A 68,644-nucleotide genomic window follows, 5' to 3' on the forward strand; every position below is an offset into this window, starting at 1 on the left:
GAAGGAGGTCAAAGGAAGAAAAACTAAAGCAGTGGTGAGATCCTATGGAATCTCAGAGGTCTGGGGAGATTTGTTAAAGCTTTACTTTCACTAAAAATCTATTTGTTCTACTTGATGTGTGGAGTCCCAGGTGTCTGGCAACTGGAGCTGTCTGGGTCCATCTAATTGGGAATTACCCGGTACTCTGTGTTAAGGAAATTCACCAGTCTGGTGGAGCCTGACTGAGTAACACCATTTTACTTTTCATGAATGTTACCAGAAAAGCTTAATTTATTAAGAAACAACTTATCAAACTACCCAGTGAAGATGTCAGAGGTTAAAAGTGTGTTGGCTCTTACCAGGAGCTTTGAAAATGTTGCTTTTTTTTTTTTTTTGCTGAACATTTTCTTGCCAGTTGCAAAGCACAGCTGCCTCTTGCATTGCACAAGGGGATGCTGCTCTTCCTGGTCCCAGGAAGCTTTGGGGAAGCAGTGGTGGAGATCACACAGAATTCACAGAATCACTGGGTTGGAAGAGACCTTTGAGATCACCGAGTCCAACCCAGCCCCAACACCTCAGCTAGACCATGGCACTGTGCCACATCCAGGCTTTTTTTAAACACATCCAGGGATGGTGACTCCACCATCTCCCCGGGCAGCCATTCCAGAACTTTATCACTCTTGATAAGAAAAGCTTTTTCCTAATATCCAACCTATATTTCCCTTAGAAGCTCTCCTGGCAAACTTGGGCTGCCACACTCCAGGAGCTGGAGGAGCTCAGCATTTTGCTTGTGGCCATTCATTTTACACTGAGATAAAGCCTGATCTATGCAGAGACTTTGTTCCTTACACTCAGCTGAGCACGTGGGGAGATAATGATCTGCCTTCCTGAAGCTCTGTTGTTATGAATAATAATCATAAATAATAAAGTGTTTAAGATGGCAATTTGCATTTCAGCAGCACCTTTAATTCATGGCTTTCAAAATGCCTTACAGACAGGGATTAACGAGGCCTCACAACAACCCTGTGAGGTAGGGGGATGTGATGTGACCATCCCACTGCTGTGGGGACAATGAGGGCACCAGGGATAAGGGGCTTGGAGCAGTCGTGCTGGGATTTGACCCAGAACTTGGACATTTCAGTCCCATCAGGCCTTCAGCTTCGGATCAGGCTTTCCCAAGCACGGGTCTGGCTCCACGTGGGGCTATGCTGATTAACGAGCCCGTGACTGCCTGGCACAGACTATAAAGGCCATTCATCTAAGGCAGAGGTTTATTAGTGCAGTGGATGGTGCCTTGGTGCTTCTTGCTGCTGGAATTATCTGAGTGTTTGAAGGCATATCAAAAATAGAGTTAGATATCAACCACCGAGTGTGGCAGGCTGTAACTGGAGAAAGCCCTTAGGCCCCAGGTGGGGAAGCTATGTAGGACACTACTGTAAATGTACTGATCAGAAAGGACATAATAATTTATATATAAAGTCCACCCTTGCTCTTTCCCCGAAGGAAAAATAAAAAGAACCTAGAAAGCCACTGCTGGTTGTCACATGTCAGCTTCAAGCTCTGGGCTCTTGGCTTCATAGCACCTGCCAAAAGAACAGAACGTGGTCATCAGTGGCCTGGCTGGGCTGACAAAGGCAGTAGAGCAGTGTGCTCTCCCAAACTCAGTCCCAGCTTTAAAACAACTGAAAATGATAAGAATTCCTCATGTGGGATGGACCTGAGAGCCCTGATGGGAATGTGCTTCTGCCACCTGAGGGGCAGGTGTGGATAAGCTGGGCTGGAGGGTGAGACCTCAATTTCTCACAGACATGTCCATTTAATGGCAAACCCCTCCAGCTTTGCAGCTGGCCACAGGTGATGTCACCTGTGTACATGAGGTAAACTTGGCACCTCGAGTTCAGCCAGCCCAGGTAAACTTGAGATGGGCACTCAAACTTTTCAGGCTCACTGGAAGCAGTTTGGACCATTAGAAATTTGGTGGCAGCTGGTTTTTGTCATATTTCTGAAGGAATAAAAGAGCAAAGAAATACCTCAAGGCATGCTCTTATGCCTTTTGCTCTTATCCAGCCAGAGAAATGATCCCCAGCTGATTCCCTAAAAAGCAAGGCTGAAGAGGGAAACCTTTTCTGACGGGGGATAGCTCATGCTGTTGTTGGTGTTGATGTTCTTCATGGAGATCAGAGTGATGCTGTTCCCCTTCTGGCTCATGTCTGCTGAGCAGCTGCCAAGGAAAGGAGATAATTAATTACTCTGGGAAACAAGAGAGGGAATCACAGAATCACAGAGTCACTGAGGTTGGAAAAGACCTCCAAGATCATCGAGTCCAGCCTTTGAGTAATCACCACCTGGTCAAGCAGACCAGAGCACTGAGTGCCACATCCAGGTGTTCCTTGGACACCTCCAGGGACAAAATTTCTTTGCAGAGAGCTGGAGACAAACAGGCAAGGCCGAGGCTGGTGTGGGGGACCAGGTTTGGTTTCCACCACCCACTGAACTGCTGTCCTGATTCAGGCGCATCTATAGGGAGTTACAAGGCTTGGGAAGGTGGAATTCCCCCTTTTTTCCTACCTTGAGGGCTGGGATGTGCATTCCTTGCCAGTGGAGGCTGGATGGCTTTGGGATCAGGAAACCTTAGGCACTGCCCTATTTTCTGGCATGTTCTGCCTCAGTGGCTTCAGATCCCTTGGATCACGATTGTTAAGGGTATTTAGTGACCACTGATGCTGATGCAAATTTGGCACCTAAATACTCACAGGCTTTGCTCCCTGTGTCCCTTTCCAGGGTTTAGGAAACTATCAGATGGAAAAATAGCAGCAATATGTTTTAGTCCCTTCCAGCTCTTGTTTCTTGCTGTTTTCCCATATTCAGCCTCTTCTCTGGAATAGTAGTGATGGACCATGGGTTTCTTATGGACCATTCTCTGCTTGATGCTTCTCTTCCAAAAGTCTCAGAACTGGGGCTCCTATGTCCTGCTCTCACTGGGAAACAGTAATGGGCATCTTGGGAGATATCTGAGACTGCTCTGAGATCCAGAAACTCAATTTAGACCTCAAGGCTCTAGCTAGGCAAGGAAGACAATCTGCTTTGGGAAGGTGGGGAGTCTTCTCTTAGTGCAGCTTTGAGATGAGCCCCCTAAATATTGATCTATTTATGTCTCTATCAGAGGATGAGGTGTTATCAAAGCTGATTTTGCTTTTCTAACTCTCTCAAAGATATCTTGACAAGCTTCCTTCCACCTGAAATAACCAAAGCAGATTCTTTTCCTTGCTAAAATTAGCTCTGGGATAAAACAGGCACTCTCAATCAGATGTGGGTGGCAGGAGCAGCCTTACCTCTCTGATACCATGGAGCTTCCTGGTTTCTGTTTGTCTGGGGGGAGAAAAGCAGGTGGTGATGTAGAGGTGAGAAGTCATAAAATAAGTCAGCTCTATTCTGAATTACTTTGTGCAGGGGTATAAATGAAATCTGAATGAGCTTGGAGACACTGTGGGGGAAACTTGGAAGTTGATTAGAGAAAACCCTTCAGCTAAGGGGATGTACAGGCAGGAACTGCTGGCCCTGCTGGGGTTTAGGAAGGATTCTGCCTTGCTACAGAGCAGCCTTGCCCTCTACTGGGCACTGCTTCGTGGAAAATGGGATTCCTAAGGAAAAGGAGTGTCAAACTCCACGATTTTTGCTGGAAGAGCTGCCCACCTCTTGGAATTTGAGCTGCAGGAAATTTGAGACCACATCTAGATGAGGCTGGGCTGGGGCTCTAGCGAGGAGGTCACACTGCATTCCTAACTGCTCAATCTATGTTCCAGTCTGGCTTCCAAACCTCCCCACCACGCTGTAAGCTTTTCAAATGCATCTTTTAGGAATTGCCAGATCCACACGGAAACTGGTGGTTTGTTAATTAGGGAAGCACAGATTCCCCAGACAGATACCTTCAGGGTCCTTGGAGTGGTTGCACTTGAACCTCAGGCTGACCACACTGACCAGGATGATGACCACCACTATCAGGATAACGACAAAGCTGATGACACCTGGGGATGGAGGAAAGAACTGTCTGAGCAGCAGAGAGACTGACATCAAAACTTGGCTAGGAAATCAATATTTTCATTAATGTGAGCATGGCTCGTAATAGGCAGAGAAGCAAACAGTTGTTAGAACAAATAGCTTTATCCTCCTGTGTTTTAACCTCAAAGGGCTGCTATGAATACTTAATCAATAAATAATTAATTGGTAAGGCAGTGCCAGGAAGGCAGGAGTCAGCTGATTACACTGGGGATTGATAAGAGTCCGTATGTTCCTGCTACAGTCGGTAAATCTTATCCCAAAAGTGTGTAAAGCCAGATAAATAAGTAATGTAAGAGGGAGAGACAACATAGAGCTGTGGGTGATGTTATCTGTCCCATAAACCATCTTTAGACACTTTAAATCAAGTGTGGATTTGATACTGACATCAGGCCTCAATAATTCAATTCTTTGCACAGGAAATTTGTCCTGCTAAGAATCCCTCGGACTTAGAATCCTGGAATCATGGAATGGTTTGGGTTGGGAGGGACCTTAAAGCTCATCCTCTCCCACCCCTGCCATGGGCAGGGACATCTCCCACTGTCCCAGGCTGCTCCAAGCCCCAGTGTCCAGCCTGGCCTTGGGCACTGCCAGGGATCCAGGGGCAGCCACAGCTGCTCTGGGCACCCTGTGCCAAGGCCTCATGGAGTTGAGTGTCCAAACCAGCATTTTTTTCTCCTAAAACTGCCCTAAACCAGGACACCTGGTGAAAAAGAACCCCTCCTCCCTCCAGGTGGCACAAGACCTTACCAAAAGCTGCCACTGTCAGCGGTGATTTCTCGTCTGTCGGGGTGGTGGACTCGGGCCATTGGCTGGAGGAGTTGGGTGCTGGGGTGATGGGTTTTGAGGTGCCTACAGAGGGGAGAAAGGCAGATTTACATAAAAGTCATTTTTCCACGGCTGGGAAGAGGATTCCTAGCAATCCTAGAGGCCCTTACTCTCACTTGCACTTCATGAAGAGACCAAGTTTGGATCCTGGCCAGGCCCATCAATATTAAGAGCAAAGTGAGCGAGACCTGTGCGGAATCATTGCCTTGGTGGGGCCCCTTTTATGGACAAGCTGAGAGCACCCACAGGGTTTCCTTCTGGGACCCCAGTGGGGAAAGGTCAAAGTCAGCACTGGCACTGTGTTTGAGGAGGGAATTTGTCCAGCCTTCCTGCTTTTACAACCTTTTGCCATAATGGCACCTTTCCTTCTGTTTCCAGGCTTAAGAGGTTGCCCTGAAGTGCTGTTCTGCAGAGCTTTACAGGCTTTTCAAGGGCTGGATGGGATGTTCATCACCCCTCAGGAAATCCTTGGTGTCCATGATGCCTTGAAGACAGCTGTGTGATGGCCTTGCTGCTGGCTGTGCAGAGGAATATAAAATATGGAGCAGGAATCACCTGTCTGTGAGGAGGAAGCACCTTGAGTCGCTGATGTTGTGGTGCTCTCATTCCTCATGTGATCCTGACCTGCACAGAGAGACACAGAATGTGAGCACTGACCTCCAGTGACATTCAAGAACCAAACTGATGGGGAGGAGAATGGATTCACAGTAGTGCCAGTGACATCTAGGGAAACCTGGAATTAATACTCCCACCTCCATACTAAAAGCTTCCCATCAAACATATTTTGTCCTGTTTTCCATGTCCAAATGAAAACCTAGGGCACCAAAATTCAAATCCCCTTTTGTGAGCTCTTTAGGGTCTGCAGTCCCAGTTACAGGTTTGGGGCAGAAAGGCAAGGCAGGGCTGGAAGACTGAGCTGGGAAGGTTATAGATATGCTGTAGGTCATAAACATTGAGACTTTAAAATAAGTCTGATTAGGGGAAAAAATAATGCAGTATTTGGGTGCAGATTGGCTTGTCCCTGGACTTGAAATGAGTGGATTTGCTATGCTGGGTTATCTAGAAGTAATTAAATCTGTTTGAGTTGGGCTAACTTGTACACCATATGTAGTCTAGCTGTGGCAGCACATAGGATTGTCCAAGCAAGGACTCCAGTTCTCAGTGGGATAAACTGGCTTGTGTGAAGCTGCTTGGTTTGTGACAGCTGCTTCCAGTGCCTGAGCAAGGAAATGTGAAGCCAGCCCATGTGTTTTACTTGTGCAGAGAAAAAACATCCTTTGCTGCCTCCAGGCTGTTGTTGAACAGCCAGAGTGTCTGCATCAACCTTAATGAGCAGCTACAGGTCCTGTCAGGAGACTCAAAGTGATACTTCAGAGCTTCACAAGATCATCTGGAGGTCAAGCAGGATCTTCTTCCCTTCTTTCCCATGCCCAGGCTCCCAGCAGCAGCGCTGGCCAAGGGTTTGTGGTGCCTGGAGGGGTGTGCACAGCTCCTGGCACTGCCTGGGGAGCTGCTGAACCCAGGTCCTGTCCCACAGCAAACATCCCTGATTTGGAATGGCATTTTGCCAAAAGCCAGGAAAAGGGGAAAAGGCACGAAATAATGAATCTAGCCATTTCACAAGGAGCAGAAAGTCTGGAGAAGCAGAGTCTGCTGCTGTACAATTTTTTCCCACTCATCAAATTCTTTGTTTAATTCTGAAATTGTTCTTCTAGCCACAGGCAGAAGCTGTGGTTTGCTGAGCCTGGCACGGATACCCCATCCCTGGGAAATGTTGGGTCTCACACAATGGGAGACCTGGCTTTTGGAAGCATCAGCATCTTTATTCAAAGATGTGTGGAGCTTCTCAGTGGTAAATCAGGGCTGGGATGGACAGCAATCTGCTCTGAGCAAAGGGCTCCTGGATTAGGTGGGCACAGCCATGCTGGGTGGGCATCTGTGTGGGCACAGCTGACCACAGCTTCCTCACCTTGCTTGTGTTTGGAGATCTGAGAGGTACTTGGAGAGGCAGAGCACTTTCTTGACCACTGCAGATTTTTGGGGTTGAATTTTTAATGGAGAGTCAGCTCAGCTGTCAGATTTCAGTCTTCCAGTCACTTGGATTCTGCCCTTATTCTGAGAAAACTCTTACTGAATTCTCTAAATTTTACTTACAGGTTAGGTTAAGAAAACTGTCAAAAGCAAAATTATATTTATTTTAAAAGATTTTCAAAGGACTCCCCTCTCCTAAACATAGATCCATTGTTTGGCTGCTCAAGTCCATCCCAGCAGAAGATGTTAAGAGCATTTATCTCATGTGTTATCACTGCGTATAAAGACACCAGGTGTGATTTTGGATGGCTCACCCCCAAAAAAAGACTCGTGCTTAGAGAACCTGTGCCATTGATTACCATCAAATTATCTGATCTTATTGTTAACCTCTAAAAGGACAAAGTACCTTGAGGTGCTGGAGAAGGAGCTGCTGTGCTTCTGTTTCCACTGGACTTATCATCTAGATAAAGAAAACATGGGAAAGGACAATTAACTTGGAAAGCCACTCCAGATTCCACTGTGGAGAGCTGCTGGGTGTCCATGGAGTAAAAATCTTTATTTGCATGCTGCTTTCCCTCCAGACAGACATCAGAATGCCCAGGTAGCCAGGTGTGGAGTCAGCTCAGAGTGTACCTGATGGGTGAGCTTGAGAGAGGGAGCCTGGGGACACTGGAGCTGCTCCAATATTGGATAAACCATGATCTGGATTTTCTCATATGGGCTTGGCCTGGCTTTGTCCATCTGGGGAGCTGGAATGAGCTGCTCTCTCAGCAAAAAAACCTCTGAGAAATTCAAGATTTGCAGAATTGCTGAATAACCAGCACAGTGTGGACTAGGCCTAATATTCTGATGCCTGCAGTTTGGCTTGGATAAGGAGGGAGGCAGAAACAGGTCCTGCCTGAGCAAATATTTGACTTTTCCATCCTTACCTCTCTCAGTGATTGCTGTCAGGGGTGTTGTAGTGCTGGGGGAGGGTTTGGCTGTAGTAGTTTGACTCACAGAGGTGAGGCTCAGGTTCGTCAGTGGTGTTGCTTTTACTGATGGCTCTGTAGAAAAATTGTGGTGTTACTTCAAAAGGTTCAGCTCAGAAACAGCTTGGAGAGGGCACAGCTATTGCAGAGCCCTCAAATTTCTTGAGAGTTAGGAATCATCTGCTAGGGGAAGCATGGAAATAGCCTTCATCTTGCTCAGAGTCAAGGAGCTCTTGTACTTTGGAATTTCCTTTTGCTCTTTTCACTGTGAGGAGATGCTGAGCTGGCAGAGCTCAGCAAACAAGAGGACAAAGTCAGGGTCTGCCACAGCTTCTTTCCCTGCTGTGAAAAGTGAAGGTTCTTGTCACCAGACACTTGACCTGCCTGGAGCTGCCTGGCACCACGTGATCATTTCCTTGTGCTCTGAAATGCCAACTTTCCCCTTTCATTTCACTGTCTCCAAGCACAAATAATTCAGCTCTTGAAGTGGTCTGCAGGCTCCATCCTCTGCCTCAGCCTGCTCCAAACTGCCCCTGATCCAGAGCAAGATGTGAGGGGGAAAGCTTTCAATAATCCCTCTGCAAGGAACAGTGGATCACCAGCTGGGAATTGATAGGAAACTTCCTTGCCGAGACTGCTCTTGGCTTTCCAATAAATTGAGAAAATGGTGAAATGGTTTCAAGGTTAGTGTGGTGGGGTTTTTTTCCACTTTATCTAAATGTTTCAGTGAAATATTAGAATTTGGGATAAAGTTTAAGCTTCTCTTTTTTTTTTTTTTTTTTTTTTTTTTTTTTGCAAGGCTTGGAGGCAGAAGCAGAGATCTTTTTGAGATCTTATTCCTTGATATTTTTGGGATCCTCCTGGAAGGGTAGCTATGCTTAGATTTTTTTTTTCCTGACACATAGCAGGAAGAGATCTGTCTCCAAAGATACAAGTGGACACTAACAGACATGGAGCTGCAGAGATAATTTCTTGTGTAATTGGTTTTCTGTACATATAGAAAAATGTAGGAAGGCTTGTGTTGGAAGGGATCTTAAAGATCAGCCAGCTTGGACAGGCCTTGGAGCAGCCTGGGATAGTGGAAGGTGTCCCTGCCCATGGGGAATGGGAGGAGCTTTAAGGTCTCTTCCAACCCAAACCATTCTGGGATTTCACTCTGTGATCATCTCACTCTCCCTATGCAATTTAGTGATTTCTTTGCCCCTGGTTTTGCTCACACCTGTGCCTTGATCCCTGTGGGGTGAGTTGGCAGGATCAGAAGCCCTGACACCACAAAATCTCCTTCCTCCTCACCACTGTCCCCTGCACAGCCCCAGTTACTGTGGGGTGGCCCAGCTGGGCTGAGGTCAGACCAGTTCCCCTCTGGGATGTCCCCAGGCCAGTCTCCAGCTGAGCATTACCTGAGCTGTGGTTCTTGGCTTCAGGGCTGGGTGTTGTTGGTGGGGATGGACCTGGAACACAAGCAGAGGCACAGAGGTGACATTTGCAGGCTGGTGGGATCCCACAGGGAGGGTTGGAGGATGGGCCAGAAAGGGGCCATGGTTGCCAAGGAGAGCAGAAAGGGTGAGGGGAACAAGAGATGCTGAGGAGAGGGTTTGTCCCTGGCGTGGCTGTAGGGACCAGCTCCATGGATCCACTGCTGCTAGGGAACAGCTGGGGAGCAGGGAGCAAAGAGCAGGCAGGATCCCTCTGCTTTCCCCAGGCTTCCTGGGACACAGCCTCACTCCCTGCTGGAACAAAGGGAGCCAAGGCAGGTCACCCCTGGGGCACAGTGCCCTCCATGTCCCCTGGAGGTCTGGGGGTGGCTGCTGATGGATGGGGCAGGCAGAGGCAGGATCCTGGGAGAAGATCCCTCAACAGATGGGAGTTTGGGATCAGGGTCCCATTTGGGGCTTCTTCCCAAATCTGCATCCCCCCATTTCCACATTTGGATGCATCCACATCCAAACAGACACATAAAGCACATCACGAGCAGAGGTACCTGTTCCAGCAGGGGTGGAGGAGTTTGTGGGAGCTGTGGAACCTGAAAGGGAAGAGCAGAGGGTGAGTGGTGCTGATCTGTGGTGGTCACTAACACACTGCTGTTCTTGTTCCTTGTGGGGTTTGGGTTTTCCCCCTCTTCTGTAGGAATGACTTGGAAATGTGGGATTGCCCCAAAAGCTTTAGCAGAGAAGTAATAGCAAAGAAGTTTTACTGAGTGTAAAACTATCAGGCTCTGAGTAAATTAGTAGTGGAGTTTATCCAGCCAGGATAAATGTCCTCCTCTACTTTGAGGGGCCACAGAAATCCATGGGGTCATTCCCTCCCTTTGAGCCCAGCCCTGGCAGAGCAGGGTGTGTGACCTGTGTTCTGGAGCTGTTCAGAGGTAAGACACCCTTCTGAACACTTTGTTCCCTTGAGACTTTAAGAATGGATGGATGAGGTTTGTAAAGGCTTCTAGGAGCTGGTGGGACTGTTCTCCTTCCTATCCTGTGTGTCCTGGGAAAATGAGGCTGGAGGGAGCTGCAGCCCTCAGGAGCTGCCTTCCCTGTAGGGCTGGGTAGTCCTGCAGGTCCATACAAGGCTGTAGGTGTTCATTGTGTCCCCAGTTCCTCAGCTGAAAGGGGCCTTTGTTTGTTTTTCTTTTGCATTCATGACAAAGCATCCCTGCTTCAATCCCTCACATTTCCTACTCTCAGCATCCATGATGTTTTCCTGTAAATCCCCAACTCCTGGGGTCCTGTGGTCATGGAGTCACAGAGCAGAGTAGTTTAGTTTGGAATGGAACTTTCAAGGTCATCTAGTCCAACCCCAAGGGTTAGATGAGATGGCAATTAAAAATGCTGCCCTTGAAAATGGGAGAAAGAAATGTCCCACACTTGAGGACAAGACCTGAAAAATGTAAATACACTTTAAATGCTCAAATCCAACCCAGCTGGTTTAACTTTGGGAAGGTGACTTTGAGTCTGTCATTGCTGGAATGCTCATCCTAATTGGGATTTTCAAATGGTTATTGCTGGTGACCCTGGTGCTCTCTGTGGTTAAGTTTAATGACAGAAATGACACTACAGGTACAGAAAGCAGCTGAATCTGACTGCCCTGGTGATCCATCTCACCAGAGTCCCACGGGAGAAAAGGGATTTGGGGAGAAAGGGACAGCAGGGAAGGTTGAATCCTTCCAGCACACTGTCCCCTCATGATGCCTCAGGGCTCTGTGGTGGGAGCAGTGCCTTTCCAGGGGGTGCAGGGGGAGTCCAGCCAGGGCAGCACCAGCCAGGGCAGCACCAGCCAGGGCACAGCAGTGCCTGTTTCAGCCAGAACCTGCTCTCCTGGAGGGAAATTCTCCCTGGGAGGGTGGGCAGGCCCTGGCACAGGGTGCCCAGAGCAGCTGTGGCTGCCCCTGGATCCCTGGCAGTGCCCAAGGCCAGGCTGGACAGGGATTGGAGCAGCCTGGGACAGTGGGAGGTGTCCCTGCCATGGCAGGGGTGGAATGAGATGAGCTTTAGGGTCGCTCCCAGCCCAAGCCACTCTGTGATTCCAGGATTTGATGCCAGGAGCTGTAGGGGTGGTGTAGATGAGCTCAGGGGCAGGTCCATGAGCTGCTGGTGCCTGGGGAGGCTGAGGGCCTGGGCAGGGAGGGGTGTCTGGAGGGAGACTCTGAGCACTGAGTGTGGTTCTGGCTCAGAGCTCACCCTCAGCACCCTCTGGGTGTAGCAAGTTCCTGATTGATCTCATTTTCCTCATGGAATTGCTCTGGAGCCATAATTGTTTTTGTGTCTGAGGCTTTATGACAATGATCCCAGCCAGACAGGAAGTGTGTAAACCATGGTGAACACATAATAAAATGTGGTTTATTCCCAGACATGGCTTGGCTGTGAAAATCAGACTGGACTTTTCAGACCTTTTCCATGTTTTTCTCTTCTCATTTAGTGGGCAGCAGGCTGAGAAAACTGTCCTGTTCAATCCATGAAACAGAAGATAGGATCAGGTCTTTAATCACACAGAGAGGAAGGGACTGGTTGATTTTCTAACTCCATTTGGAGCAGGATCAGGAACTAAGGACCTTTATGTGCAGCAAGGAAAAGGGAGGCTGGGAAATAGGAACCTGCCTTAGCACAGGGCTAGTGAGGTGCTAGGAGTGATTGTGTTGGAGAATTTATGGGATATCCTTCCCTGGGGGTTTGGAAGAGCAACTTAAAGGAGCATCAGGGTAATGCCTCAGGTTTCAGCTTTTATATTTTTAGATTCTAAAGATGCTGCTTTAGTGTGTGGGCCTGGGCTTCAATATCAGGGCATGGTGAGCTCTGTGCACAGAGCAGGGAGACAAAACAATTCCTGCTCTAGCTGGGGACCAAGGACAAATGATCCAAACCTCAGGCCCAAGAGCACAAACACCGTGGGCTGAAGAGAGAAAAAGAAGAAGGATGGGACTGCATGGGCTAAAGCTGGAATTGGACAGTGAACTGCAAGATGCCAATGGAGCAGAACTTATAAAAGTATGAAATCCCATGACCTGTCGTGCATTTTTTGACCATTTTGGTTCATCTTGGGTGCAGCCCTGGCTGGGCTCTTGTGCTGCTCAAGGTGGATCCATTGAGGCCTCCTAATAAATCTCTACTTTATTCTTTAATTCTATCCAGCCTCTGTTCTAGGTCAGCCTTCACAAGGCATCAGGGCAGTAAGAGACAGGGTTATGGGCAGCTGAACCATCACCTACTAAATCAATTAATATAATGGGGAAAAAAGAATGTTTTAGACACATGTTTGCCCTTCCTCAAGAGGTAGAGATGCTTCTTTTGAGGAAGGAGGATGATTCTGGACATTGGTTTGCAAATGCCTTAAGATACTCTATACATTCAGCACAAAAAATAAAGTGCTGAGATTGTCCTGGGGGTCAATATCCTTCAGCAGCTGCCAGACTCACACAGCTCCCCTTTCTCCAAAATTCCCTTGCAGGACCTATTGCCATGTTTTCCTGAGGGGAGAAGTAGCTGTGGCACACTTATGGAAATGCTCCCAGGTACTTTTTCATGGACATGGTGGAAGCACCCAGAATCGCTGGAGAAAGAGCTGCTGTCTGCACTCAGCCTTTGCTAAAGGGAAAGGGAAAATGAAGATGCTCAGCTGGACATTTATTCCACAATTTTTGGTGCAGATGAGGAGAAATCTGAGAGCTTGAACAGAGCCTCTGGGGATGGGAGAAAGCTGAGGGCAAGGGAGGTGACATTGCCCTGCTCTGCCATCCCTGATGGGACAATCCATGGGCCAGCTCCAGCATCCCTTGGACAGGAGGCAATTATTGTACTCAACAGTTTCTTCACTGCAGCTCATCCTGTCACTGAGGGTCACACTGGAGACCTTCTGAAGTTCTCTGTTTGCAAATCTAAACCTTGTGGTTATTGTAAAAAAGATGAAAAAGCAGATTTTTCCCACTGCTCAGTTCCCAGAGTTCCTGTGGCTGAGCTGATGCTTGCCCTGCTCTGGAGAGGCTGAGGGCTGGAGATCCCTTCTGGCACCGTGCCCCGGAATAAACGGCGGGGCCCTCTCTAAACACATCCACACTCACTGCAAAGCGCAGCCGGCCTGGCTCCGGCCTCTGGCTGCTGCTGCTTGTTGTGCCTTCCCTGCCAACTCAAATAAGCAAAAGCCCTGTTCTGTTGGGTGTTTTCTTTTGGGGAGGGTGCTCAGCATCCCCGGTCCCGCAGGAGCAGGATGGATCTGGGCAAGGCAGGATGAGACCGAGCTCCCATTGTGGGGCCGGGCAGCAGGATGGGGTGAACACAACGCGCCACGTGTCACAGCTCCCTGCAGATATCCCAGGGGATCCTGGAGCTGGAAACAATTCCCTCCCAGGGCTGCTGCCAGCACAGAGAGCCCTGACTGCAGAAACAGCTCCCAGCAATGATCAGGACACAGCTGGCGCAGCTGGAAGTGCAATAAACATCAAAGCCCCTCCACAAGGGCAAGCACTGCCAAGGAGTTCCTTGTGTGTTTGGGTGCAAAGGATTTACAGCTGGATTGTGCAGTCCTGGGTGGAGACTGGGAGCTGGCTGAGGGATTTACCATGGGAAATAGGGCTTTGTGCTCGTGCTGTCATGGGAAAGTCCCAGTTAGCCACGGGAGCTGCAGGTCGGGGCTGCAGCTGCACTTTGCTCGCGGTGCTCGCTGCTTTCCTGGTAATTTTTCCAAAGGTTAAACAGGAGAATTTTGGATTTCTGTTCTTGGCAGTTGTTTTTCTGTGGGGCTAGGTGTATCTAGACTGACCTGGATGGAGTCTTCTCTCATGGCAGCTGAGATATTCCCAAAGCCAGCAGCTCACCCCACTCACTCCTCAGCACAAAGAAGGTGATGCCAACCGAAAGACAGGTGAATTTTAGGTATTTATGCTTTGGTATTGTTTTTGGCAATTGTAGACATTTAAAGCATGGTTTTTCCAGCTGCTGACCAAAGAGAGGGACTACTTTAAACCCCCAAACTTTGCCAGGGTTTCCTATATAGACCTGAGCCAGTTCTTGGAAAGGTTTCAGCAGGGTTTAGATCAGGCTCAAGGCAGGCTTGTGGTGTCCAATCTGTGTTCATGGAGGGCTGGAGTCACTGGGGAGGATCTCTGGCAGTGGTGTGGAGTCACAGGGACTGCTCCTGTCCACTCAGAACTGCTGATGGGGAGGGAGCATCTATTCCCAGTGACAAGGAACCCTGGACTCGTCCCTTCCCTGGCAGTTTTGGGGGATGTCCCACCCGCAGAGCCCACAGGGCAGGGCTGCACCTCTGTGTCACCCTGTGCTTGAAAACACTTTCAGAAAAGAGATCCAGCAAGCTAAAAATAGGCTTTGCAACTCAGGTATTGGCACTTCTGTCAGATGACCCAAAACAGAAAAAAATACCAACCACTTAACACAGGTGCAGCTGGTTTCTGGGTGAAACACAGCAGCAGTGAGCAAGACTCAGTTCTTAGGACTTCCACATGGAAAAAAATCCTCTTTTAGGAAACCTGGAAAGCAGAGAGTCCTGCCAAAGCCTAAGTCCTGTTTTCTTAAGTGCCTAAATAAGGTGTCTCTGCCTTGAGGGTCTCACAGCAGAACAGGTGGGGTGGGAATTGAGGAGAGAGGGGAAAAGTGTTGTTCTGTTTCTGTTCAACAGAAAAGTGTTGTTCTGTCAGTTATCTGGTGGATAACTGACAGCCCAAACCAGGGCCAGATCCACAGAAGTGTTCAAGTGACTAATTCCCAAATGGCATGGGGGGGTTGGCAACTGGCTGCCAAGTTGTTCTGAATTGCAATGACTCAGTCAAAGTGTTATGGAAAGTTTAGAGAGCCGGGAATTAATCCCGGATCTCATCAGCAATTAAAATTAATCGTTGCCTTCCTCTGCCCATCCTCAAGGACTGGGCCTGGGCATCCTCTCCAAGCACCACATTCCCTGCTCCTCTCTGGTGAGCCAGTCTGGAAGCAGATCTTAGTGGGAGGCAATTAAAACCCACTTGGATGTAGAAACAACCTGGGAGACAAACAATGTGGGGAAGCTGAGAGCACGGAGCGGCTCTGCTGCACCCCTGTGCTGCCCAGGGCTGCTTTTTCCATGTGAAGGGAAGGAAAAGCAGCCTGGCTTGCTTTTCTCCTGGCTGCACCACCCCTGCTCCACCAGGCTGCTGCTCCATCACCCTCCAAGCTGTTTATTTTAGGGCTCTGGGTTTGCTCCTGGTGATGTGGGTCCTGTCCTTCTCCTGGCCCTGCTGCTCCTCAGGTTTGGAGCTGGGTCTGGGATTTTGGAGGGGAAATCACTCCATGCCCAGTGCAAATGAAAAATGGGGGCACCACCAATCCAGGCTTGATGGGACCCAGAGCCCAGCCTGTGCTTTCTGCCTACCTACAATTTTTTAATAATATTATTTATTAGCAGAGCTCAAAGCACTTTACAGAGGAGACTTTCCAAGTTTCTTCCCAAACTGATTATTCTTTCCAATGATCCTGAGATTCCCTAGATTTGTTTGAATGCTGCTCTCCGGTGTTTATGAACCACCAAGTAGGAATGTGATCTGCTGGGAATGGTTCAGGAGACAAGGTGTGAAAGGGGCTGGTGGCTAAGGGATTTTGTAGGAAATGGATTTGTAGAGAATTTTCAAAGCTTGATAAAAGGTTTACATAGTATGGATCTGCACGTAAACTTTGAGATAAGAAATGCTGACTTAGAAATGCTATGGAATAGGACAGACATTGTTGAGAGAGAATAAAAATTCATCATTCCTGTTCTTTCCACCTGCTTTTCTTGAGTGTCCTGGCTTGAGTGCCAGGGGAGCACTTGAAGGATAACCCTGCCTGGAAGAGATTCCAGTCTCACAGAAGCAACAGCTACAGGCCAGGTAAAGCATCTTGGCCTGACAATTCATCTGAGTCCAGATTTTGGGTGAATGACCCAGGTTTTGCTCCCACATTTCCTAAGTCTTCATGTATCCCCCACATCTCATATCCCCACAGGGTGGGCAGCAGGGCAGGGGGGGTTCTGCCCCTCTGCCCTGCTCAGCTGAGACCCCACCTGCAGAGCTGCCCTCCTTCAGCTCAAGGACATTCCCCTGTGTCCTGTCCCTCCATCCCTTGTCCCCAGTCCCTCTGCAGCTCTCCTGGAGCCCCTTTAGGCCCTGGAAGGGGCTCTGAGCTCTCCCTGAAGCTTTTCCTTCTCCAGGTGAGCACCACCCCCAGCTCTCCCAGCCTGGCTCCATGGCAGAGCTGCTCCATCCCTCTGCCCATCCTGGTGCCTGCTCTGGACTCAGATGGGAGCTTCCCCCCTGGTGAGGTGGTTGGGTGGTGCTGGGTGGGCTCCTCTGGCAACTGGGGCCAGGAGAGCTCCCAGCTGGGACTTTGCTGCTGCTGCAGAAGCCCCAGCTCCCTTCTGCAGCCTGGCTTCCCAGCAGGAACGTTCCAGCCTTTGGGACACCAGCAGCACCTCCTGCAAGGACACCTGTTGTTGACTCACCTATTGTAAATGGGACAGAATTCCTGGAAGCTGCTGCAGTCAGAGCTGCAGAGGGGTTTCATGTTACTGAAGGGAGCAGTTTGTTGTGTGAGCAAACATTTCTCCAAACCACCTCCTGCTTTCTCTTCCTTGTTTCAGCACCTCAGGGCTGGGCTGGCCTCGCCCTTGGCTGAGAAATCTGCTTTAGGATGCTCTGGGTTGAGGATGAAAGTCTGGAATCTGGGTGCCTGTCCTATGGCTGCACCTCATCTTTTTGATTATATCAAAAATATATCTCAAAACACGTGTCTGCTTTTGAAATACCACATTTCTCATGGCATTATCCATCCACAGGCTGTGGCACAGATAAGGAGAGCAGTGGATGGAACAACAACAGTGGGAAATCCTGCTGGGTTTTCATCAGCTTTGAGGAGGAATTTTTGCAGTGGAAATCTTTTGTCTGGGAAATGCCTGCCCATTGTAATGGAAAGGGTCTATAGGAAGAGGTTTGTTTGGACAAATTTTCTGCTAAGTGTTTCTAGGGGGAGGAAAACCAAATTGGAAATGTGCCAGACCTTCCCAACTCAGCAATTTCAAAATAACAGTTTGAAATTCCCTTATTTGAACCTCCCTTTGGAAATAACCATGAGAATGGAGAAATTTAATTTAGGAAATGCTAAATTAATAAAATACTGAATTTGCACCAAGCAAAAGCAAGAAAGGCCTGTGTGGGACCAGGCAGGTGTTAGTGTCCAGCCTAAGCTGATTCTGTGTCTCCTCAAGGTTACATCCATCTCCCCCAGGGCAGGGAGCCGTGTTCCAGAGCCCCTAATTCCCTTTTCCAGCTGCTGGTGTGCCGGGAAACCAGCAGCACCACAGAGCCCGACTGCCCTCTCCCAAGCTGCTGCTTTGCCTTGTGCAGAAGCTTCCCCAGGGGTTGCACCACCTCTGGGACTTGCTGTAAAATTAAAAATGAAATTAAAAAGCCATGTTGGGGCTGTTGGATCAGAGCAGAAGAGGGAGGCAGGACATTCCAGGGAAGGCTGCTTTGGTGGGAGAGGTGTGACAGTGCTGGGACCATGCAGGGGGACAGTCCCTGCCCCTGGTTTTAGGCTGGTGGCTTTGAGAGGACAGTGATGCTGTCGAGACTGAAGGATGGAGAGTGGCATCCCTTCCACCTGTGCTGCAGCATTAGGTGCTTCTGGGAGCTGGAATTCTGGGATTCTGGCATTCTGGGCAGTGCCTCTGGGATTCCCACTCCATGGACCTTGGTGTGGTGCAGCCCAGCCAGGGAAGGGGCCTGACCCCCTCTGTGCCATTGCTGTCCCATAAAAGCCCTTCCAAGCAGTTTTAAAAGGAAAAGCAGCGTTCTGGGTGGGCATTAAGGAGTGTCACAGGGAGGCCAAGGCGCTCAGAGCCCCCTGGTGTGATCCTTGCTCTGATCCCAGGCTCAAATCCCCCCTCTGCTGAAGGCAGCAGTGTTGGCCTCTAATGAAGAGAGAAAATTTCCAATCCATGTGCTCTTATTTCTTGGAATTATACAGCTACAAACCGAATTGCTTTCTATATTCTGCAGAATGAGATGATCTTTCCTTTCCAACACAAACCATTCTATGATTCTCTGCCTTTTAAAAATCCCATTATTACCAGCACAGTGGCTGTAACCTGAGGCAGCTTCTATGGTTTAATGATAAAACCTCGAGTTGGAGACACATTATTTTATATTCCTTTGAATGTATTCCAGCTCCCAGCTACTACAGCTGTCAGCAAGGGAAGAGGGGCCTGACAATGCAGGGAAAAGCAACCTGTCATCCTTTGGAGCAGGAAACCAGCTCCTTCATCCCACACCTCAACTCAGATGGGAAAGAGAAGTTAAAGAATAATTACCCCAAAGCAGCAGAATTATTACAGCAAGGACGAGATGTGCTCTGCATGAGCCTTGCACGTGGGCTTTGTATTGATACTAATGAGAGCAAAAAGTGCAAATAAAAAGTATTTTTGAGGAAAACAATGTCCTGTACATTGAAACATTCCACCTTGACTCTTACTTGACAAGAGTCACTTACTCCAAACGCCTCAGCAGAAACACTCCTTTCATTAAGCTGCAAGCAAATCCTTGTATTCCAGCAGTGCCAAACAAACCCTGTACACCTGACAAAGCCACGATTTCCCCAGCAGCCCGGCTGCCACCCCTGAGCTGCAGGGCTGCAGTGGCAGCTCCCAGCCTCTGCCCGGCTGCCTTTGGAGCCCCCCGTGAAGCCGGACCCCCAATCCCCCCCGTCCGAGCCCGGTTCTCGCGGGTGCGGAGCAGCTCACCTGGGAGCAGCAGGAGGAGCCCGAGCAGAGCGCGGAGGGACGGGAGCGGCATCTCCGCGCTGCTCTGAGCCTGGCGGAGCTCTGGCCATCCCGGGAGGGACCGCAGCAGCGATTCGCCTGCCTGGGCTGACTCTCGCTCAGCTTCCTGTTAAAGAATAGGAGGAAACGGGCTCAATCCACAGGGGAACTGTGTTTTTCAGCCCATTATGGCCGGGGAGGATGTGAGCCATCGCTCACCGGCGGCGGAGGAAACCTCGCCGGGCTTTGCCGGGGTTCGGTCCCGCTCGGATGGATGCTCCGCTCCGGGCCTCGGGGCTCCCGTGCGGTGCCGGGGCTTTTTGGGAGGTGTTTTGTGTGTGGGGCGAGGTGCCCCAGGTCTCTTCCCCCCACATCTGCCTCCTTGGGGTCAGAGCTGCTGGAGGACCCTCCCCGGCACCTGAGAGGGGGGTTCTTACACATCCGTGGGGAATTTAGGGATAACTGCTCCTCGTGGGGCCAGGGTGGCTCAGCAGCTGGGCCTGCCCTGTGCCCTGTGCCTCCCTGGGCAGCTCCAGCGAGTCTGGGTACTGGGACATGCCAGCTTTGGCATGGTGGCCTTGGCACGGTGACTTTGGCATGGTGGCTTTGGGATGCTTCAAGCAGCACCTTGCAGGACACACAACACATGCTGGGCTTGGATCTACCCCATTCCCAGTTCCTGGAGAAGGGCAGGAACTGGAAAACTGGGCCCCATCCAGCCCAAGGGGCTCAGGCATTTGGTTTCTTGGCCCTGACCTTGTGTTGTGCTGCTCCGTGCAGGTCCTGCCTGTCACAGTGGGAACCCCAGAGGTTCTGGTTTATCCTGTGCTGGATGTCAGTGGTGTTTGCAGGAAGAGAAGCATTTTAGTGTTCCCACCTAGGAAAGGCTCCTGTGTCCTTCTCAGGGGTCTGTGCAGGTGTTCAGGATGCAAAGCCAGAGGATTCTGTCTGCTGGTCTGAGGGGCTGCTCCAGCCCCCTCCCACAGCTCCCAAAAGCCACAGAGCCTCAGCCAAAGGCCAAGGAGATTCTCCTTCACTGCTTGGAGAGCATCAAGGGTGTCTTATGCTGCCAGCAGGATCCTGGTTCCCACAGCTGGCAGACAGCAGCAGCACTGGAGGGAATCATCCCCCGTGCATGGCACAGCTCCTCACATTCCGTGGGTCTCTTCCAACCCCTCCAACCCCTCAGGAAAACCAGCAGGCCCAAGGCTGGAGGCCTCCACAGCAGCCTGGCTGGGACAAACCCCCCGCCAGCAGCCCCCCCATCCTTTTGTCCCTTGCACAGATGTGATGCTCAGAGATTATGCTGTAGATTAAGGTTTTACTGAATCCTGAAATGAGTGCAAATACCCAGAAGCTCACACGCAGTTGAATCTCTTCTGGATGCTCGGCTGGATGGGAAAAGGCATTTCCCACCGTATCCTCCCCACGTGCAGGAAGGACAGAACCCAAATATTCACCCCAGCCTGTCTGCTGAGAGCCTGCAGGTAAGAGCAGTGGTGTTTTGGGGTGGAAGGATGGGAAGATGCGTTTTGTAATGGCTGAAACTCCGAGGGATCCATATTTTCTGCTCTGTGATGTGCTCAAGGTCACTGCTGGGGCAGAGGCTGTGACACAGCACCCCTGGGCCAGGGGATGTACCTGTGTGCAGGGTGGGGACATGTGTGAGGGGAGGGATGTGCCAGCCCTGACCTGGCTCTGGCTCCTGCCTGTGACCCCCAGCAGCTCACACAATCCTTTAGGTTGGAAAAGCCTCCAAAATCATTGAGTCCAACAATTGAACTGGAGGCCCAAAGCATCCAGAGCTTCCCATGGACTCACCCCAGAGCCGTGCTGGCAAATGGGCAAATTCTGCAGCAGTGGGACCCCCGGCAGGGACCATCATCCCCGAGGCTGTGCCATCCCTGGGGACAGGGCCCTTCCAGCCCGGAGCACAGCGTGGGTGTGCCGGGCTGTGCAAACAGCTCACATGCCCAAGGGGATTTTTTACACCCATTCCTTCACCTCATTCAATTTTCACGCCCCGCCGGTGGCAGCAGGGAGGTTTCCTGCAGCCGAAGGGGGAAGGGAGGGTGCTTCTCCCCAGACAAAGGGCCCTTGTCCCGCCGCGGGGACAGGAGGGTCGCAGCGCTGATGTGGCAGCGGCGGGGTCGGGGCAGCGCTGCCCGCGGGATGAGCGGGCGCTCCCCGAGTGCCCCGGGGAGTCCCGGCGGCGGCGGGGCCGGGCCGTGACGTGGCAACTTCCGAGGTGAGTCCGGCTGCACCTTCCCCGAGAACCAGCCCGCAGCTCGTCCTGCCCGCCCCGCCGGCAGCTTCCCAGCCCTGCCGCCGGAGATGATGATCCCCAGGCAGCAGGGACGCCCAGGTACCCCGGGGGGCTGGCAGGGCTCTCCTTCCTTCTTTCCTTCCTTCCCCATTGCCCCCTGCTCCCACCCGTGCTGGCTCCAGGGGATCTTGTCTCTGGCAGGGGGCGACTGACAGGGTTGGGTCCCCCGGGAGGTCCCCGTGGGGTTTGGTCCCGGATCAGCACCGTGGGGCTGGGGGCGGAGAGGGGTGGGCAGAGGGCTCCCCACAAGAGCCAGGTGTGGTGTCCAAAGGCGCCCAGGACAGGGGGATGTGGGGATTGCCTCATCCTGCGAGCCCCAGACTTCACCAAAACCTGTGCTGTGAGCCCGAGGGAGGGGACACTCATGGGATCGTCCCATTCCCTGGCAGCTGCACGTGCAGCAGGAGCCGCGGGCTCGAGGGCAGGAGATGAGGACAGGGACGGGCTGGGCTCGGTGGTCACCGCCCTGTCCCCGTGGCAGGTCACCCCGCTGAGCCATGAACGCCTCGGTGGCCGGCAGCCAGCTGAGACAGCCCGAGCCCCAGGACGGGGCCGCCTTCACCCCCGTGTCCATCGTCAGGAGCGTGACCAAGAAATCGGACGCGCTGCCGGTGATCTCGGTGATCGTGGTGCTCTTCGTGCTGCTGGCCGTGTTCATCGTGCTGCTGGTGCACTACGGCCCCCAGCTGCGCACGGTGCAGGTCACGCTGCACCACGAGCCCATGGCCCAGCACATGGACAGCGTGCTCCTCACCCGCTGGAGGTGCCTGGATCCCCACGGCAAGATGGGCTCAGCTGGAGTGACCTGCCACTGCTCCTGCAGCCACCACCTTCCCCTCGGGAGTGCTGAGCCCAATGTCATCGAGATCACCTACCTGTGACACGGCCCAGGGCCACCCTGGCAGGGCTCGAGGGACGTGTCCCACTGGAAAAGCTGGGGTGGGATGTTCGGGTACCCCAGGACTCGCCGCTGCCCACTCACAGAGGCTGCACCTCCCCAGACCCGTGTCTGGCCCCAGGAATGATCAGCCAGGAGGTTCAAGACCCATCTCCAGCGCCCAGAAGTCCAGCTCAGGGGTGTCACTGTCCCCAGGCAGGAGGTGGGTCCCAGCCTGGACTCTGGGGCTGGCTCAGCCTGTGTGGGACAACTTTAGCATCTTTTCTGGTTTTACCTGCCCTGGTTTTACCTGTCCCACACTGCCTGGGAGTGGCCAGTAGAGCTGCCTGGGTCCTTGCCCCAGCTGGGGAACTCTGGGGCTGTGCTCAGTCCCCTGGCAGTAGCTGGAAGTTGCATCATCTGGAATTGTTTTCCAGTGAAAGATATTTCCACACTCGTGGTGTCCTCATTACACTGTTTATATGGCACAGAGGAGCTTCCGGCTGCTCTTTGCCTCATGCCACAGCCCCTTTTCCCACACTGGGGGGGCTGGAACACGGTCCTGCCCCTGCCAGCCCCCCCAGCCCCTCGGGCAAACAGCCAGGGGAGAGGAGGGCAGAGGATGCAGCTCCTGATTCCGTGTTGGGTGGAGCCAGTGACAGGGGACACGTGTCCTGCCCCCAGTGGACGTGGGTGAGAGAAGAGCAGTGACACAGCAGAGGCAAGAGGTGATAATGGCACATCACAGCTGGCTGAACATCTGGAGGTGCTGGCACCAGAGGGGAAGCTCACAGTGACTCTGGGCAGAGCCTGCAGCATCTCTGTGCAAAGGGATGGGGAGACCTGAGGTCACCCCCACTGTGGTCACCCTCACTGTGGTCATCTCCCTGTCCCCATCCCTGAGTGCTGTCCCAAGGAGGGAGCAGTGGTGGGCTTGGCACTGTCACCCTCAGTGGGATGATGCTGAGGTGGCTCTGTCACCCTGGGGAGAACCTCGTTGAGGTGGCACAGAGGGATCAGGAGAGGTGAAACCGGAGTCCTGCAGGCTCCTGGGGCTGTCAGAGCACGGTCCCTGTTCAGCCCTGGGGTCTCGGCTGCTGGACGCACTGGGATCTCTGCAGTCCCAGTTTCTCCTCCTGTGGTGTCTGCAGTGCCTGGGGAGGGAGCAGCCTCTGAGATCCCTCTGAGGATTTATTCTGCTGGACAGCCCCAGAAGTCAGGATAGAGCTTCACCTCCCACGCTGGAAAAGCCAGGTCTGTGTCTGCCCTCAGATCCCTGGCACAGATCCCTGTGGGCACAGCTGGACAAGAGAGGCTTTACCTGTTCCTCCAGGAGCTGGAGGTATTCCCAACTGTCGGATGCTCCAGGATCCCTCCTTCACTTATTTCCAGCCCTTCTTTTGCTTTAAAGCTGACTTGCTGGAAACTTTTTGTCTCCACAAAAAACATAATTTATATTACTTTTCGGGAAGGTTGTTTTCTGTTTCGAATTTGTTCCCATTTGTTTTCCAGGGCTGATAGGGCATTATCAGCTCTCTCACACCCGTGTTAGAGGAGATAAGGGCTGTCATTTCCATTGAAAATCGTGGAGTCCTGCTCCCCTTTCCATGTCAAAAGAGGGCTTTGTTTGCAATGGCTACATCCCTAACATCACCCCTGAGGAGATAATCACCTCTAGGGACTTCTCCTAATTAAGAAATCCTCTGTAAGGGTGGGGAGCCCTGGCACAGGGTGCCCAGAGCAGCTGTGGCTGCCCCTGGATCCCTGGCAGTGCCCAAGGCCAGGCTGGACAGGGCTTGGAGCAGCCTGGGACAGTGGGAGATGTCCCTGCCCATGGCAGGGGGTGGCACTGGATGGGATTAAAGGTCCTTTCCAACCAAAACCATTCCATGATCTCTTTAAATGACATCTGTGGGTTGTGGTCACCCCCACCAAGAGCTGGAGACCATCACAAGATGACCCCTTGTGACCATCACAAGATCTGCACTGTGACACCCAGAGAGGCTGCAGCCTCCTCCGGGGGACATCAGGCACTGTCACCTGCCCAGGCTGAGGCAGCAGCGTCGTCCCCAGCTTTGGTGGCTGTGTCATTCCTGCTCAGGGAGCAGCTCCATCCAGCACAAAGCCTGTAATTAGAGGAACAGGAGCTTTCCTGACAGCTCCCTCTGAAGGACACCCACAGCAGGGAAACGTCATGTTTAGAGAGAAAAGATTAAAAACGTCTAAATATTAATAAAGAGAAAGACAAAATGGGTAATTATTGCTGGCACTTATTGATTTGCAGCCGCTGGGGACTCGTAAAGGTCTGATTGATGTCACAGCCCAGATCCATCACTTACCCTGTGCAGCACAAGGAGCCCACCCCGGGCTGGTGTTCAGGTGTTTTGGGTTGTCAAACTAAAATCAAATCAAAGTGGCTGTGGAAGGTGGTGCTGCTGGGTGCCCCCTGCCCTGTCCTGTCAGCAGCCCCCTGCACTCTGGGAAGATCCAGCTCTGAAGTCCCAGCCTTGGGGAGCTCTTCCATGTGTTTCATTTGCAAACAGAAATTTAGATACAAGCTTTTGGAGCACAGGAAAGAAATTACTGTAAGACTTAGAATAGCAAATTAAATCATACAAGCGAGCGACAATATGCTGCCAGCCTTCTCCTCCAGAAGGACATCAAGGGTTAGATCTCAACTCATTGCTTTCTCCCACACAATAAAACATCATTTTTACAGCTTCTCCTCATTTCTCTTTGGCCAGCTCTCCCTCTCTCTGCTCACAGAATTTCTTTTTGTAGCGCTGGGCTTTATAAAACACGTCAGGGTCCTGGAGCAGCAGAGCCGTGCATGACATTACCATAACATTATTCCTGTCTATTCAAACACCCAGCCTGGCCCAATTTACTTCACTTACAACTTTCTTCCCCTCCTTAATAATAATTCTTTTATGAGCATGGAGCAACAATAACTCTCCTTATTGTCCCCTCTGTGCAGGGCAGCTCCTGGAGCCCAGCAGGCAGGAGCTGCTTTGCTCAAAACCAGGTTTTTGCCTGGGGAAGCTTTCAGGAGTTGCTACATCCGTAATTAACTCTGTCCTCACCAGGGATCGCCCGCACCCCCTTTTATTTCCCCCCTAATTAAGGTGTTGCCCTGCAGGAGGGGAGGCACCTCTATAATCCCCCCAAAGGAGGATTTAGTGGGGGTACAGCAGGGTTTGGGGGAGACTCTGCTGTGATACTGCAGCGTTGCCTAAAACCGTGTAAAACCCAGGGAAGCGCCCTAAAATCGTGTGAAAGCGAGGGAAACACCCTAAATTGTGCAAAACCGGGGGAAACACCCTAAAATTTTGTGAAACGGAGGGAAACACCCGAAACCCGTGCCAAACAGGGAGGCACCCAGAGCTCCCGCTGAGGATGGAGGGGAGGCAGCTGCAGCATCGCCCAAGGCTCCCTGCAGGGCTGGGGGCGGCGGAGCCCCCCAGGACCATCGGGGGAAGGGTGATCGCAGCCCCGCTGTGGGGAGAGTTTGGGGGGCTCAGCACCCCCAGCCCCTCGGGCGGCGCCGGGGACAGGCGGGGACAGCGGCGGAGCCCAGCGCGGAGCAGCAGTGGGCTCTCGTGGTGGAGCGATCCAACTGCACAGCGCAGGCACCGCCGGGGCTGCGCCTCCCCGGCCCGCCCCGGCCTCGGCAGGCACCGGGAGCCCGGGCAGGCAGCGCTGCAGGAGCCCGCAAGGACCCCCGGGTGATTGGTGATGGACGGGGAGGATGAGCAGCCCTGCCCAGGCTGGAGCGGGTGGCACGGGGAGGTCACCTTCAGCCGGTGTCACCTGCAGCTGGTGTCATCTTCAGCCGGTGTCAGTCACCTGCAGCCGGTGTCACCTGCTGGTTGTACAGAGATGAGCTCAAGGAGAGCCGGGCCACCCCGAGGGAAGGTCCCTGCTACTCTTGCAGAGCTCCGTACCTGGAGTGAGAGGGGGAATCACGTCCTTCCTCCTGAGAAAGGGCCCCCAGGAGCCTCGCAGGTCCCTGCAGGCAGCTGGGGACGGGGGAGGTTCTGGGCTCCCTTGTGCAGCTGCTCCTCACACACCTCATGCTCAGGGAGGGATTGCTGGCCCACTGAAAAGGGAGTGACACTTCTAGAGGAGCAAAGGCTGTCTTTGAAGGGCTGAAAATTCACAGAGTCACGGAATATCCATAGTTGGAAGGGGCCCACAAGGATCATCCTGTCCAGCTCCTGGCCCTGCACAGACACCCCAACAATCCTACCCTGGGCATCCCTGGGAGAGGTGCCCAAACCCTCCTGGAGCTCTGGAGGCCTTGGGCATTGGAAGGGGCTTCAAAGTCTGCCTGGAGCCTCCACTTGTCCAAGCGAACATCCACAGCTCTCAGCCTGTCTTCATCAGAGAAAATGATTAGATGTGAAAAAGCCTCTTCACTCTCATTTCGAGCTGCCCTCTGCTCCCTGCTGTGTTATGGCACAGCTCCTGGTCCCAGGCTAGCACCGTGTCAGCCCAAAATGACAAAGTTTGAAGATCTCCAGCTGCGCAGTGGAGCTTGAAATAACCTGGTGGTGCTGCTCTCTGCCAGGTGATGGACAGGGAGAGTGGTGCCTCCAGCACAGCTCTGCACCCCTGGGAGCTCAGGGTGTGCCCGTGCCCTGCTCTGGAGCCTGGAGAGCAGCTGAGCTGCAGAGAGCCAGGTTGGCACTCCTGAAAATGGCACTTCCAGCTGCTCTGGGCACGGACAGCCTCGGGCAGGAGCTGAAGGAAGCATTGCACACAGTGAATGCATGAAGTGCTGTAAGAATTCAGTGTAGCTGAGGCTCTTCCTGAGCTTTAAATGAAAGGGTTCAGGTGCAGTCTAAACCTTAGAGGAGGATTTTTGTGTTTGTAGCCACCACAGTGGCCACGGAGGTCCTGAAGCACGTTGGGAGCCTGCTGGGGTGTGAACAGGAAACAGGAGGAGACACGTTTTGTTTTTAGCACCAGATCTCATTTCCCTGCCTGTGCTTCTGGCAAGTCTCAGCTCGACCCCGTTTTTCTTTCCTATTTTCTTGCAGCTTTCTGTCCATCTCCCTCCACAGCACTGATTTGCAGCTCAGCCATGCTTTTGCAGCATCCTCCTGCCAGCTGGGAATGTTCTGCTAGCTGAGGGTCACAGGCCTGGTCTGTAGGGGTTTATTCCTGAAGAATCATCAATAATTCATGCAGGAGCTCCTCCAGCTCCTCCTGGGCAGGCCAGACCTGTCACCAGTGCTGGGATCTGTACGGCCAGGCTGGGGACAGTGCTCAGGGGGCTCAAAGCCTGGTGACAGTACTTTCTCCTCCCAGCCTTTCCCTGAACAAACTGGTACTCAAAATTCCACCTGGTGCCTGTCTTTGGGGAGAAAAATGAGTGGTTTGGAGGTTTGGAATCTTCCCAGCTGAGGGGGGGGGCATGGCAGCAAGTGGGGTCTGGCAGGTGGGTGCTGGAGTCGGGGGGAATTCACCTCCTGTGGTGGCAGTGATGGGTTAAACTCGGGCACTGGGGGGAGTGACTGGTTCTGGGAGGTGATGGGGGAAGGAAACTCCAGGCAGGGCTCCTCGGGGAACTCTCACAGTCCTGGGGTGTCATATTTATTTCCTTTCCCTTGTGATGTTCCAGCGTGGTTCTTCTGTTCTGCTCCATCCCTGAAAAGGAAAGACATTAAAAACCGCGAGGTGGAGGGATAACAGTCCCAGCAGAAGGAAGCAGCTTTCCCACCTCCCCTCCCAAAATCGGGCACGGGCTGTGAGACATCCGCTTCTCCAGCCCGAGCTCCGCGGGCAGCGGGAGAGGGCGGGAGCAGGCGGGATCATCCCTCCGGGAGAGCCCCGGGCTGCGCAGGAGGAAGCGCGAGCACAAAGCAGGGAAATGACTTGGCAAAGGTCACCTGGAGCTGGGGCCGAGCCCAGGAATAGCACCGGGCTCCGGCCACCCCCCGCAGCACCGTCCCTTCCTCCCGCTGTGCTAAGGGCACAGCTCCTGGCACTGGGGTGGCTTTGGCTTTGCTGCTCTTTGGGGCACCAAAATTCACCACGGCAAAGAAAAGTGATGACAGTGGAGCCTCACCTGGGGAATCCAGAGTGGTGAGGGGAGCTGGGAGGGATGGGAATAGGCTGGGGGGGACAGGGGTGCCCATCAAGGCTGGAAAAGCAAGAGGAGAGGGCGAGGTGGGCACAGGACACCAAAGGCTGCTGGAGGCTGCCTGGAAGGTGTGGAGACACAAAGATGATGTGGCTGGTGGGGCTCCAACTACACCTTGAGGATGCTCCAGAACAGCCAAGGAAAGTTCCACACGACCTTCCCTGTCCTGAATGCCTTCTTCTATTGCCTTGAGACCAAAGCAAACCCAGCCTGGGGTCTGGGGGCTCTGCAGGCTCAGGAAGAATATATGGAACACCTTCAGGCTGTGCTACCTGTGTGTGCACAGCTGGCCAGATGTGGTGATACCAGTGCAACAGCTGGGCAGCCTGAAGGTAGGGGCTCAGGGTGAGGTGCTGAAATAAGGCCAAGAAGGGATTTGATGGTGCAGGAGTGACGCCAGGGAAATCAGTGCTGAGCCAAGCTGGGATGGAGCACGTGCCAAGAGAGGGAGCAGCCAGGACAGCCGGATGCAGGGACAGGGAGAGGACTGAATGGACACAGGCTGTGTCTGCCAGCACCTCCCTCCTTCCCTCATGCCCTCCCGGCTGTGTTTGGTGTGGCCACGCTCCTGCTGATTCATCAGCTCATTTTGGTGTGTCCAGCTGGAACTGGTGACATCATAACCTTTGTACTGGGAAAGGTGACTTGGGCTCATCGCCGTCCAAAGGCAGAGCAAGGAGCAGGGATTGCACTTGGATTTAGACAAAATGAGAATATGTCAAAGTCTGAGATGTAGAAGTGTGGAGAACAAGGTCAATGAAGAAGCAGGAGTCCATCACCTCTTCCGGAAGCACAAGAGGTTTGTGGTGGGTCAGGGACTGCAGGAATCCCACCTTCTGGGCAGTGTGCTCTGCAGGTGACGGTGCCCCCAGGCTGGGATCGGAGGGCACTTCCACACCTTCTCGCTGCCGGGCCCGTGCCGCCCCACGAGCCCCCACCCCGCCCCGGCATTGTACCAGCCCGGTCCTCCCTTTTCCTGTAGGTGGGGTTTCCATAGGATGTCTGCCGCTCCATCCCCAGCCCGGCCAGCCGGCCGGTGGCTGCTCTGGGGACGGTCCCTCCGCTCCGGGCTGTCCCGGCCCGGGGAGCCCCGGTGATGGCAGCGCGGGGAACAACCACCAGCCCTGCTTGTGATTTCCCCTCCTTTCCAAGCTCTGGCTGGAGCCCACGGCCCTCGGAGATGGGAGAGGATGCCGAGGCCCTGCGGTGGCCCTGAGGACTCTCCGGGGATGCGGTGGCCGGCAGGACAGCCCATGGCAGCGCGGCGGGGCCGCGGGGGCTCTGCCAGCAGCATGCTGGGGCTGAGCCGCTCGGCGCTGCGGCTGCCGGCGCTCTGGTGGTGGTACCTGTTCCTGAGCGCCGATGCCCAGGAGGTGGCCACGTTCACGGTGCAGTACCGGGTGCTGGAGGAGGTGCCCCCGGGAACTGTCATAGGGAGCCTGGCCGAGCACTTTGAGGGCGGCGAGAGCGGCGAGGCGGCCGAGACCTTCCAGCTGATGGAGACCCCCGGGAGGTTCCCGCTGCACGTGGGCAGCGGGGATGGGGTGCTCAGCACGGCCGGGCGGGTGGACAGGGAGCAGCTGTGCCGCCACAGTGATCCCTGCTGGGTGTCCTTCGACGTGCTGGCCGCCCAGAACCCGGCCCTGATCCACGTGGAGGTGCAGGTGATGGACGTCAACGACAATGCACCACGGTTCCCCATGCCCCAGCTGGAGCTGGAGATCTCGGAGAGCGCATCCCTACGGACACGGATCCCGCTGGATCGAGCTCTGGATGCTGACGCTGGGCCCAACGCCCGCTGTTCCTATGCCCTCTCCCCCAGCGAGCACTTTGCTCTGGAGGTCGTCTCCAGCTCCGATGGGACGAGGCACGCGGAGCTCGTCGTGGTTAAGGAGGTGGACCGAGAGCTGCACTCCTCCTTTGACCTTGTGCTGACGGCCACTGATCACGGGGAGCCACCAAAATCAGGTACTGCTTTGATTAAAGTCATTGTCCTCGACTCCAATGACAACAGCCCCATGTTTGCAGAGAGCTCCCTAACGGTGGAGGTTCGGGAGGATGCCCAGCCCGGGACCCTCCTTGTGACGGTCACGGCCACTGACCCTGACCAGGGTCCCAACGGGGAGATTGAGTACAGCCTGAGCAGGCACGCGCCCCCCGAGGTGCTGAGCACCTTCAGCATTGATGCTCACACGGGCAGCATCCTCCTGAGGCTCCCTCTGGACTACGAGGAGACCCATGCCTATGAGCTGGACGTGCAGGCGCGGGACCTGGGCGCCAACCCCATCCCGGCGCACTGCAAGGTCCTGGTCAAGGTCCTGGATGTCAACGACAACGCTCCCGATGTCCACGTCACCTGGGCCGCACGGGAGCCCGTGCTGTCCGAGGCCCTTCCCAAGGACAGCTTTGTGGCCCTGGTGACAGCCAGTGACCCTGACTCGGGAAGTAACGGGCAAGTGCTCTGCTCCCTCAGCCAGGGCTACGAGCACTTCAGGCTGAAGAGGACCAACAGCCACAGCTTTGCGCTGCTGACCAACGCCTCGCTGGACCGCGAGCGGCGTGCCGAGTACAACCTGACGCTGGTGGTGCGGGACATGGGGGACCTGTCCCTGGCCGTGCTGAAACACCTCACCATCTGCATCAGCGACGTCAATGACAATGCCCCAGCCTTTGAGAAGGCTGCCTACGAGGCTGCTGTTGCTGAGAACGGTGAAGCACCTGCCTTCCTGCTCACTGTCCGTGCCACTGACCCTGACCTGGGCTCCAACGGGAAAGTCACCTACAGGATCCTGGACCCCTCTGCTTTGGGGATGATCTCAGTCGACCCCATCACTGGAGACATTTTTGCCCTCCAAGCTTTTGATTATGAGCAGATGAGGAGCCTGGAGTTCCTGGTGACAGCGGAGGATGGAGGGCATCCCAAGCTGGCATCCAACATCTCCATCAGGCTGGCTGTGCTTGACCGGAACGACAACGCACCCATCATCACCACGCCAGCGCTGGTGGGAGGGGTGGCCATGCTCTCTGTCCTGGTCAATGTGGACACCGGCTGCTGCTGGGTGGTCCCTGGGAATGGGAGCATCCAGGGGGCTGCGGCAGTGACCAATTCCACACTCATGTCGTGCCCTGCCAACCCTTTCCTCTTCACCATCGTAGCTAGGGATGTGGACTCCGGCACCAACGGGGCTCTCCGGTATGATCTGGTGGGTGGGGATGATGCCGGGCTCTTCATCCTGGACCCGCTCCTGGGGCAGGTGTCCCTCAATGCCAGCAATGCCAGCAGCCTGGCCGGCAGCCAGCGGGAGCTGCTGGTGCGGGTGAGTGACCAGGGGGACACCCCCCTGCACACCCTGGCCCGGCTCCGCTTGCTGTTCCGGCGGCACGGGGCCTTCTCCAAGATGTCAGCGCGGGATCCCGGCTGGCCCAGCCTCTCCGTGCTGCTGCTCATCTGCCTGGCCGCTCTGCTGGGCGGCTGCCTGCTGCTGCTGGCGCTGACCCTGTCCCTGCGCAAGAAGGACAAGAAGGACGGCATGGCCTACAACTGCCGGGAGGCAGAGGACGCCCGCAGGCAGCAGCAGCTCAAGAAGCCGCACAGGCAGATCCAGAAGGCCGACATCCACCTGGTGCCGCTGCTCCGGGGCCGCCCCCGGGAGCCCGAGCCCCCCCGGGCCTGCCAGGAGGAGCAGCCCGACACAGCCACCCCTGCGGCCGGGGGGTCCCCGCAGAGTCCCCTGCACCTCACCCCCACTCTCTACAGGACCCTGAGGAATCAGAGGACACAAAAGGGCTCGGAGGAGCAGCAGGGCACCTTGGAGCTGCCCGTCCTGCAGCGCCGGCCCTGCCCGCCCCACAGAGCCAAGCAAGCCGTGAGGGAGGCTGCGGCCCCCGCGGAGGCACCGCCGCACGGCAAGAGCTTGGTGAAGCCACCCATGGGAGAGCCCCGAGTGCCAGCCGAGCAGCCCGTGGGTGCGGGGGGACCCGGGCAGCCCCAGCCGCACCAGCAGATCCTCAGGAGCCTGGTCCGGCTGTCGCTGGTGGCCCTGGCGGAGCAGAGCCCGACCGGGGAGTTCGCCATGGAGTCGCCCCCAGTGCAGGTAGGAGCCGCTCCGGGCGCTCCCGGAGTGTGGGCACCTCCAGCCCTTCCTTGCCTGGGCCGTGCACACCCTGGCGAGGTGGGAATGTGCAGCCTGAGGGTCTTTGCTTGGTCTCTTCCCCAGGCCTGGGTAGGATGAACACCCCCCCACCCAGCAGGGTCGCCCCAGCAGGACAGGCGGGAGTGGGGCTGTCACAGGGTGTGACAAGGGGACAATCCCAGGGACAGGAGCAGCAGGAGGGCTGCAGGGGAAGCTCGGGCCCAGGTGGGCTGCCCAGCGCTTGTTTTTCCCCCGGTGTGGGGATGCTGAGCCATCTGCGGGAGGAGGAAATGCTATAAAAAGGCCGGGGGATTCGGAGGGACGTCCTGGCAGGAAGCAGCTTGAGTGGCCAGCCCGGGGCTCAACAGGCTTTTCCTGCCTTGCAGCAAATCTCCCAGCTGCTCTCCCTGCTGCACCAGGGCCAGTTCCAGCCCAAAACAAACTACAGGGGAAACAAGTACACGGCCAAGAACGGCAGCAGGTAAGGCTGGCTCCCAGCATTTCCTTTCCCCACGCCCCCTTCCCCTGCCCCAGCCCCACCAAGCCAAAACCTCCGGGGGCAGAGACACACAAAGAAAAGCCTCATCTCCTGAGTTTGGAGGTTCTCCCTTCAACGACAGGTTGTGCTCCTCTGGTCCTGGCTCCCAGTGGTGTCCAGCTGCTCTTTGCCTCCTTCCTGGGGTACCTTTGGCAGGTCCCTCCATTCTCACCGAAGCTCTTCCATGGCCATGGGCCATCCCTTGCCAAGAACTCCGATGGTTCTGGGTGCTCAGGAGCACAGAGGGGCCCAGCTCTGGAGGCAGCAGCACAAGGATGAATGTTCTCAAGGCTCTGGACACTTAGTGCCTGTCAACATGAGTTTGGGACACCTGACCCTGTGCCAGGGGGCAGATGAGTGAGGAACTGCAGCAGGGCTGGAGGCACTGAGATATCCCAGCTGTGTGCTAAAGATATCCCCAAACATTAAAGTATGCTGTGTGCTCTGGGTGCACACTCCTGAGGATGCTGAGTCTTCATCATTGCCTTGCCACGTCCCTCTGTCCCCACCTGGCCAGGCCATAGGCAGACACAGCTTTCTCCACCTTTCTCACCTGCAGCTGCAGAGGATGGAGAGGGAGGGAGAGCAGATTCAGGGTATCTCGGGTGCTCCTCACCTGGTCCTGCAAGGGGGAAGCTCCTCTGAATTAATGGGGAGGAGCCAGCAAGTCCCTGTTTGCTCAGGATATGCCCCTAAATCCCTGGAAATGTTCCAGACGAGGTTGGGTGGGGCTTGGAGCAACCTGGGATTATAGAGGGTGTCCCTGCCATGGCAGGGGGTGGAATGAGATGGGCTTTAAGGTCCCTTCCAACCCTTCTGTGGTTCTCTGATCTTGCTGCAGAAAGATAAAAACCCTTTCAGGCAAGCAATGTGGAGCAACACCCCAAACCTCATTAACTGATGGGCACTCGAAATGTCTTTGGTTCTGTGGGTGGTGCACGGGGAGGGTGCCCAGAGCCCCTCTCTGGGGCATTTTGGGGAGATAGAGACCCTTCCAAGGGCTCATTGGGGCTGAAGTGACCTGGGTGTTGTGACCTCTGGCAGGGCTGCAGGGCTGGACACGGGGCTGGACACGGGGCTGGACACGGGGCTGGACATGGACTGCCTGAGCACCAAGGACAGCGGGCACGGCGAGAGCGAGGCCGGGGACCGCGACTGCGACAGCGCCTTTGAGCTCTCCGTGCAGCAGCTCGTGGGAGAGGAGCTGGAGACCCTCCTGGAGCCACAGGCAGGTGAGGTGACCTCGCTGCTGGGACAGGCTGGGGCTGGGGGGGCTGCAGCAGTGGGATCTCCTCAGGTAACCCACACTGACCCCATCCAGGAGGTCCTGCTGGCCTGCAGCAGCCAGGGCACGTTGCACCTCCCAGAGTGGCTCTGGCAGGAGCAGTGCTTGGGGCAGCATGTCTGGACCATCCCAGGCTTTTGGTAGCAGGCCAAGGGATTTGCTGAGCTTCACATTGGATCTTTCCATGTGTTTATGGCTGCTCTTCCCTCCCATGGACGTGTCTGCTGAGGTTTAGGGTTTAGTGATGTGTGAGCTTGGCCTCTGTCATTGCTGAGGGGTGAGGTCCAGTTGCACATTGCAGCTGGTGAGCTGCTTCCCACGCTGGCCTGAGCCCTCCCTTCGTGGTCTCCTGGTCCATGCAGAGTGAAAAAGGTGGACACTTGTCCTTGTTAAACCCCTCAAGATGTTATCTACCCTCAGAGCCCCACTGGGTCCTCCTTCCTCCTCATCTCTTGTGACCAACCTGCTGCTAATTTTATCTTTTTTGAGATGTGTGACCAGAATTGTTGTGCAGTGTTTAGGATCCACTGGGGGTACAAGGAGGTTTTCTGGTGTGTTCCTCATTCCTGTCCTGCCCAAGCTCCACGCTGAGCCCTGTTTGTTGTGGCTCCCAAATCTCTCCTCTGCGTGGAGGGAGAGCCATCAACACATGACAGGTTGTTGTTCCCTGTGACAATTATCTGACAGCTGGGGACACAGAAATTCACCAGCCACATTTTGCTCATGGCAGTCAGCATTATCAGGTCCTTCAGCAACCCTCTGCTTTTGGGTGTTTTAGTGGAGTCAACACCAACATTGTCCCCTTGCCATATCATTTATCACTGTGTTGAGCAGATACTCTGGGACTCTGCTAATGACCTCCCTTGGTGAGGAAGATTAATTATTCCTACCCTCACTTCCCAGCTTTTAACACATATTAGTCCCTACAGAACCTGGCTGTAAATTCAGGCACAGCTCAGATCCTCTGCAAGCCTGGCTGGTGCTGTTCCATCAGCTCAGGTGACCTCTGCCTTCACAGAATTGAATTCTGGAACAGTTTGGGTTGGAAGGGACCTTAAAACCCATCCCATTCCACCCCTTGCCATGGCAGGGACACCTCCCACTGTCCCAGGCTGCTCCAAGCCCCAATGTCCAGCCTGGCCTTGGGCACTGCCAGGGATCCAGGGGCAGCCACAGCTGCTCTGGGCACCCTGTGCCAGGGTCTCCCCACCCTCCCAGGGAACAATTCCCACCCAGCATCCCATCCAGCACTGCCCTCTGGCTTTGGGAAGCCATTCCCTTGTCCTGGCACTCCAGACCCTTGTCCAAAGTCATCCAGGACTCTCCATGCAGCCCTTCCAAATTTCCAGAACACAATTCCCCATGTGACAATGTCAGGTGGTTCCTCTGGGAGCAGCAGCTCCATGGCTCTCTCTGCTGAGCCTTGCACAGAAGGATTTCTCTGAATCTGCCTGGGCTGGGTTCACCTTCACATACTTAAAAACTCCTGTCACCATTTCCACCTCCCCTCCCTCTGATCCTGCATTCATTTGAAGCAGTAGTTAATGAACAGCAGCTAATAAACCAGGCAATTTCATAACTGAGTTCCTCTGGCACTCCGGGGTGAATACCATCTGGGCCTGACATTTTCTACATGTTCCTTTTATTGATTTGTTCTAAAAATCTCCTCTCTTGGCATTTCAATTTGAAAGAGTTGGGCTGACTCATGTCCTGTAGCAGAAATTTCATTGTGGAGCCTCTGTGCTCCTCCACAGAAGAGAAACTCATTGAGCTTTGCTGCTGGGGTGGTTTGAATTCCAGAGCTGGGCATTTTTGGTGCTCTTCCTTTGAGGCAGAACCTGCTGCTTCTCCCCCTTTGCCTCCCTGCTCTTTTATTCCAGTAAGGAGCAAACAAAGGAAAGGCCGAGACCTAAAAGTTTCCTTGGATTCTGAGGTCCTGCAGCCAAGAGCAGGGAGCCAAGAGGAGCCCAGCTCCATCCCAGCTGCACTGACATGCCCTGATCCCAGAAAAGGGACTGGGGGAGCTGCCCAGCAGCTCTGAATCCAGTCCTGCCCACGCAAGGATAGAAAATCAGAGCTATGGCAAGGCTGATCCATGAAGTGCCATCTCCCATGATCCTTGGACCTGACAGGAAAATCATCCTTTTGGCCAAATTCCTGAAATTCCATAGGATCATTAGGGCTGGAAAAGCCCTCCCAGACCATTGGTCCCCAGCACTGCCATGTCCACCAGTGACCCATGTCCCCAGTGCCACATCCCCATTCCTGGGGTGATGATTCCACCACTTCCCTGGGCAGCTCCATGCCAGCAGGGAATGCTGAGGCTGTGTGGATTCCTGCTGGCCATGCCCAGAGGCTGATCTGTTCCAGACCTGCAAACCTTCTTCAGGAGCCCAGACCTGCCACACCTTCCTCAGGGGCCCAGAGCTGCCCCAGGAGCCCAGAGCTGCCCGCAGAGGCGGCCGAGCGCAGCCACCAGAGCTGCCGGGCTCCTTCCTCCTCTCCCAGACACAAACAGAGCTGTGGACTTGCATCCTGAGAGGGAGGAAGGAAGCACTGCTGGTGCTCAGGAGCATCCTAACAGCTGGCTGAGGCTGGCTGGGCCTTTGTGCTGTTCCCAGCGGGGGACTGCAATCCCGGGCAGCTCTGGGATTGTTGATGTTGTGGGATGAACTCGCAGCACCGTCTGTTAGCTCTGATCCCCCAGCAGCCCAGCACAGCACTCCCAGCAGCAGATGAGAGATAGAACTTTATGGATGATAAAAACAACCCCTGCTCCCCAAACACCATTAAAACAAGGCAGTAAAGAGTTATTGGTCAAATTAAACATACCTAATTATGAGGTTTTCATGGCCATGGGACCGTCAGCCCAGCTCTCCCTGCAGAGAGCAGACCAGTTGTATCCTGCTCCAGAGCTGAGGCAGCCAAATATTCAGGGAATGAGGTGGCTTCTTGCAGACTGGGGAGGAGAAAACTGCATATTTTACAGCAAAACCTGCAGCACACTTGGGTGATGTCTCAAGGAACAATCACTGCAACTCAAATACTGAGATTGCAGAAAGAAGCCCTGGATGTGAAGCAACACAAAAGAATTTTGGGGCTCCAGCTGAAACAAAAATCTAAGGGATGTACCTGCCCTTCTCTCCTTACCAGGCTGGAGTCCCAGCTCACTCCCCCAGCCCATGCCAGGGCAGTTGTTTTCCAGAGAAAAAGGAGCAATTGCTTGGCTGGCTGGGGGAGGAGCCTTGTCTCAGTCACTGACTGCAGATCCCAGGTCCCAGCTATGGCAGGGTATTGACCACCCCCTGGAATTAGCAGGATAAGAGCATTGGAATGGGGACCCTCCTTTTCAGATGCCACTTTTTAGTCAGAGCCACACAATTATTATTACCACAGTGACACCAGCCCTTGCCACCTTGGGACTGCTGAGTTTTGTTACCAGTGAGGTTTTGGGGCTCCCAACCCCTTTCCTAAACTGGCCGGTTGCTCTGAACTCCCCTGAGGTTCTGGGATGTGCTTTGGGAAGGAACAATGAGGGGCTGGAATGCAGCCTCTGTGCACCACAGCACGGCCTCTTGTTTACCAGCTACCTCAAAAAACAAGAATGCCTATTCCCCTTCCTGCTGTCTGACGAGGAAGCTATTCCAGGCTCTCCCTGCTATGGGGTCCTTCCTTTATTTTCCAGGAGATGTTTATTCATGGACATCTATAATCACTTCTTCTCTTGCCAACACTATTTTAAGCATAAAGATTTCCTCTGCTGGCGCATATCTCCTCAGACTAATGACAGGTTGCAGTCAGATCCCTGGAGAGCACTTGCTTCCTTAGGAGCAGCAACCCCCAGCTCTTGGGGTCTCCATTGTGTCAGCCTGGATCACTCCTGGTTTCATCTCCAGAGTTTTCCCTGCTGGTGTGGTTTCAGCTCCCTCTCCCACAGATGGATAATCAGATTTGTGTGTAATTCCCCTAATCAGACCCATAACAATCCACCCTGGCTGTGCCTCCCCGTCAGCAGGGAATACTCTGAGTCCTCTGTGTGATTCCAGTTGCCCATTGCGGGCCACAATCAAATTTCTGCTGCACTAACGAGCCTGCCCCAGCCCCCAGCCCAGGCGCCCCCTGCTCCTCAGCTGTTTCCAATCGAGGAACAACTACTTTAGAGCTCAATTGTTCAGTCCCAGTCTCCAGCCATCCAGCTGTGCATTTTATAATCCAGAATTTCATTCTGGTGTTATTGTTTTCACAGTAACCTATTTCTTTTCGGTCTCAATCTGCCTCCTTAGCAGCAAATTCCCACCCTGGAGTGACCCTGAAGGGAAGTCCACTATCTTTGTGTCCAACACTTCCCCCTGGAAAGCTTTGCATTGTCTGCTCCCCTTCAGCCAGTCCTGAACCCTCCCTCTCTCAGGCTTTGCTAACAATTTAGTGAAGTGCCAATTGAGACTGCAACAAATGAGAATGCACAGTGATTCTAATGGCTATTATATTAAAAACAAAACAAAACAAAACCCCCAGTAGTTCAAACCAGTTCTATTGTGGCTTTTTTAAGCTGCTGGTTTGCATGGTGTCACTGGTGATCTGTTTTCAGTCATGTCTCTCAGCTGATTTTAGATATTTTCATTTATCAATATTTTTATCAATCTATCTCCCCCCCTGTTCTCTGCTGTGCTGTCCCTCCCCAGAGCTGGCTCTCAAGAGGCTGACAGCTGCAGACCCAGAGTGGGTGGCCCGGCTGTCCCTGCCCCTCACCAGCAGCTACAAGGACAACGTCTTCTGCCCCGACTCGCCGCGCTCCCCCGAGGATGAGGAAGCTGCAAGGCAGGAGAAACCGAGGACCTTTGAGACCTTTGGCAAAGGTGCTGGGGCTGACCCTGGTGGCAGTGGGACGAGGCTGGCCAGCACCTTCCTGTCGGAGATGAGCACCCTGTTTGAGATGATCCTGTCCCAGAAGGTGCAGGTGCACAGCGAGGCGGGCGCGGGGCTGCTGCGGCAGCTCTCAGCCCGCGGGCACAGCCTGGGCCTGGGGGATGCTGCTCCAGGGCTGTAGCAGCTCAGTGGCTGTGGCAGGGAGAGAACAATCAGATTTGGGGTGCCCAGCCCTATCCCCAGCCCCAGCAGGGTCACTGTATGACCCATGCCCCAGACAGGTGTATTCCTTCCAGGTGTATTCCTTCCTTTGTCTCGCCCCACTGAATTTCTCCACAACTGATTTCACCTTTAGTTCCCCTCCAGCTGCCTGTCCTTGCCTTCCTCCTCTCCCACCCTGCTCTCCCAGTGCTCTGCCAGCCTCCCATCCCACCCAGCAGCAGGAGGGCCTTTCCTCCCAGGACAGGCCCAGGCAAGGGGGTTGTGAGAACAACCATAGCACAGTGAGATACATCCATGTGATCAGAGACTGTGAAAATACCTGTCACGGACACTGCTGCAGCTGGGCTCCAGGGTTTCAGTTATTTAAATAAAACTGTTTTTTTCTAACACTACCCTCTCTGTCAGCAGTGGAGCTGACATAATATATGTGCAGAAAGCCTGAAGTGGCAGCTGGGGAAGGGGAGATGAGCCTGTTGTCTCCCACAGGTCCTTCCAGCTCCTGTGGTTCTGCCACTGGGAAGTTGGCATTTTTTAAAAGCCCCCAAAATCAGCACTGGCATCTCTCCTATGGCTGCTCCAAGGCCCACCACTTCCTTCTCCATAAGGACTGGATGTGGCACTCAGTGCTCTGAGCTGGGTGACAAGGTGAGGATCAATCACAGGTTGGACTTGATGTTCTCAGAGGTCTTTTCCAGCCTTAATGATTCCATTCTATTCTGTTCTCTCCTTTGAGGCCATTGGATTTTGGAGCACAGTCCTTATCCAAAAGCAGACACCAGATGGCTGGAGTCTGCCAAAGGTAACCTGGGAAAAAGGAAGTGTGAAAACACTGTTTTGAAATATTCAGTCACAAGCTTCACCCTTTTTATGGGTTTTCACTTTGATCTGTCAGTCTGGGAGCTGTAAGACAGTTTTGGGATAATAGCATGGGTGGGGAAACCAAGGTATTGGTGACAAAGGAAGAAGCACACAGGTGTTTGTCTCTGCACTCCTGGAGAAGGGAAGGGTGGTGCTGACCCATGGGCTCGTGCAGCAGTGTGGGCATGGCAGGTAAGGGCTTCTGGGCTCTCCTGGACCATCTCAGGTACCCTACCCCTGTGCTTTTCCATGTACCTGGAGGTGACATTCCCAGCTTCAGCTGTGTGTGTACACACCCGAGCCGCAGCACCACACAATCACACAGACCATTTAAAGCAGAGCAAATGAGAAAGTTACCTCTTTCTGTTGCTCTTGGGGCTAAATGACAAGAACAATAGAGTGAGATTTCCCCAGGTGGACTTTTTAATATCCAAAATGTTGTTTTATTTCCAGTCTCCAAAATGCTTGTACAGATGAGCCCATGTCTGGCATCCATCCATGGATGGGTTTGGCCTGGCCTGCTTGTGCTTCTGGTCTGCTAACACAAATCTCTTGCTGGTTTGTTTTACAAACAAAACAGGTTCTTGCACCAAAACAATGTCAGAGAGCCAGATTCTAACTGAGATGCAGCTGTGCAAACCATGAGGGAGGCATTTGTGACTGAGCCTGTGGGATTCCTCTGCACCTTGGGAGCACAGGCAGAGGGACAAACAGCCAGCACAACCTCACATCTCCCTCTGCAAAGTTGCTTTGATGTCCCTGTCAGAGGAAAGTCCTTACACAAAAATACCTAATAACAAGCAGGTTTAAAAGGAGACAAACTCCTCCCTCTTGCTTTGCAATTTCCTGGTTCTGCAAACTGCTTTCAGCCCCCCCAGCCCCTCTCCCATCCTGGCCGATGCGTAAGCGCGCTCTGGATTATCACAGCATAGGAAATCCACCCCAGGCATTTCCTGCTCCTTGTATCCTGCTTGATAAAGGAAATGGTCTAAGAAAGTTTGGTCTGAGCAGAAGGAGAGAGCAGACCAGAAGAACAATCAGATGTGTTGAGGGCTGGCTGTGCCCCTCCTTTGCTGCATGGAGAAGTTCAGGATGGGGCCATTGCCTTTGTTTTGCAGAGCCTGATCTACACAGAGCACCAGGGCCACAGGAAGCTGGGCAGCTTGCACAGATGCCCTTGAACCAGTTTAAACTGGTGTGAACAAATGCCTTTTTCCGGATTCAGCTGCCCCAGTGGAGGAAATTATCACACCAGCTGCCTTCTGCTGCTGCCTGCCAGCGGTGCCTTCCCGCTGGGAGCATCCCTTATCCACTCTGCTGAAAATGAGCTGGCGTGCTCAGCAAACAGGGACACGATGGATTTCGAAGCAAACCTTGCTCATTGTGTCTCAGAGAGGTGGGAGCAGCTCCCTGCCAGGGCTGCAGGAGCAGGAGTGGGGACAGAAGGACACTGACATGGTGCAGGATGGCCGGGGACAGCTGTCACCTCACTGCTACAGGTGGATCTGTCACATCCCATAAAAAACTCTGCCCAGTGATGAGAATTCACTCTCTTGCTTGCCCAGGTCTGAAAGCAGATTAAACTGCCATAATGGTAACACAGAGCCAGCCTACACTGTGCTGGTAGCAGGGGCACTCTGGGGACTTGCTTTGGAGAGAGAGAAAATTGCCTCAGAGGGTGTGGGCTAGGACAATCCCAGGGTTAGTTGCCAACGTCCCCATATGGTGGCTTGTAAACCTCCCTGGGGGACCATGAGCAAGACATGCAGGGCTACTGGAATTAGAATCCCAGATCACACCAGTGTGGTGCAGAACCACAATGGTGCAGAACCACAGAATGGTTTGGGCTGGAAGGACCTTAAAGCTCATCTTGTTCCACCCCCTGCCATGGCAGGGACACCTTCCACTATCCCAGATTGCTTCAAACCCTGTCCAACCTGGCCTTGGACAGGGCTTGGAGAGATCTTTCAGAGATCCAGGGGCAGCCACAGCTTGGCTCTAATACAGAAATGCAGGTGCAGAAGGAACATCCCTGTCTGGAAGGTAGAGTACTTGGTGGTGCAGGAGATATCACAAAGTTTATTCTCAAAGCCCAGGTATTTAAAAATGCCTCCTGTTCCATGAACAGAGAGCTTTCTCTTTCCTTTCACTGCCAGCCTGGTTCCAGCCCACACCAAGGGCTGCCTTGCCCTCTGCCTGCTGGTGTCACTCACTGCCAGCAGTGCTGGGGCTCCCAGCCCTGCAGCTCCAGTGGCACTGTCCTGGCTCTGAAGGCACAGCTCCACCCTGCACTGCTGAGCAGCATCACGGGCAGTGTGCCTGTGCTCCAGGAGTGGGGCAGGGTGAGGCCACACTGTCCTGGCTGGCTGCTGTACAGACCTGCAGACACAGGCTCAATAGTCCAGAAATCAGGGCTGGAGGAGGAGGCTCTTAATCCTGAAGGGAATGGATGCTTTGTGTGCATATCTGAAAGTACAGGAAAAACAAGGTGTTAATGACACTGGCAAAGGCTTGATCATACAGCCACAGAATCACAGAACATCCGGAGTGAGAAGGGACCCTTAAGGATCATCAAGTCCCACTCCTGCACAGATGCCCCAACAATCCCACCCTGTGCCTGAGAGCATTGTCTAAATGCTTCTTGAACTCAGGTTTGTTTGCTGGGGAGCTTGTTCCACTGCTCAACCACTCTCTGGGTGAAAAACCTTTTCCTGGTATCCAACCTGAACCTCCCCTGACATAGCTCCAGCCATTCCCTCAGGTCCTGTCCCTGGGACCAGATACTGGAGCCCTGTGCTGCCCCTCAGGAGGACATTGAAAACCACAATGAGCTCTGCTCTCAGTCTCCTCCAGCTGAAGTGGAGGAATGCCCAAGTGCCCTCAGCTGCTCCTCACAAGGCTTCCCATCCAGACCCTTCCCCATCCTTGTGGCTTCCTTTGGACACTCTCTAATGGTTCAATGCCTTTTTTATACTGTGGTGCCCAAAACTGCCCGCAGGACTGGAGGTGAGGCTGCCCCAGTGCAGAGCAGAACAGGACAATCCCCTCCTGGCCCAGCTGGTGATGCTGGACCTGGTGTCCCCCAGGACACAGTTGGTCTTTTCAACAGAAGTGATTCTGCAACCTATCATACTATGGGAACAGCTTCTCCAGCTGGACGGGAAAGAACTGAGGAGGAAAAGCGGCGCCTTCCCTTCAGCACAAAGAACTCCTTTGTGCCGTGGTCCTGTGGGAGCCCTCCTCTGGCAGTACAGCCCCACTTTCACAGGGCCACCTGCCCAGGCAGTGCCCCAGCCCCTGGTGCCCTGCTGGCCCTGGTACCTTGCAGCTCCTGCTGCCATGCCTGCAGTCTGTCCCGGGCCTGCCTGTTTCCCATGGCTGCCGACTGCCGGTAGTGCCTCAGCGCCTCCGCCAGGTCCCGCTGCACTCCCAGGCCCTGCTCGTAGCAAACGCCCACGTGGAACCTGCTCTGGGCATCCTGGCACAGCAATCACACAGCAAAGGAAACAGAGACTCTTTAGCACCTTCTTCAGAGTTTACTGCTCTATCTTTGGTCACCTTGCTAAGTTTACTGCTCCATCCCTTAGGCTCTGTCTTCAGTAGTTTAGTCCCCTGGAGAGAAGCATAATGTCTGGCTCTGCTCCTTCCTATCCCTTTCCAATTAAATTCACTGATTTCCCTTCAACACCCAGGGCTGTGGCAGAGTAACAAAGGAGCAGCTGGCTCTGCAGAGCATCGCAGTTGTCTCAGAGGTCAGAGCTGAGGTGTCTTGGGCCGCCGTGACTGCGCCACATCCTGATCCCACCCAAACTCCAAGCACGCCCTGAGACTGCCCTAAGAGAGTTCAAGCCCAAGTCTTGTAAAAACATCACAAATGGCACAGAGGTACTTGCTGCTAAGGGTTGGGAAATTCCCCTTTAACACAAGAGTGCAGCACTCTTCTGCTCAGCCTCACCTCATTCTATTCCAGAAGAAATCTCAGGCAACAGAAATGAAGTAAATGAAGCAAATATGCACTAGAGAAAAAGCACCTGAACCACTCAGACATATGTAACTGCTGGGAACAAACTGGAAGGCAAAGGTTGGCACTGCAGTGAAGCCAAATCCAAACCCATGACATGTTTATGTGTCAGCTGTGCATTTTATCCTTGAGATCCAATGGGAGGCAAAGGGTCTCAGAGAGCAGGAAAGCAGGATGACACTCCTGAAGACATTAAAAAGACTGCACGGACTTGTGGTCACACAGACCTTTCCAGCAACAAAGCCAGCAGCACAGCCTGAAGAGTATGACTGCCAGAAACATGAGCTAAACAAGGCTTTGGAAAAAAAAAAAGGAAGAAAAAGAAAAAAAACCCAAGTAAGTAGCAAGTTTTAATAAAGCCACTAGAAAAGAACATATTGCAAGTGTTGCTGTCTAGGATATAGCTGGTAGAGGCAAGTGAAAAACTCAGTGAGTGGGTGCTTTGCAAAATGTTGCAAGTCTCAGCTTATGACAGCAATAAACTCCTTTAGAGATGAGATAAACACGTTGAAGAATTGGCACTTCAGCTGTGACTAGAGACAGGGTTCAATCAGGAGAGCTGCACCACCATCTCTCACAGGATGAACACCTCAGAGCCAAGCCTGCAGTGAGGGGAGAGCCCCAAATTAGCATGGCAGGAGTGACTGACACCCCTGGAAATCTGCAAGTCAGGCCCAGTTCTCCAACAGAACTCTTTATTAGGGTTTTATAGTCTGTGGCTGCATGTAGGAAATCAGGGAGGATAAAAAGTGGGAAACAAAGTAGAACACAGTTCTTGTGTTGGAAAAACACTTGTCAGAGTTCCCAGCTCAGCTCTAGCAGAGAGAACAAGCAGAGAAACGCTGAATCTGTGACTTTTTGTGCTGTTTTCCTTTTTCTGGAGTTGTACTAAACTATGCTGTCCTTGCTTCATCCATGCCAAGAGTTCTTTCAGCCAACTAAACATCAATTCCAACTGCAGGGTAATGGGAAGTGAATCTGTCCATGGAGCCCTTCTCCAAGGAAAATGGGGACATCCCATCCCAGGGAACCCACCATCCATCAGCCTGCCCTCAAGGCTGAGCCCCTGAAGCATCCACAGCATCTGCTGAGCAGCAGAGATGGGGAAGGATGCTCAGGGTCTGAAACTCTGGCCAAAACATGCCAGGGGTGCAGCTGAGGACCTGCAGTTACCTGACAGATTTTGTGTTGTTAAGGCATTACCAGTAAATGCCAATCATCTCTTTAATGGGATAACTCAATGTGATACTGTTCAGCATAAAATCTCTGACTCCAGGCTGGAAAAAAGGAGCCAAGGATGAAGCTTAGGAGAGATCTTCAGCAGATTTAGAACTAAATACTGTGTACTGTGATGTCTGAGCTGCTGTGGCAAGTCAGGCCTTGTCCCAGCAGACTGAGAGTGTCTCCATGCTGGAAAGAGGGTGAAAACCCAAGTGGCAAAGTTTACAATGATGTAAAAATGACCATTCAAAATGGTCAAACTTACTATAAAGAATTAATTAAAGATCTCACACACCTAAGGAATGAGCAACAAAATCACGAAGGAAACAGCACTGCCAAATGCAAAGTAGTGCTGATAGGAAGAAATTTGGGTATCACACTGTGATAGTTCCCTGAGACCATCTCATCAGTGCTCAGTGCCAGGCAAAGGGCAAGCAGGGCTAGGAATTATTGGAAGGGAATGCAGAACAAAGCAGAGGAGCTCATTATGTGAGATCCATGGCATACCTCCATCCTGAGTCCACTTTTAGTCCAAGCATCTTAAAATGGTCAAAGGAGAATTAGAAAAATAGACAGAAGACTGACAAGCAAAGTAGAACAGCTTAACTACATGGAGGCACAAACTAAACCAGCACTGCAGCCTGCAAAAGAAATGACTCAGAGAGGACACACTAAAGGGCACCACAACCACAACTATTAGCCAGCAGAAGAGGCAATAGCTGTTCATTATTTTCCATTGCACAAAAGCTGTGGGAACTGCAGTTAAAATGAACAAGTTCTTCAGGAAAAAATAACCCCTGGCCATTACAATGCAGCTGAAAACAAGGGGACAATGGCAAGAAACAGAACTGTGGGATGCAGAAACCTGGCTGCAAGACATGGGATCCACAATTCTACTCCTCTAAATGCTGGTGGGGGTTCAGGAGAGTGCTGTCCCCACACTGTGGCACTGCCCTTCAAGAAAGAGAAGCCTGGGCCACCCGGGGAAAGTGCATGCAATGAGATTCTTGGGGATCTAACATGAGCTGTGAAGAGAAACAGCAAAAATGGGGGAAGGCTGAATGGAGATTCAAGAGTTTCAGTATGTTAAAGGTGCCTGAATTTAAAAATAAATCCAGAAACAGTCTTTCCATCCTCTCTATAAAAGACAAGAAACAATGGGCCAATTTTGAAGAACAGATTTGAGATAAACACAATGAAGTTCTCCAAGTGATGCAGTAGTGAAAGATTTTGACTGAAGAGGGTGTAGATGCTCCATAATGGGAAAGCTCTACAATGCTGGAAGCTGGATACAGGCACTGGTGCTGTAGGAACTCCTCCAGCCCAACAGGGCTGTCTCTGTAGGGTCTGTGCCCAGGGCTGTCTCCTCTCCAAGAGGCACCAAGGCTCCACTCTGTCCCTTCACACTGGGCAGTAAAATCCTGACATTTTCTCCTGTTTCCAAGAAACCCTGAAATCCTCCACCTGCAGATCCCGAGCTGAGGACAATCCCTGGCAGAAGGAAGGATTACTTACCCCATTGTTTGCTGCCTGCAGCAGGTATTTCAAACCTCTCTTCTCCTGAGGCTTCAGCCCCCTCATGTAGAACACTCCAAGATAAGCCTGTGCCTGTAACAAAACCACATCGTCCAGATCAGCCTGGATTTTAATTACTCTGTTTTTTAACTGATTTTTCAAGCTGCTGGGGTTACTGTGGCAGTGTGGTAAGGACCCTGCCTGTGCAGGGGCTCTTGGGAGAGCCAGGGCTGCCCTAAGAAAAATCAGCATGATTTGGTAAACACAAAGAATTCACATTTGAGAGCCAGAATATAATTTCAAACTCCCTGTGGGAGTCAGAGCCAGAGAATGGTTCCCACTCATGTCCTGTCCCCAAGATCCTGCAGATGCACCCCCTGGTCAGTGAGCTCCAGGAGGCCACAGGCACTGCCAGCCTGGCATTCCCAGGGCGAGATGGCACATGCCTAAATGCATCTCCTGGAGTGGGAAAGGAGGGCAGAAGACAGATCTGCACAGATGAGTCATCTCAGAAAGTCACAGATACAAAATGAGGATCTGTTCTTACTTCAAGCACTGGAAGTTCCTCCAGTACAGTGACCTGTACTCTTGGAATTGAGAGGAGATGAAAAGTGAGCTGTGTTTTCAAGAACAGGTGAGCTCTCCCAGCCAAAGGTTTAATGTAAGAGCCCCATTGACAACAGCCAACCAACACGTGGCACAGTGGCTGTGTCTGCAGGCAGGGCTGTCTCCCAGACACTGTCAGGAATATACACAAAGAATCAGAGAATGGTTTGGCTCAGAAGGGACCTTAAAGATCCTCTAGTTCTAACCCCCATGCTGTGAGCAGGGATAAAATCATTGGAAAGCTTTCCCTCCCAGTGCTGTCTCAGATGTGGCTCCAACCCTTCAGTCAGGGCTCTCTGACCTATGGACACCAACCTCTATGATGCCAGCCCCTGCTGCTTGCTCCAGGAGTGCCACAGCCTTGTGATGCCTGTCCCAGGGGCTGCCAGGGCCGTGCTGGAGCAGGTACCTGGCGTAGCGGTACTGGGCCATGGGGTGATGGCTGCTGGCTGCCTGGCAGTAATAAAAACCTGCCTGAGAGAGAGAGAGAGAGAAAGCCAGCTGATGCATGCCCTGAACATGACATGGCTCCCTTCAAGCTTCACCTCTCTGGTAGAGCCATCACAAGCTGCATCCCTCCCACAGCAGAACATCAGCTGGGTCAGGTGGGACGGCGAGTACCCCCGAGCCCTGGAGCCACCCTGCCCGAGCTGAAGGGGGTGGCACTGGGCCAACCATGACTCAAACCAAGCTGCCTGTGCAGCTCTTCCCGGCTCCAGCAGCTGCTGGCCAGCTTGCACTAGGTGGCAGGCTGGAGTTACAGGAGCCAAAGCAGAGATCTGAGAAGCCCTGGGATGTGCAGTGGTGTCTTAAATACAGCGACATGACAGGTTTCTCCTTGGAACCCCGCTGGGTGCTGGTAGCACAGCCTGTGCACCTGGAGAACCCTCAGAAGCTGTGGGAAAGGGATCTCAGAGCACCTCTCTGAGGGGATTGGTGACACTGAAAGCAGCTCTGCAAAGCTGCAATTTTTATATTTCCAGCATTTTCTACTGAGTCTTCAGAGCCTGGGCTCTCCCAGGCTCTCCAGGGAAAGGGCACAGCCCTGAGGCTGCCAGAGCTCCAAGAGCCTTTGGACAGCACTCCCAGGGATGCAGAGGGGGGGATTGTTGGGGTGTCTGTGCAGGGCCAGGAGCTGGATCAGTGATCCCTGGGGGTTCTCTCCAGCTCAGGACATTCCATGACTTTCCCAGCCATGTAAAAGGAAGAAAGCTCCAAGCACCCAGCACAGATCCCTCTCCTGATGTGTGCTCCCACCCCCACCCCCACCCCCAGGCAGGCCCTGGATACCTTCTCCAAGTCCTTTTCTGTGCCCCTGCCGTGCTCGTAGCACAGCCCCACGTTGAACTGGGCTTTGCTGTAGCCCCGATCTGCTGCCAGCTTGAAGCAGGTGAAGGCCACCCGGCAGTGCCCCGCCCTCATGCTCTCAGTCCCTGAGGAAAACAGAGTCCAAACCATGGAAAACAGGGAAAAGCACACAGCCACAACCCAGCCTCCAATGCAGCAACCTCCCCCACAGCCACTGGGCCTTCCTTGGCTCACACCAAGTGCTCTGGGCCACTTCCAGCTGGCTCACCAACCCTCCTTCCACAGTTTCAATAAGAAAAATGGCAACACTGCATTTTAGGGATTTTTCTGGGCTCGTGGCAGAGAGGGATCACAGGCTAACACAACGTATGGCTCACACAGAAACAACTTGCTTTTCAGTGCTGCAACTAGTGGTGTATATAGGGCAGGGACTTTTCTTAGCTCATTGCATCTTCCTTCTGCTTTTCTTAGAGTTGCAATCCTGCAATTGCTTTTTCAGCTTGCCAGGAAAACCGTGAGCTCAGACAATAAAAGAAGGATACAAGGATATGACATCTTGTGTTGCAAAAAAGACAGAGATGGCTTAATTTCCAGCTACAGATGTCAGGACAACAGTGCAGGCTTCAAGCAAGCCTGGATTGAAATATGCTGAGATAAATCAGGTGGCACGATGGGACAAAGGGCAATAAATCTCTCCAAGCACAGTTAAAATTGCTGAAAGGAGGCTTCAGTTTGGGTATTTGCCATCCCTGCCTTCTCACAAGACCTGCAACCATTTGGAGGTCCTCCAAAATGAGAAACCTGTGGTTTAAGGGCAAAACAAAACCAACTCCACATTACCAAGGATATTCAATGCAATGGAAATATCAATTCGGAAAATCTGCTGCAATTGGAAAGCGGCTTCCTCTAAATGCCCTCGCTGAGCTGGGTCACCCTGAGGAGTCAGAGAAAAAAGCTATTAAAGAGAGCTAAATCATATCAACCCTAGAGGAGATGCTGGCTTGGAAACCAAGCAGTGAGACCTGTTTGTATGGTAGTTCAGTCATCAGGAGGGTGAGGTCATGTGTACACAGAAAACCCTCCCTGTCCTACACAGCCACCTTGCTGGGGAAGCTGCACGGACACTGCTCCCCTGCCCCTGGCCAGGGAGCTTGGTGCAGCCTCTCAGGCACCAGCAGACTTTCAGAATTCAGCAAATACCTCATCCTACTCAGCAGTCTGCAGCTCCTCTGGAGGGGCAGCGCAGGGACAGCTCTGAGCTCTGCTCTGGGACAGGGACAGCACCCAGGAACAGCTGGGGCTGGGCCGGGGCAGGGCCAGGCTGGATTTTGGGAGAAGTTTCTCCCCCCAGAGGGTGCTGGGCACTGCCCAGGCTCTCCAGGGAATGGGCACAGTCCCGAGGCTGCCAGAGCTCCAGGAGCCTTTGGACAGCACTGCCAGGGATTGTTGGGGTGTCTGGGCAGGGCTGGGACTGATGATCCTCGTGGATCCCTTCCAAATCAGGATATTCCACGATTCTAAGATAACTCCCCCCTCCAAAAATAACATTAGCCCTTGTTCCCTCTGCCACACTGTGCCCAGAGCAGAGTCCCAGCCAAAACACCCTCACACCTTCCCTTTACCCAGCTCCAGCTGAGCTGCCCCCTCAGCTGCACTGAGCACTGCCCAGTGCTGCTGAAACCCTGCAGGGCACAGCAAATCCTTTTCTCCTAGGCAATGAACAGCCTGGGACATGGGAGGAGGCTCAGCCCAGCTCCACACCCCTGTGACATCGAGTGGCAGCAGAGCTCAGTGCACACAGGGAATCTGGAAAATGCCCCTTGGCTCAGGGCTACTCCCAAGGGGCCAAGACAGGTCCAAGGGCCCTGAGCTGCTCCATGACCCAGCTGCAGGCTCTTCCTCCAGCCCTGCACAAGGGGCACCTCCCAGCATGGAGAGATCCATGCTCACCCCCTCAGGAGATCAAACAAATTCCTGCTTGGAGCCTTTTGCAGGAACTCACTCTGCTAAAAGCTGAATTTACCTCACTCTGCTCACAATGTCCTTGAGCGATTGCTCAGCCGAGTGATTATCTTAAAAAAGGAATTTGCATCTAAGATGTGAATTGCAAAAAATTGGCAGGTTTAATCACAACAAGAACAATAATATAATTTATGGCCTTGTGACTCTCGAGCTGATGCACTCTCTTCAAGCCCCAAGTGCTTCCCTCTTTACCAGACAAGAGCCAGCCCTGATTTGCAGCATTTGGAGTGACACCACCTTCCCCAGTCATGGGTTGTCTGGTAAACACCGAAATAGCAACAGCATGTAATCACCTAGTGAAAGATTGCATCAAAATGCATATACACAGCAACACACTGGTGCTGCTGAATTTATTTTTTTGTTTGGTTGCTTGGTTTGGTGTTTCTCACCATTTTCTTTCAGTGTTTCCCTGCCAGCAGCCCTGTTACAGATACATCAAAGGATGGGGATGGCAGGCTGTAAATCCTGGAATTTTCTGGCTATAGCAGAGGTCAGTATATCCCATCTCCCTTTTTTTCCCAGTCTTGTGTGTGAATGTTGCTCAGGCTGTGCTCAGGGTAGATCTGGGATGTGTTCCTGCAAGGAAGGTGCAGACACAGGGGGTCGAAAATGAGACCTTACCTTTGCACTATGGAGAACTGGCCCCACCCTGGAGCTCACAGGGATTTGGAACTCCCCTGCATTAAAAAAAAAATCCAACAAAAAAGCAAAGTTTAGCAGTGCTGCATCTCTGCCTTTTCTCATCCTCTCTATTCCACAACTCTTTCCTAAAGGTCTGATCTCCCATTCAGTCAGGGACATCAGGAACAGAAGGAATCCCAACCAATCTGACCTTTGGAGCAAAAGCAAGCTCTGGAATCCAGCCCTGTGGCTGCAGCTCCTCCAGAAAGGCCCCTGGTTTTGATCTGAAGACACCAAAAGCAGAGAATCTTCTGCTTTTCCTAAATGTTCCAGTAACTTGTAATCACTGCTTTAAACCCCTGTGCTTCATTTCAAATTAAAGTACTCCTACTATTGGTTTCTGCTTCCAGGCACTGGCTCTTCTAGGTTTTTTCTTCTTTACTAAAAAGCCAATTTCTCCTTTTGAAAGTCCTGACACGACTAATCAGCCCCTCTTGATTCCTGTCTGTGATTCTAAAAAGACTGCACCATTCACATCTTTCAACTGCAGCACTTTTCTGCCAGCCTTGGTTAATTTTTTGACTTTTTGCTACTATTCCTGAACTTCCAGCAGGTTACTGAGGTGCAGCCCCTCTCAGCAGTGTCACAGGAGGGGTGACATTGCCTCCTCCTGCCCAGTTTGCCTGGATCAGAACTGCTGCAGCTCCCAGCTCACCCAGGCTTGGCATCACACCCAAGCCTCAGCTGAGGTGCTGCCTCCCCATGTCCTTCTCCAGGTCATTTCCCTGCAGGGGACAGCCCTGCTCCTGTGCCAGGGGGTGATCAGCCCTCTCAGGCACCCTGGGACAGCCACGAGCTCAGCACTTTGTCCCCAGCTCCAATGAGAATGATCTGACAGAGCATCTCCAGCCCGAGCTAAGGCACCTTGCTGGGTGCAGGACTGTGCTGGCAGTGGTCACAGTGGCATCACTCTTGCCAAGAGAACAATGACCTCCACAAAGAGGACACAGCCTGAGGCCAAGGATTTTTAACCTGGGTCACCACAAGCAGCTGGATCCCACAGGACATTGAACTCCAGGTGCTGGAGCCTGGACCACTTTGAGCCAGAGCTGTGCCCTCCCTGTGCCTCCCTCTCAAGCTGTGTGAGAGCCAATACAAGTGAAACAAAATGTCCTTTTAGGGCCTGATTCCCGGACTCCTGGGGCTGTTTGGCTCCAGGAGCAGCAGCAATGAGGTGTGCAGCAGGCAGGAGTGCTCCTTGCAGTGCCTGTGCTGTACAGCATGCAGGGAGCCATGGCCTGTGTGCCAGCTGCAGCCTCATTATTCCCAGACAAACAATTCCCCCCGGCTGTATTCAAATGTGTGTTATCTGAACAGGCCCCACTCACCCAACAAGCAACATCACTGTGGCAAACATGACTTCTACGCAGCATTCCACCTAAAGTAGTATAATCTGTGAATTTATTAGTTGTGCTTTCTGTTTCTTTGCAGAGTAGGCATCAAATTATCTGATATTTCTCACTGTAAGGCTCTACCGTGTATCTCCCTTGTGATGTAATTTGGGTTTTTGCCACACAAACAACTGCAAATCCCATGGAAAAAAAATGGTCTGTATTAAGAATTCTCCCACTACTTGTTTAAACAGCATTAGTACAACCACACTTTAAAGAAACTGTACATTTTGCATGGGTGTCTACTCCTAAATCAGACACTCCTCGTTTACTGTGAAAATGTTGTAATTTGGACAAACCACTGAACCATGGAAAATAAACAGCCACTAATTCTGAATTCTGTCAGCCTGCAGAAGCACCTTGTGCCCCTCTACCACGGGAAACCCCTCCTCACTCAAATCTCCACAGATCAGGGTTACCAATTCCACAGAACATCTGGAAAAAAGCACAGGGACCAACCTATCCTGACACCCAGCCCCAGTCCTAAAGGATCAGAGTCCCAGGATGGTTTGGGCTGGAAGGGAACTTAAAACTCAGCCAGTGCCACCCCTGCCACGGCAGGAACACCTCCCACCATCCCAGACTGCTCCAAACCCTGTCCAACCTGGCTCTGGACACTTCCAGAGACCCAGGGGCAGCCACAGCTGCTCTGGGGGAGCTGAATTCCCTCAGAATCACCTTTGAGGCTGGGCAAGCTAAATTATTCTTCAGGTTATGTTTAAAAGATGGGAATATCACAGCTGGAATTTTCTGTGCAACTTTATTTCTACTTCTTCAAACCCATGCTATGATGCAACATGACTGCACATTCTTTTTTCCATGCAGTCTTGCAGCTTTCAGTGTTCTGGATGCCCAATGCTCACATCTTCAGCAGTTCATAAATATTTTTATCTCTCTTCACTGTTCATCCTGGACTAATCAAGTGTTGCTCACAGCTAGCTCCAAATGAGGAATTAATAATCTTCTCCTAGACAGCCTAGATTGCTCATCCCAAAACATCCAGGAGAACGAAGTCACAACAAGAGCTGGCCAAAATCCAGCATTTCTGCCTCATGGAAAATTTCACTGTTTCCAATTGGTTTCATTGTGCTTTGAAATGAAAACACACTTTTCCAATGTCTGTAATCTCAGAATTGAAATAACGAATTTTACAGTTCTGCCAGGGGTAAAATACAACTCCCCAGGGCATCATTCAGCTGCTGTAACACTGAGACTGGCTGTAATCACCTGCTTGCTCACTCTGTGCCTTTAACTCCCAGCAAAAAGCCTCTGAGTGAGGTAGAAATTGCATAGAAAAACATAAGATGTGAACACAGAGCCGAGGACTTGCTGGTAGCAATATCTAGAATGCTACTTAAAGCAAGTTTTAAGTTAATTTTCTGAAGTTTTCTTTTTAAACAAAGGAATAGATTTTGTTCCTATTGTGCTGCAATAAAATTGGAGTGGCTCTTGTGGAAAGCTGAGATGTTGGGCCACAACAACAGCAGATTGTCACTGCACAGGGCCACCAGCACCAGCAAGTGTGGAAATGAACTGAAACACCCAGAGAAAGGGGAAGGACATGGAATTCTCTCCAGAAGATCCCTTGCCATTGCTGGCAGCAGCCAGGGTACATTGTGCTGCACTCTGAGCTCTGCTCTCTCATGGCAAGGCTTTGCTACCAGATTCCCCTGCATCATCTGCCAGGCTTCTGTCCTTCCCCTCCTTCTGCTCTCCCCAGCTTCCTGCTGCATCCTCATTTTGCCAGCCTCACCCTTTTTCAGTAGCTAAACACCAGGGAAAAAAAATCCTGTACCTCAGGCAGGTTTTTCTGTAGAAAGCAAAATGTAGTGAAAGAAAGGCATCATCAAGCTTCACTTTCCATGGAAAGATTCCCAGGACTTCTCACATGACAAAACCCTGCATTTTTTCAGGCTCTTCAGTGCAGATTACCAAATCTCTTCCCTCTGACTTTTCTCCATAAATTCCCACAAAATGGAGGCACAACAAAATGTGGAATGTAACCCGAGGACTTATGTACGGAGCAAAATCAAATTATTCCTGACATATATTATCTCTGACAAGTGACAGTTGGAGATGCTTGGGCAGAAAGGGTGAGGAGCAGGGATTATAAAGTCACGCTCTCCCTGGCAGAACTTTCCAGCAATCAGCTGTTCTGTGATCTGAGCAGGAGGCTTGGCTGGACCAATTAAGTCTCATTTCAATGTGTAATTTTACCTAATCACTTCTTGGAACCCACTTGTATTTCTGGCCCGTAGCAGTGAGTTCCACAATTTACCTGGGCACTGGCCAAACACAAAATGCCTTTTGCTTTTTTCCAAACTTGCTACCTGACCCTTCTGTGCTGCCTTTTAATATCAGCATTATGAAAAAGCCTGTCCCTATTCACTTTCTCTCAACACTTTTGGTTTCACAGAGCACCAGCACATTCTCTGCCACTTCTTTTTTATAAGCTGAAGAGTCAGTCTGTGTTTGGATGTAATTGTCTGTCATCTTTTCTCTGCAGTTTTGTCCCTGTTTTTCAGGCACTGTCTTTTCCTTAAGTGCTCAAGACATGGCTGCATCCCAGACTCACATGAACCCACAGCACTGCCTTGTCCTCAGCTCCTTCCTTCACCATAATTAACATTTAATTGGCCTCACTGCTGCCGAGCACTGACTTAACCTTATCAAAAGCACATCCACAGTGACTTTAAATGTTCCCTCTGCAAGACAATTATTAATTTGACACTCCTCACTCTGTGTGTGTATTTACAGCCACACTCCCCTGTGCACACTTGTTTAACCCACCTGGGGATTACCCTGGCTTTGGTTCTGTGCAACCTTTGCCTGTGACTTTCAGATTTGCCTGTCCTGAAGAATTTTGTACCATTTGCTGCTTCTGCTGCCTCGTTCATCGCCTCTTTTTTCCAAATCACTGCTGACTGTGCTGAGCAGAACTGGTTTAACAAAGGACAGGGGAATCCTACAGTAATGGCTCTCCACCCTGAAAACTTTCTTGTGCTTTAAGGCGTTACCAGCCCAAGTGTAACCCCTCCATATTCCCTCATACCAGCTTTAATTCTTTAGATAGCTTTGGTTTAGGTCCTGTCTGGATGATTTTCAGAAAGCTAAAAGCTGGATTATCTTGCTCCACATGCCTGTTGACTTCTCCAAAGAAGTCTTAATAGATTTACAACTCTCAAGTCTCTGCAAGGGAGCAAGCTGGCCTGAGAAATGGCTTCCTAAATCCTTCCAAGACCTTTGATACAGCCCACTCATCCCAGCATCTGACACCTCTATCCTGTAACAGAGTTTCTATCAAATTAGAATCACCTTTTTTGCAGTTCTGTGCCTTAAACTAACAGCCACCCACCCCTTTTTAAAAGCCAAGCTGTGCAATCTGTGAGTGCTCATTCCCCTGGCCACGGAGCAGGTTTGAGCATGGGATTACAGATTGTCCTCGGAGGCTCAGTGATCTCCCAGCTTCTGAAGAACATCTGAACAAAGACCACGTGGCCTTAGTGACTTGTCACTGTTCAATTCATCAGTTTGCCCAAAAGCTCTTCCTGTTGACTCTCAGTAGGAGCTGTTTGTCAGACACACAGGCACTCCAGGACGTTCAGCTGTGCCAACTGCAGGCACTGCTGTCTCCACTTCTTCCCACCACTCCTCCCAGAGGTCCATGTCCAGTCACTTGCCAGTGCTGGAGTGCTTCTTAATATGCTCCAGGCTAAAGCAGATGGGTTAAACAGTCTAATTGGCAGTTTAGGTAAATTAACCTGGCTGTTTTCCTGGAGTTAATTAGGAGACACGGAAACAAAATGCTCCATTTGCCAACTGATGGGAATGGTAACCTCTGGCAGGAGAAGGTTTGATAAGCAGTGATGGGCAGTAGCTGAAATCAGCACCGAAGGAAGCCAAAATTTTGAAAGCAAGCAGAAAATGGGAAACAGCTCCAACCTTTTCTGCAGCACCTTCATTATTTAAATTCTTCCCTGTGAGGGTGCTGAGGCTCTGGCACAGAGAAGCTGTGGCTGCCCCTGGATCCATGGAAGTGTCCAAGGCCAGGCTGGACAGGGCTTGGAACAGCCTGGGATAATGAAAGGTGTCTCTACCCATGGCAGGGAACAAGAAGAGCTTTCAGGTCCCTTTTAACCCAAACCAGTCTGTGATACTGTGATTTAGCCAACATCTGTGGTTGGTTTCCTGATGTGCCTCTTCTACACCACTACTGAATGTTGTCCCCTTGCCACCTGTTCCAGCAGGCTTCCTGCTTCCAACAGCCTTCCTGAGGCCATTATCAATGTTTCTATATCTAGAGAGCTGTAGGCCTCATCTGATCTTCCTTGGTGTGACTTTAAATTCCCTATGTAGGACACGCTTTCCTGGGCGAGACTTCAATTTTGTTGGAGTCTATCTTTCTATTTTTATAAAACTCATTTTAATAATGTCTTTGATACCTCCTTCCACTGTCTTATCTATGGCATAAGAGCTCAGAAACGCAACCTCATCTTGCAGGAAGAGAATAATTCCTCCAGTTTCACACCATGTACGCCACTCTCCCAGATCAATGGCGCAGCATCCTCCTGAATCCTTCTGGCTGCAAACATCTGTCCACAGTAAAAGAACAGGACTGGATGCTGCAATCAGTCTGCTAAGGCAGAGCACTGTTGGGAAAGCTGTTGTCACCTGCAGTTACAGCACAGCCTTGTCTCTGCCTTCAGGAGGTTTTTTCCTCCTGTCTCTGGACTCTGATTCATCTCTCTAAAATTTGCCTTTCCACTCTCACCTGCCTCCTGTAATGTCGATAAATGACTACACACTCCTTGGCTCCGAGCTTGCCTTGGAGGAGCTCCCAGGTCCCTCTGCCAAGAGTATCCTGTCCCGCAGCACATGGCACATACCTGCTTCTGCCCAGGGCTGCCTCTCTCCTTGCCCCGAGGGGATGCCTGAGGATGAATTCTCTGCTACAGCCTCTGGACTTGCTTTCTGCAGGATCTGGGAGCCCAGCTGCTCGCCAGGACCGCTGGTTGAGGCTTCAGTCACCACTGTAACACAGAGCACAGTGTCTGCTCCAGGTGACAACACCGGGCTGTGCATGTACTCAGTGTCCTCTGACCACACAGAGTAGCAGGAGGAAAGTTTGTGCAGCAGAATCCAGAACGGAAAACAAAGGTAAGGGCACATAGAGTGGGATTACACCAAACCATTAAAAGAATCAGAGATTCTCCTGATACTCTCCCCAGGGCCCGAGAGCGGCCCTCAGCCTCTCCCAGCCTCACTGAGCACAGCCCGAGGCAGGAATCCCAGCCCGAGGCAGGAATCCCATCCGGCCGCCCCCCGCCGCCCTCCCGGGCCCAGCCGCTGACCTGCGGGCTGGGGGGGCAGCGAGGAGCGCCAGGGAGGCCTTCGCTCTGTCCGGGCGTCCTGCAGCGAGCGGAGCCCCGCGATCTGCCGGAGCAGCTGCAGCAGCAGCGCGCCCACAGCTCCCTGCGGAGAGCGGACACGGTCAGGGAACTGCCCCGCTGCTTCTCCCGCTCCCGCCCGGCCCCTTCCTCCCGGCTCTGCTCGGGATCCCCCGAGGTGTCCCCGCGCTGCTCCTCACCCAGGTGACGGCCTCCCGCACGGAGTAGCGGGGCACCAGGCCGGGCAGCGGCTGCGGCCGTCCTCCTCGCTCCGGGCCATCCTGACACGCGGGCGCCCTGCAACAACCGCACACACACGGGCGCCGTGAGGCCGCGCCGCGCCGCCGGCCCCGGGGCGGGGGACCCCCGAGCCGCACTCACCGCTCGGGGCTGCGGCCGCGGCCGCCGCCCAGCCCGGGGGCACAGGCGGGGCGGGCGGGGGTGGGCGCGCAGCGGCCCCGGCCCAGCAGCAGCAGCAGCCGCCACATCCCGCCCGCCCCGCCGGAACGCGCGGGCCACAGAGACGGGCGGGCGGCCGGGCAGGGCGGGCCGGGGCTGCGGGCACGGCGGGCACGCAGGGGACAGAGGGAACACGGGCGGCTACGGGGAGAGCGGGCGGAGCGGTAGTATCGCCGCGGAGAGGGGATACAGCGGCACGGGCAGCACGGAGCGAGGACAGAGCGGCGGCAGCACCATAGAGCGCGGGTAGAGCGGCCCCGGCGCCATGGAGCGCGCACAGAGCGCCGCCCGGCCGGGAGGCCCCGTGTGGGCGCTGAGGGCGCGGGGGCTGCCGCTCCGCAAAATGGGGAATGTGTAAAACATTTCTGAAGAAAATGTGTTCACCGGGGTTTGATCTCTGTGTGCTTTGCAGCCTAATCAGCAAGAAGGGTGATTGTGTCAGTGAAAGAGCAGCTCGCGAGCGCTAAGTGATGTCCAGGTGTTCCAAAGACCGATTACTTGGTAGGGTCACCTTGCAAATGACGCTGACATTTCAAGAGTCAGACATAGTTAACAATTTGTCCAGAGTGTGACACTGAATGAGAAGGGGGTTATGGAACAGAGTGCTGCCGTTTTGTTGCAGAATGCGGAATAAATTAAAATTAAGGAAGGATGTTCTTTGGTGCTTGATCTTTGTACGCTTTCAAGCCGTATCAACAAGCAAGGAGATTTAATCCCTGGAACAAATAGCACCTAACAAGCTCTAAGTGATGTCCAAGTGTTAGAAGGACAAATTACTTGGAGTTGCCTTGCTAAGGTTTAGGGCTGGACACATTTCAATGACCTCAGACCCCAGGGAGGTTGAGGAAGCTTGTAAAGAAGGATGTACCACTGATGGTGGACACAAGGCAGAATTTATAGACACAAGGACATTTGGCAGAACCCACAAGATAAGGAAGATTGTGATAAAGCCAACTCAGCAGCTGGGCTGAAGTCAGCTCCGATTGGGTAGAAGGTAATTCCAGCAGGGGCAGGTCACAACCACTGACCCATGGCCCAAGAAACAACTGACCCAAAAGAGGAGAAGGACTGAGCCTGGGACTAATTAGCATGAGAAGCGAGAGACTCATTAACCAACAGAAGATAGAATACTAATTAGTAGGAGAACTAGGTGACATGTAGCCAGTGAACACTGATGCCTTTGTTTGCTAAAATGTAAACTAAATAAATCAAATGCCTCGGCTCCGTGTGGATCAGCCTCTTGCACAGAGGACAGAACCTGTTTTAGGCTATCAGGGGAGTCCCTGGGGATCTGCTGTTGTGTGGGGTGGGGGTAACTCCTTCCAGGAGAGCATGGATAGGGACACACCCCAGGCTTGTCATACCCAGGTTGTTCCTGCAGCTTTGGGGTGTGAGTGAGTGCTCCCTGAGCCCTGGGGGTGACAAAATATAGGAACCACCTCAATAGTGGGGAGTGCTGAATGATTCCTGTTACTGTACTATAAACTGGATTGTTTTAACCCCAGGGAGAGGGGGAGGGAAGGGGTACGGAGCCACCAACCAGGTAAGGGGGGGGAAGTCTCAGGGGACAAATGACACCTGGATGGCCCAATGTCCCCAGGGCTGAGAGGCAGCTTTTGAACTTCGCCAATCACACAACGCCCTTGCTGGCACACCGAGATTGAGGGACAGCTCTCAGCAGGAGGCAGGGGAGGAGAAGGGAGAAGGTATTGGCACACCTGGGAAAGAACCGGGATAAAGGAGACAGGCTATTACATCACACCACAACACTGGATAAAGTGCCTTTTCCTTACCCAGAGCTGCACCCAACAGAGACCATACCGTGCCAGCCTGAGAAAAAAACAGCTTCATGTCCTCCTCACCCTGGGTTTCCACCAGGAGTAAGAATATTGCCCTGCTCATTCCAGCTAAACACTTTCATTTATTTATTTGTTCCATAGGCACAGAAATTCTTGGTCATTCCAGCTTGGTCCCTCTTTCTGGAATGTGATGTTTTCTGTGCTGGTAATTCCTGTTATGAGCTCAGAATTCTTGTTCAGTATTAGCTGTGGTTTATGCTTGAATGGCTGCAGGTTTAATTCCAACTATGGAAGATCCCTAATTGCTCTCCTTCATCAACCTAAACACTTGCTCTAAATTACCAAATTTCTCTTGGTGTTCCACAGCCTTTTTTTTTTTTTTTTGGTAGTGTCATATGGGACACAAATCCTTTATCCTTTTCACCCCAGATTTGGCTTAATAGTGTAATTACAAAGTCATTTAGTTGCCTGTTTCACTAAATGTGTCTGTAATTGTCTCATGTTAGTAGACTGGTGTTTGCTAAGCTACTACAGTTTGTTTGGGGATGAAAATTACATGCAAAATAGAAATATCAGCATCTCCACTCTATAATCTTGCCTTAATTTTCTTGCTCATCAGGTTGATACCACTAATTAATGCTCCAAAAACTGAACCTGCATTTGTTGGTATTGGTTCATCCACAATCTTCTCAGCTGATCACTGAATTTTTAATGCTTTGGTCCTGGTTTCCTTTCAAGTTCCCAGCCAGGTGGTGAGGGATACTCTGATTTTCTGTGCCTGGCAAGGCATGAGCAGAGCTGCTCTGTTTGGACTCCTGTTGTGGGGATTCCACAGGAGCTGCAGTGTTCATGGTGCAGTTGTGGGTTGGTATCTGACCCTGGAGAAAGAAAATCACCAGCTGAAGGTCAGGGGATGAAGGTGAGGGGATGCTGAGGGATGAGGAAGCAGCTCTGCAGGGAAGGAGCAAGGAGGAGCCAAGGAGGCCAGTGGGATCCTGGGGTGCTTTTCCAGCAGGTCAGGTAGGGATCCTGCCCCTGTGCCCAGCCCTGGGGACACCTCTGGGGTGATCCTGCCCCTGTGCCCAGCCCTGGGGACACCTCTGGCTGCTGTGTCCAGCTCTGGATCCTCAGCACAGCAGGGACAGGAGCTCCTGGAGCTGAGCAAGAGCCTGGAGCATCTCAGTGCCCAGGAAAGGCTGAGGGAGCTGGGGCTGCTCAGCTGGAGAGGAGCCCCAGGGAGAGAGAGGGGCCTCAGCCCTGGCTGTCCCTGGGTGTCGTTGGGTGTCCTTGTCTGTCCCTGGGTGTCCCTGTGTCCCTGGGTGTCCCTGTGTGTCTGTCCCTGTGTCCCCAGTCTGTCCCTGTGTGTCCCAGTCTGTCCCAGTCTGTCCCTGTGTCCCCAGTCTGTCCCAGTGTTCCCAGTCTGTCCCAGTCTGTCCCAGTCTGTCCCAGTCTGTCCCTGTGTCCCCCAGTCTGTCCCAGTGTTCCCAGTCTGTCCCAGTCTGTCCCTGTGTCCCCAGTCTGTCCCAGTCTGTCCCTGTGTCCCAGTCTGTCCCTGTGTCCCCAGTCTGTCCCTGTGTCCCCAGTCTGTCCCAGTCTGTCCCTGTGTCCCCAGTCTGTCCCAGTCTATCCCTGTGTCCCCAGTCTGTCCCTGTGTCCCCAGTCTGTCCCAGTCTATCCCTGTGTCCCAGTCTATCCCTGTGTCCCCAGTCTGTCCCTGTGTCCCCAGTCTATCCCTGTGTCCCCAGTCTGTCCCAGTCTGTCCCAGTCTGTCCCTGTGTCCCAGTCTGTCCCTGTGTCCCCAGTCTGTCCCTGTGTGCAGGGCTCAGGGCAGCCCCAGGCTCTGCTCCAGGCCCAGCCATGGCCCCAGAGCCACGGGCAGGGCCTGAGCCCAGGAGCTGCCCCTGCCCAGGAGGCAGAGCTGCTGCCCTGGGCAGTGCCAGCCCTGAGCAGATGGTGCAGAGGCTGTGCAGTGTCCCTGCCTGGGGCCATGGCAGAGCTGTGAGCACACCCTGCTGTGCCCTGAGCTCTGGGATGGCCCTGCTGGAGCAGGGAGGTGACACCAGGTGAGCCCTGGGGTCCCTCAGCCTGACCCACTCTGGATTCTGAAGGGACCTGTGCAGAGCCAGGCAAGGCTGAGCTGGCAAAGCTCAGAGCTGGGGCTGCTGTGCAGAAACGTGGCTGAAGGAGGAAATGCTGAAGAGAGAGTGGCCCAGGCTGAGGCAGGAGAATGTTCAGGCTCTTCTACCTGAGGTTCTGCTGCTGGGGTTGCCCAGCTCAGCCAGTCTGTGTCCTTGAAGGCAGAGTGGAAAGGACATTGAGGAGCAGGAGGTGACCAGCCCTGAGGAGCTGCTGCAGGTGCAGTGTCTTACTGCAGCTTTTCTGCCTGCTGGTGCTGGGATTTTGTTCTGTGCACCCAGGGGCGGTGGGGGACGTGGCCAATGTCATTGCAGGGCCCCTTGGCAAGGTCACAGCAATCAGGAGAGATTCTGCTGACTGAGAAAGGGCAAGCAGCAAACACTCAGTGAAGAATTCTTCCCTGGGAGGGGAGTGAGGCCCTGGAGAAGCTGTGGCTGCCCCTGAACCCTGGCTGGCAGTGTCCCAGGCCAGGTTGGACATTGGGCTTGGAGCAGCCTGGGACAGTGGAAGGTATCCCTCCCCAAGGCAGGGTGGCACTGGGTGATCTTTAAGATCCCTTCCAAAACAAACCATTCTAGGATTTTATAAGAAGGGTAAGAAGGAGGATTGGACAATTGTAAAACATTTGATTTAACCTGACTCTTGAGAAGGTGATGGGGAGCTTTCTTCTGGAAACTGTTTCAAGCAAGATGGTGATGGGGAACAGACAGGATGGATTTAAGGACAATGATGGCAAAGGAACCCGATTGCCTCAGTGATGGGATTGGCTCAGAGCATAAGGGGAGAGCAATGGGTGTTGTTTACTGGACTCTACCACAAATGTGTCATTTTACCAGCCTAGTGGTAAGGTGTGGATGGGTAAAGGTGCTATAAATTGGATTGAAAGCAGCCTGGATTGCTGGGCTCAGCTGCTGGTCAGCAGAGGGTTAGCAGCACACAGAGCGTACCAGAAGGGGCTGAGAAAACTCTGCTTGTTATCATGATAATTTTAGGAAAATAAATACTTTGCTCCTGAGGGAAATAAATACTGTGCTCCTTAAGAAATATATTTATTTTGGTTGGAAGAGGGAACCAGGCTGGTTGTGGAAAGCAGGCTAAAAATAGACATGGAAGTTCTAGAAGGTTATACACATTGTGAGTTCTTTTAAAAACCTTTGCAGTTGAAATCACTCTTTCAGTCACTGGTTTGGACAGTCACTAATCCCCATTCCCCCTCAAAGTCCAGAAAAAAATGAATGTATTTCCAAGGTTTTGATTATTTTTTTGAGGCACATTTGGCACCACATTTGGAACTTTATTCTCTGGAGTTAGTTCCTCTTGTCTTATAGTGGCCTCCTGCTAACTTAAGGTTTCATCTGCATTTTTATTTTTCTGCATCTTGAGCAAAGTAACTTAGTGGACCATGTAAGCTTTGATAGATAATAGTTGTTATTTTAAACTAAACCCAGAAATTTATGACCAAAAATCTCGCCATCCCCCTTTGACCAAATATACTTCAAACAGTGTAATTACAGGGGATATCTCGTTTCACAGCTCACAGACAAAGCAAATGTGTTTGTTTTACTTTATTAGATTTCTTATAATACATTCATACAAACCCAAATGTGCATATACACACTCTGTCAATAATGCCAACTGCAATTTATTAAGTTTTATAAATTTTTTCCACTAGGTCAGTATGTTGTTAAACAGAGAGTGAAGGCAGGATCAATGTTAAAGATGGGAAGGCAAAATTTTAAGTAAACAATCTCAGCTTTCTCTTAATAAGTTTATAAGGGATATTTTTGAGGAAGGCTAATTAATCACACGCCTGAGACCTCTCTTAAGCAGTTGTACAATAAGAAAAGAGAAGAGAATAAGAAATAAAGGTGTTTGGGCATAAGCTGTGGCTCATTCTGCTGCTTCCCTGTTCCTGGCGTGCTGCAAAGCCCCTCAGTCAGTCACTGTAATCCAGAGCTGGGACTGGGAGCAGCTTTGGGCATAGATCTCGTTGCTTTGTGATGAACTCGGAGGCCCTGGGAGAATCTCTTGGTGTTGACAGCCCCTGACAGTAAATGTCACATGGATTCAGAGGGAGCTCAGAGCCTTCTGGTGACTGCTATGAGAAGAGACACGGTGACAGCAAACCTGATTGATGAGCCGTGCCACGAGGACAGGGAGCTCTGGGTGGTGATTGTCTGTAATTGAATCGTCCATGGAAGTTATTTCTGGGTTTCCACAAACACTCCAGGAGAGTTTGCACAGGGGAGGGGTGTGAATTCAGACTGAGGTGCTCAGCAAGTCCTTGTTAAGTCAGCCCTAACAGACTTTAAAACTTAACAGGCTGCTTTAGCTGCGTTCCCAGAGCTATAATGAAACAAACGGCACATGGAGATGGTCAGTCCTGCAATTACCTTTAGGAACGTTCATTGTCAGCTTCTGCCTCCCCTTTTTAGTGCCCCGTCCTCGTGGCTGGGCCGTGTGATGTTGGTGACAGAGGCTGTCCCTGGCTGTGACACGGCTGTGCTGTCACACCGGCTCGTCCAGTGACGCTCCGGGCGTTCACCGCGAGTGTGAGACCTCAGAGCCCCTCACCCAGCCGAGCACTGCTGGCCCTGACCAATTAAATTGACCTCTCTCTCATTAAAACCCCTGTGCAGGCTCTGGTGTGTCACAGATCTTTAAAATCTCCATTATGAATTCCACTTTCTTGTGGGTATTTTTAGTTTCTACTTGAAGAAATGATTATTGTCTCTTGCACTTAAACATATCAGTTTCGGCTCTGCAGACATCTCCTCTGGGCCATAGTCAAAGACCTGATCTGACTTGAACTGCTGAATCCTCAGGGAGGATTTCAACACAGCTCCAAGCACTCGGACATTGGAACCGTGCAAGGAGGAAGAGGGAAAGAAATCCAAGCCCTCCCCCCTTCCCTTTGGTTAGGCAGGAGCACATCTCTTACAGATTTACTTGGTTGTGCCAATTTAATGTGATTTCTTCTGAGGGCCTGGAACCACTCAAGGAAGGCTGACAGGTTTTATCAACAGAATGGAAACTGAAGTGATAAGGTGAGAGTTGTTGACCTGATAACTAACAAACAGAAAACTCCAGTGTCCCTCCAGCTAAATATTGCACTCCTCAGGTAAGTAAACGATGGCAGCAGCTGTGGTCTTGTCACTGAGCGAGAGTGTGTTTGAGTGCAGAGGAGCAGGAGGTGAACTGTGAAAACAAACACATTCACTTTGCCACAGACTATTTCCCTCTATTACTTTTAATGAGAGCTAAACTCCAAAATGCACAATGGGACAATAATATTGTGGGGAGAAGGAACTCTGCGTGCAGCTCCAAAATTCCAGACACCCATCTGCAATTAAAATGATTGCTGGTGTATTATTAATGGCTTGCCAGGAGTTGGAGGTTGTTACCAGGTTTGGGACCAACTGGTACAAGTCAGTGCACAAGTGACTGAAAGGCAGAGCTGAGTTAACAGCCTGAACCCACAGTGCTCAGAGGAGCTGGGAAATGAGGGAAGTGTGAAAAGGTGAGAGGAGCCATGTTAAAACACATCCCTGAAGGGGCTGGCAAGAAACAGCTGGGTCACCATAGGCAGATGTTAGTAAATGCAGCCTAAGTGTGTGTGGGGGGCTTGTTACTTTTATTTATTTTAATTCTGAAATTGTGGTGGGGGAGGACAACTGGGAAAGGAAGTGGAGACCTCTAATGAGCAACGATTTCGAGGTAATGGGCACAAAAAGCACTGCAAGCCTTTCATTCCTCCTTTCCCCTTACATCTCCCTGAAAGCACGCTGGGATTATGTAGGAAACGGAGCTGTCACAGTCCTGCCAGAGCCCTGAGAGCTGTTGCCTGACAGGATATGAAGGCTTCAGCAGCTGAACAAAGCGGCACACGACAGAGCTCGTGTTCGGTGTCCATCTCCCCTCGCTGGCACCTGGCCTGCTCGGCACAATTGGCAACGACAAATGCCAAGCCAGCCCTTCCTGCTCAGCCTCTCATTCAAGCTAACTCTGTGTCTCACATGAAAGCACTTTGGTACTCCCCATGTTTGTCATCCTGCCATGTAGCTTTTCTTTTTGCTGTTACAGTTTCTTTTTGTCTCAGGTGAGGGTACCAGAGACATGCTGGCTGTTGGAGGAGCAGAGCTATGGTGGATGCAAACAGGGGCAGGGCTGTACTTTTCTCTCCTAGGAATTTGAAACTTTGGGATTTTTTTTTGCCTGCTCTTGAGCAATGGGGTCATATATTCATAGAACAGCTGTTATAATGTTGAGATGCATTTCCTAAATTGTGCAAACTAGCTCAGAGCCCATCACTCTGCATGTAAAGTGTTGCTTTTTGTGGATAACCAGATTATAGTTGTCAGGGCTGAAATTTATCTTCCACTTTGTCATGAGGCTTGCTCAGTGTCGTGGCATCTTGAACTTTTTGCAGTAAATATTATCCTAATTAATTTAGTTTTTATCAGAAAACTTCTTCACTTTTCCCCCAACTTGTCAAATCATTTCTGAGCACATTGAACACCATGGACCTTAATCCCCATGGGACTCCACTGCTGATCATCTTCCACTGTGAAAACTCATCCTTTAGGATAATCTTCTTTTTCCAATGCTAAATTGTAACTCTGTGAGGTCCTTACCTGTAGTCCCTGGCTGTTTTAGTTTATTTAAAAGTCTTTGATGAGACCTTCTATGCATGAGGTTTCTGGAAGCTTGGGGTGAGTTGGAAATGCAGGGAAAAATTCTCAGCTGGAGCTCTGCTATTTACATGCTTTTGACTCCTTCAAAGAATTCCAGCAGATTTAGAAGGCTTGGATTCCTTTTACAAAAGTCATGTTTACTTTTCCTTAACATGTTACTTTTATTCATGTATTCACTAATTCTGTTCTTTACTGGAGCTTCAGCCAACATGACCCATATGGACATTGGGCTTAGTGGTCTGAGGCTTCTTGAATCGCCACTGGATTTATTTTAAAAGCCTGATTTCTTATTAGTTACCTTCCAGTCCTTTGATAATCACAGCAATTTTCAGCAAAAGGTTACGTACTCAGGGTATTAACTCAGTGATGATTCATATTTAACATTCTATAAAAACCTTGGGTGAATTCCATCGGGCACCCAGTGAAATGCTGTTATTCTTTTTATCTGCTTTATAATCTCCACTTAACACCCTTAAATTAAGACAAGCCTTCTGTGAAGGCCTTATAAACAAGATCCTGGTTGTAGAGTTTCCAGGATTCTCCAGGTGAACAGAGGTTTGAAAAAAACCCCAAGAATTTTTTGGGATTTTTTGTGATTGCATCGTGTTTTCCGAGTGCTTCTTCCACACCTGGGTGGCTCTTGCAAGCTCCTTGTTCCTGATGTGTTCAAGAAGGATTTATAACATTCTTTCTATTTCTTTAGCAAACTGCTTCTAAACTCTTTCTTCCATCTATGTTATTGTACTTTTACATTTAGTCTGCCAGAATTTATGTTCTTTTTAGATTTCCTTTTTCAGACACAACTTCAGCTTTTTGCAGGATACCTTTTAACTTCCAAGAGCCTCCCTGATCCTGCTGTTTTATGATGCAAGCTTTTTGTTTTCCTCTCAAGTCTTTTTTTTTTGACAGGTTATATGCATTTGCTTTGAGCCTCCAATATAAAATCCTAAAATAGTCTACCTGCCATCTGAAAACATTTTACCTTTCTGGCTGCCACTCTGAGTGTTTTCTGTAACAAATTCCC

The 68,644-nt window shown here is 52.1% G+C and overlaps 4 protein-coding genes across 5 annotated transcripts; 2 read left to right on the forward strand and 2 right to left on the reverse strand.

The window, feature by feature from the left end:
* Positions 1-693: 693 nt before the first annotated feature.
* ECSCR (endothelial cell surface expressed chemotaxis and apoptosis regulator) lies at positions 694-19,260 on the reverse strand. Of its 2 annotated transcripts, XM_071443728.1 has the most exons (11): positions 19,110-19,260; positions 9,847-9,888; positions 9,266-9,316; positions 7,824-7,940; positions 7,301-7,354; positions 5,419-5,487; positions 4,786-4,887; positions 3,906-4,004; positions 3,312-3,348; positions 2,101-2,200; positions 694-1,562 (listed from the first exon to the last, which is right to left on the reverse strand). In XM_071443728.1, exons 1-11 carry the CDS (start codon positions 19,159-19,161, stop codon positions 1,554-1,556), a joined length of 732 nt encoding a protein of 243 aa, XP_071299829.1. In that variant the 5' UTR covers positions 19,162-19,260; the 3' UTR covers positions 694-1,553. The 2 variants fall into 2 exon arrangements, with proteins under 2 accessions (XP_071299829.1, XP_071299827.1); XM_071443726.1 differs by lacking the exon at positions 694-1,562 and having other exon boundaries at positions 2,074-2,200.
* A 2,154-nt stretch (positions 19,261-21,414) lies between these two features.
* On the forward strand, positions 21,415-22,574 carry SMIM33 (small integral membrane protein 33). The gene is made up of 2 exons (XM_071442964.1): positions 21,415-21,492; positions 21,935-22,574. Exon 2 carries the CDS (start codon positions 21,951-21,953, stop codon positions 22,332-22,334), a length of 384 nt encoding a protein of 127 aa, XP_071299065.1. The 5' UTR covers positions 21,415-21,492; positions 21,935-21,950; the 3' UTR covers positions 22,335-22,574.
* A 4,943-nt stretch (positions 22,575-27,517) lies between these two features.
* PCDH12 (protocadherin 12) lies at positions 27,518-39,909 on the forward strand. Its single transcript, XM_071443005.1, has 5 exons — positions 27,518-27,566; positions 29,817-32,572; positions 32,998-33,092; positions 34,194-34,381; positions 39,117-39,909. The coding sequence occupies exons 1-5, from the start codon at positions 27,518-27,520 to the stop codon at positions 39,479-39,481; spliced, it is 3,453 nt and encodes a 1,150-aa protein (XP_071299106.1). The 3' UTR covers positions 39,482-39,909.
* Positions 39,910-40,780: 871 nt separating this feature from the next.
* On the reverse strand, positions 40,781-59,035 carry DELE1 (DAP3 binding cell death enhancer 1). The gene is made up of 11 exons (XM_071443006.1): positions 58,914-59,035; positions 58,733-58,829; positions 58,497-58,617; positions 58,032-58,175; positions 51,695-51,750; positions 49,892-49,985; positions 49,034-49,176; positions 48,059-48,217; positions 47,138-47,230; positions 43,702-43,858; positions 40,781-42,846 (listed from the first exon to the last, which is right to left on the reverse strand). The coding sequence occupies exons 1-11, from the start codon at positions 59,018-59,020 to the stop codon at positions 42,590-42,592; spliced, it is 1,428 nt and encodes a 475-aa protein (XP_071299107.1). The 5' UTR covers positions 59,021-59,035; the 3' UTR covers positions 40,781-42,589.
* Between the last annotated feature and the right edge of the window lie 9,609 nt (positions 59,036-68,644).

The sequence above is a fragment of the Agelaius tricolor genome, unplaced genomic scaffold, assembly GCF_023055355.1.
Source record: "Agelaius tricolor isolate 1412-34295 unplaced genomic scaffold, bAgeTri1.0.p SCAF_18, whole genome shotgun sequence".
Lineage (NCBI taxonomy): Eukaryota > Metazoa > Chordata > Aves > Passeriformes > Icteridae > Agelaius > Agelaius tricolor.

Coding starts and splice junctions, on each gene's coding strand:
- PCDH12 (XM_071443005.1), top strand. CDS start 27,518: ATGCAGGAGCTCCTCCAGCTCCTCCTGGGCAGGCCAGACCTGTCACCA. Junction 27,567..29,816: donor CAGGCCAGACCTGTCACCAG/TGCTGGGATCTG, acceptor CGGCGCTCTGGT/GGTGGTACCTGTTCCTGAGC. Junction 32,573..32,997: donor TGGAGTCGCCCCCAGTGCAG/GTAGGAGCCGCT, acceptor CCTGCCTTGCAG/CAAATCTCCCAGCTGCTCTC.
- ECSCR (XM_071443726.1), bottom strand. CDS start 19,161: ATGCCGCTCCCGTCCCTCCGCGCTCTGCTCGGGCTCCTCCTGCTGCTC. Junction 9,317..9,846: donor CTCCACCCCTGCTGGAACAG/GTACCTCTGCTC, acceptor CTTGTGTTCCAG/GTCCATCCCCACCAACAACA. Junction 3,349..3,905: donor CCACTCCAAGGACCCTGAAG/GTATCTGTCTGG, acceptor TTCTCCCCCCAG/ACAAACAGAAACCAGGAAGC.
- DELE1 (XM_071443006.1), bottom strand. CDS start 59,020: ATGTGGCGGCTGCTGCTGCTGCTGGGCCGGGGCCGCTGCGCGCCCACC. Junction 47,231..48,058: donor CAGGGGCTGGCATCATAGAG/GTTGGTGTCCAT, acceptor GTTTTGTTACAG/GCACAGGCTTATCTTGGAGT. Junction 43,859..47,137: donor TGCAGGCAGCAAACAATGGG/GTAAGTAATCCT, acceptor TTGCTGTGCCAG/GATGCCCAGAGCAGGTTCCA.
- SMIM33 (XM_071442964.1), top strand. CDS start 21,951: ATGAACGCCTCGGTGGCCGGCAGCCAGCTGAGACAGCCCGAGCCCCAG.